Here is a 72,089-nt window from a genome sequence, read left to right on the forward strand (position 1 = left end):
CAATGTCTGAGTTCAGAGAGTTACATCACTGCCAGGAAGAGACGAGAAGTAAACTGGAGCAACATCTGGTTTCCCCTCAGACCTGTCCATTTGAATCCCATCTCTTACAGCTGTTTTCCCTTTTGTTTTATAAATGCTAAATTTCTTGGTTCTCCTAATTTCTCTAAACCTGGCAATATTGTATGGTGACGTGAAGAACTCACATGAATACCTAATTGCAGATGTAATTATGACAGACACACACTACTAGAGTCACAGGGGAGTCAGCACGCAGTCAGCATGAATGTGGCGGGGACCCTACGTACCTACAGGTGCGCTACCTGGTCAGCGTGGCAGTAAAGTACATACCTTAGTTCCCTAAACTTTGTTCTTTTTCTCGTCATCCCAAAAACAAAACAACTTCAATAGTGTTAAAGAAATAATATTTTACTATAGTTTTCACTAACTTTTAGTGCATTTCTTGTTCACTCAAAGGCAGTGTCGTGTGTTTTGTAAGCATCAGTGTTTTTATGCCATTGCCGGGGTTTAGCCACAGGCACGATTTCTGTTGCATTTGGATTGCTAACCTGCCCTGCTCCTCTGTGTCTCAGGATGCACCTGAGATGGTATTTACCCTCTGTCTGCCTGACCTGTCCTTGCTTCTTTAACGAGTTTATAGCATTTCTCCGTGCTTTCTGTGCTTTCTTGTATTTTTCCAAATCATTCTGTGTGTTCCTCCCATTTGCCACTTAATTCATAAACTGTCTGAAATCTTTTCAATGCCTGTAATGCTGCTGAGTAGGTGCCTATGAGCCCTGACGGAGGAGTGAACATGAGCGCACACGAAGTAGCCACAGTTGGCAGAAAAGAAATACGTCAGAGAATCAGTTAGAGACTAACCTTGGTTCTCTCTTGGAAATGGGGAGGATGGATATTTAGGCTATAAATTAGAAAAATTAATACTCAATTGCATAGTGGATAATTCAGTTTACTAAAATCAATGATACAAACTGAGACATTAGGGAGATCTTCAAATAGTATTAAAAAATACACCACTTTTACATGGAGAAACCATCTTTTGAACAGTGATCTTCAACCACTGTGCCACAAAAACTGGAAAGAAATTCAAAGCACAGTAAGTATATTCTTTTTTTTTACTCTTTTTTTTTTTTTGAGCAACATTATTTAAATGTGCTGCAGAAGTTTATCTATAGGTTCAAGTGTGCAGTGAGATTAAAAAAGGTTGAAAAACACTGCATTAGAACATAGATGGTAACCTGCTGGCATAAGAAGTGCTTTCCCTCTGTATATATTTTTAAAATAGTATAGATTTTTACCTGTGTGGAATGGTTTATGATTGCATATAAAAACGGGAAATAGGACAGGAAAACTTCGAAGGTTTTATCCTGATGTGATGAGACTTTGTGTTAGGAAGCTGGCTCTGCTGACAGTGGAGTCAGGGACAATAATGTGCTGATGGTAAGATGAGACAAACCATGTAAGTTATATGTAGCACTGTGTAAATTCAAATAGTGCACCCAAGTCACCAGTAGTGGGAATGGAAAAAATGGATATGTAGCAAAAAAAAAAAAAAAAAAAAGAAAGAAAAAAGAAACATAAAGAAGAGGGCATAATTTAGTAACAAATGATATCATAAGAGTGCAGGATTGTTCTCAAGTTTCTGTCTTGAATAGATGGGTGATATTTCCATACAAGAGAGAAAAAGAGGAGTAGACTTAAGAAGACAAATTCTCTCTTGGACATGTGAAGACTAAGGGAACTAATGAAGCTTTAGTGCACCTGCCCCACACCACAGACCTTAGACTCCCTGTCTGACACTAGCTCACCTGGCTGAGATCATGGGAAGAAATAATCCCCCAGGGAGGGGCAGGTTGGACTGCCTGAGGTCTCCCCCTGCCTGAGGTCTCCCGCTGACTGCACTGCCACTGCTGGAACCTGTGAGTGGCACAGGCTGGGACTGTCCCAGGACACTGTGGGGTACTGACACCCTCAGCCCTAGCGCCCTGTGCTACCCGTCTCTGCCACAGCATCGCAAAGCCACACATGCGCTTGCACACGTGGGCACACACATGCGCGCATTCACAGGACCGCACATGTGCACACGTGCATGCCACACTCAGGACAGCCCTTTGTTTTATTCTTTTTCTTCATCTCCCAGACCATCTGGTCCTTTAGCCCTGGGTCCCCTGACAGGTGCCCTGCCTTCTGTGTGTGGTGTCTCCAGGATGGACTTTGTGGGCATCAGCAACAGCTGCGCTAGTCATCAGTCAGGCCCGCGGGCTCATGAATCAGTGATGTCCATCTCATTTGGAATTCTTCTGATATAACAGTCCCCATGATGGTTGCTCAAGTTCAGATGTCTCATTATCCTCAACTTTATGCAGTTTTTACCCTTAGTGACAACCTTTCAGCTGTAATTCTGTATCGTCTTGACATTGTAGGGAAAAAAAAAAGATATATATATATATGTAACTTGAAATAGTCAATGCCAATTTTCTTTTTCTTCTTCTGCTGCTTCTTATTTTTTTTAGACAGAGTCTCACTATGTCACCCTTATTAGTGTGCGGTGGTTTCACAGCTCACAGCAATCTCAAACTCTTGGGCTTAAGCCATTCTCTTGCCTCAGCCTTCCAGGTAGTTGGGACTACAGGTACCCACCACAACGCCTGGCTATTTTTTGTTGCAGTTGTTATTATTGTTTAGCTGGCCTGGGCTGTGTTCAAACCCGCCAAGTGTGTGTGGCTGTCATCCTACCCACAGAGCTACTGCCGACCCAGTTCTTGTTATCATTTGTTCAAAATCAATGGCATTTAAATCAAGAGTTCCATAAGGACTCAAATATTTCCATTTGAATGCAGAGAAAGGTCAGTCTCTTTCCAGAGTGATCCTTGGTAAACTGACATTTAAAGTGACACCATGGATACACATTTATTATGAAATGTCATTTAAGAAATATCTTTTTATTAGGCCAATTTCAATTTTAGAAGATTTTCACACAGTACATTGGTATATGGTATATGTAGTGAAAAAATTCCTGAAAGTATGATTTTTACCTATTTTTTATCTATAGCATTAATGAGAACAATAATATAGGGGCTATTTCTGCCTGTAGCACAAGAACAATCTTTAGCCCCAACTCAACTTGTTTTTATTCACATAGCTACTTTTATGTCAACCTCAGTGCTACAAGAATGAAAATTGGCTTCCATCTCTGAAATATTCCTGACACTTCTGTGTAATTTGGGACATTAGCATATCTCTATTCTTGATAACAGAACCGTTGTTTCTGCTTTTTTTCTCCCCAATTAGCCAGGCCAACTGTATTCCTTATTTATTGCTGCACAACAAACCACCCCAAATATTTATGACTTAAACAACCATCATTTATTGTGTCCCACAAATCTGCAGTGTCAGTTGGGGTGGCTCTGCTGACCTGGCCAGGTTCATCTTGGCTGGGGTGGAAGTTCAGCAGGGGACCATGTGCCAGCACCATCCAGCAGCATCATGGCCAGTGCATGAGGCAGCAAGTTCCGGAGCAAATGTAGAAGCAGGCGGGCCTCTTGGAGCCAGGGCTCAGGATCCATGTAACGTTCCACTGTTGGTCAAAGCAAATCATAAGGGCAGCACAAAGTCCAGTGTAGGTGAAATGGTGAATGGATGGCCTCTCTGGGAGGGAGGTGCTTGGCAGCTACTCTGGAGGGGTGTGTGGTGACTGGAGGCGGGGTTACAGGAGAGGGGCGTGGTTACTGGAGAGGGGCGTGGTTACTGGGGGTAGGGGTTACTGTGGGGGCGGCTTGCACCTGCTTTGCAAACCACACCAACATATTGCCCACACAGTGAGCGAGAAGACAGCTGCATGTTGTGACCTTCCCTTTGTGATTTCTCCCCCTTCTTCCCTGAGCCAGTGAAGAAAACAATAGGTGAGCTAACACCATAATCAGAGAGGTTGCCTTCTCATATAAACATCAGTTAAAGGAAATAGTTCTGGCAGGCAGAATCTGGACTTAATTTTTTCTTCTTGAATTATAAGCAGTGCTTATGGACTGATGTAGGAACACAGCTATTTTTAACAGGAAATGTCTATTTGATTGAGTTGGTGTTCATTCGGTTGGTCACTATTCATACCATATGGAAGGTAAAGATTGTTACTATTATCCCCCTGATTGGATACATATTTATACTCAGTCATTGTTTAAAACATTAAGTGACTGACCACAAAATCTGGAATTCAGCTCAGAACTGAAGGTTCACACCCCAGGTAAAGATCATCAGGAGTGTTGCTCCTTCTTGTTAGAATGTGTACATTATGAGTCCTATTCTAGCAAAAGGAAGAATTACTTCTATATGCTGAACATCTAATTCTGGGAATTATATCCCGGACACTGCATCTGGAGCTATTGCATAGGAGCAGAGCGGTTTGATCCGTAACACTGCCCCTGCTGATGATTGGTGTGGATGCGCCAAGGCTGGGTGTCCAGTCAGCACAGCCCAGGCCCAGTGTCCAGTCAGCACATCCCCTCACCACCCACTGAACCCCACTCAGCAGCAGCTCAGACACCTGCCTACCACTTTTAGGCTGTCCCTCATGACATGTGTCTTGATAACTCTAAGTGTCTCCTCACACTGGCTAGGGAGCCGTTGTTTTATTTTAATTAGGAAGTTGGGACTTGCACACCTTCTTACCTAGAAGAGATGTGGAAGAATTTCCAATTTAAAGTGTCTCAACATTAGTACTGAAGAAATTTAAGCATAAGGAATTAACAAACAGAGCTTTTAAATGAAGCTACAATTAGCTTTATTCTTACAAATTTTTTCTTTGGAGTTTCTCCTTTTTGGGGTTTAAATCAAGAAACAATATTTTGCTTTCCTTGATAGCGTTTTTCATTAAAATGATTGGCCTGGGGCCAGGTGAGCTGGCTCATGAGTGTAATTGTAGCACTCTGGGAGGCCAAGGAGGGTGGATTGCCTGAGCTCATGGGTTCAAGACTAGCTTGAGCCAGAACGAGACGTCTCTCTAAAAATAGCCTGGCGTTGTGGCGGGTGCCTATAGTTCTATTTGGGAGACTAAGGAAAGAGAATCACTTGAGCCCAAGAGTTTGAGGTTGCTGTGAGCTTATGATGCCACAGCACTCTACAAAGAGCAACAAAGTGAGACTCTGACTTAAAGAAAAAGAAAAAAATAGAAAATGGTTGCCCTGACTGGTCAATGAAACACATCTAAACTTTAAGGACATGTCGTGACTTTTCCAGGCCACTGTCTCTACCTGAATAGTCAAGTAGGAAGTAGCAGCTTTGGTATCCAAATCTCTTTTTCCAAAATTATTTCAACCTTTCTCTCCCTTTTTGTAACTTTGTCTGGAAGTACTGTGACCACATGGCTTTTTCCCCATCGTTCTCCTGTCCACACTAGCTCTCAGAAAATCTCAGGTACAAAAAAGATGGGATTGATACTCACTGTCCTCTGGATGACAGGCATGTGTGGCCTGGGTGCTGGATTGCAGTCACATCACAGGCCCCTGACTGATGGCCTGCTGCCACTATCTGGCCCCAACATGTGTTTTTTTTTTTGTTTTGTTTGTTTGTTTTTGGCCAGGGCTGGGTTTGAACCCACCACCTCTGGCATATGGGACCGGCGCCCTACTCCTTAAGCCACAGGCGCTGCCCCCAACATGTGTTTTTAAAACATTTTGAAGTAGTTGATAGAATTTGGGGATCAGGATATTCCATAAGAAACTCCAGACCCCTGGTAGTTTTTGAGGGGTCCAGACTGTAGCAGTCTTGCCCCCCACCCCGGATGGCAGCAGTCGGGTGAGGCTCGAGTTGTCAGATAAAATTCAGGGAAGTAGAATTTCAGTAAACAGCAAATAATGTTTTAGGACAATTATGTTCTGTGCAATATTTGGGGCATAACAGAAGCATATTCCTGTTTATCTGAAATTCTAATTACCCGAACATCCTGCAGATTTGTGCAGATGGATGAGCCTGCCTGAGTCACTCCTCAGCAAAGAGTGACTGAGCAGCGACTCCTCGGCCCTCATGGGTGAGCCCTGCAGTTTGCTGCACCACAGCTAATTTTACGTGGCCTGTACAGCATCTGAGCTTTTGAGATTTCACCATCTTAAACTAAAGAATGGGGTCTCTGAGTGGTTTCCTGTCTTCGATTCTATAAACTGAATATGATTATTTTAGCAAAAAAAACCCCAAAACATAAAATCACTCATCAGATGAGTTTCCTTGTGCTTTGGGCTCTTCTGTAGCCTTTTGAAAGTCTTAGGAGTGGCCACTGGGCTGGGTTTTGGCCTCTGATCTGTCTGACCAGTTCCCAGCCTTTTCAGATAAAACCACAGCAAGGGCGTCTGGATTTGGACAAGTGAGAAGCCTTTAAATCTTGAAGATTTCCTGTTAAGGCAATAATTATACTCTGTGCCTAGATGGTAAGCCCAGGGGAAAGTGCTGGGGAAGAGTGTTGATGGTGTTAGCTGCTGCCGTATCTCACGTCTGACAGAGGAGGGAGAGGAGACAGATTGTGCTAGTTCATCCCTGTTAACCTATTTGTGAACTATTTAGAGTAACATGGAAAATACCAGAGGTAAGTCAAAAGAAATCCCAGTGGGAGTCCATGTAAAGAGTATTATCATGACATGTAAAGAGCCATATGCCTGGAATAAAAAATAACTGGGCAGAAATAAATCAAAATGGGGCGGCGCCTGTGGCTCAGTGAGTAGGGCGCCGGCCCCATATGCCGAGGGTGGTGAGTTCAAACCCAGCCCCGGCCAAAACTGCAACAACAAAAAAAAAAAAAAGCCGGGCGTTGTGGCGGGCGCCTGTAGTCCCAGCTGCTTGGGAGGCTGAGGCAAGAGAATCGCGTAAGCCCAAGAGTTAGAGGTTGCTGTGAGCCGTGTGACGCCACGGCACTCTACCGAGGGCAGTACAGTGAGACTCGGTCTCTACAAAAAAAAAAAAAAAAAAGAAATAAATCAAAATGATTCATTGCCAAATCTCTGTGATTTCTGGAGCTATGTGGCATATTCCCTCCTGACATCTTGAATTTCCAGGAATAGTTTGATTTTTTATATCTATACTTTGCTGTTAAGAGTGAGTCTTGTCTCAGTTTTGTTTGAGGCTTGCTGACCGTGGACGTCAGAGGCCACAGTGAATTCACAACGGGCTACCAAGTAGGCGGCTACACGGTTGCTCAGTAATTCTTAAATCCCATACATAAACACTGGGTACACAGTTGAGAAAAAGTTGAGGAGAATCTGTCAGGAAGATATTTCCTCCCCACCATGAGAAAGGGTCAGAGGTTTCTGTCCACTGCCTTCACCTGTTAAGAGAGACTCGACCTCCAGAGAGTCGCAAGTGCATCCCCTTTGTTTGCAGAGTGTGTGGCCGATGTCCACTTCCACACAGAAGCATCTGAAGGCAAGAAGCGGCTGGCCCATGCCTCAGTGCAGAGGGAGGATGGGTGGCAGAGGAAAGGGATGAGGAAACTGTGGACAAAGGAAGTCTGTACGTGCCAGAGAGAACCAGCATGGCAGGATCACAAATCCTGCCTAACAGGCCCTTTGAGAGAAGTAACTGAACCTCAGAACAAAGAAACTATGGCCAAGGATGACTGTGACCTGTGGGAGGAGAGAGCCACAACTCAGAAAAGATTGCACCATGGAACTGAAGGGCAGGAGCACCAGGGTGCTCCCAGCAGTGCCCCTGAGAGAAAAGGGGCTGTACACGCTGGGGGTCTGGAGGGCACTGGACAGCAGCGGTGGCCATTCAAGACAGGTCAGAACTTCCCAGTCTCTCCTGATTCTCTTCCCTTCCATTTTCCAACTCTAGAGAGGTCAGGAACTGGAGTCAGCAAAGTAACGTGGGCAAAGAATTGGCATAAAGAGACTGTGGGGATGGCACCTGTGGTTCAGTGGGTAGGGCACCAGCCCTATATACCAAGGGCCCAACCAAATTGTAACAAAAAAATAGCTGGGTGTTGTGGTGGGCACCTGTAGTCCCAGCTACTTGGGAAGCTAAGGCAAGAGAATAGCCTGAGCCCAGGAGTTGGATGTTGCTCCAAGCTGTGTGATGCCACAGCACTCTACCGAGGACAATAAAGTAAGACTCTGTCTCTAAAAAAAAAAAAAAAAAAAAAAGAATGTGGTCTCTTTCCTACAGAGAGGTGGAGTAGTGACAGCTGTGATTTTCGTTAGACATGTTGAGGTGACAGGAATAAGGTTGTTTTGTAGCCTTGAAATGACCAAAGACAGCAGACACGGAACACGGCTTAGCCAAGTCTCCTCAGCTCTTGCTGTTTGCAAGATGACCTGATGGCTTTCAAGCACCTGTGTCTCTACTGAGGTCCATAACCCTCTCCTCCTGTGAGCCTGGTGAGAGGGTGTTGTCAGCCAGCCAAGCCTGCACCCATCCTCCAGGGTAGCTCCTGGCTGATGACTTGCAGACTGGCAGAAAGTGATGGGAAATACCCCAGCCCGCCGGCCAGCCAGCAGTGATTGCTTCCAGGTGTGAGCCACACTGCTGCCCAGAGCTTCCCAGCAGGATTGTCCCAGCTTGCAGTGACTTGCCGCACACACCCTTGGCTGGCACCTTCCCTTTCCTGTCTCTTTTTTACCCACCCTTCCACCAGTGCTTTTTGGTATCACCTCTCAAGTAACAACTTTCATTAAATGCTTGTTTCAGACTGTTCTCCTTGGGAGATGCAACTTGTAACAGGTGGTACCGGGAGTCTACCACAGGCTCTTAGCGTAGGGTGTTAGCCGTAGAACTGGATCGCTGGTGGGCTGGGGATAACAAGTGACCTGTCCTGGTGGTCCTTGGAGAGGTGATAATTCCTGGCTTGCTGTCACATCAGAATTACTTCCTACCTCACTTGTAAGAGACTGAGATTGCATAAATGTAAAAGGAAGTGCAGCGACTCCTGCAATGTCTCCAGCTGAGAGCTCCAGCACTGGAACAATTGGAAACAAGGGTAATCATAAGACTTGAAATACTGTTGGCTATTACCTACCATTAAATGTTAGAGAAAGAAAATGAAAGAATCAGTTCACCTTTCAACTTAAAGCATAACTTCCATTGCAGTATTTAACCAGACACTTATTTTATATTACCAGAGAATAGACTATAGCAAAAATCCGACCCAGGCATTAATAGTAAGAGAAGTAGATTAACAAGGAAGGTTGAATTCACAGTGCTGGCCCGTTACCTGTGTTAAAATCAGAACTCCAACAGGGAAGTGAGGAAGCCCTGAGGATATTTGTGTGGGTGCACTTGAAATAATTTGAGCCCCAAAATTCTTCCAACCTGTAGGGCCCTCCCCCTTGCTAGAGAAGGTGGCCTCCCTAAATCTTGACACTATGCGGTGCCCTCATCAGGGGCCAAATTTCACAAAATGATGGTTCTTTTTAATTAAAGCAGCTTCTGAATTCTCTTGTTGCTTATGAACCAACAGCGAAGGTCATCTTATGAGGAAAGTATCAGCTGAGCAGGGACATGTGGCCTGAATGAGGAGATATTATCCCTGCTGCAGATAAAGGGACCATTTATCAGGAGCGCTGCAGACTGGCGGATGTGTGCTGGTGAAAGCCAGGGTGACATCTGCTGAGGTGGCCCCTGCCCAGGGAATTAGAGGTGCTGCGTTCCATTTCTGTTGACATTCTTTGAATGGTTGCAGCAAGCAGAGCAGAGCTGTGGGACTGTACTGGGAAGGCACAGAGGGGGACTCAGGGCTCAGGGAGCAGGCGTGTTAGAACCAAAGGATGGTGTTCAGAGCAGAATGCATGGTGGCTGGCTGTGTGTTTCTGCAGGTTCCAGGTGAGAGTTCTTCCCTAAAGTCATAGAAATTTGTCTGTGAAGAGAAGTGTGAATTGTTGAAAGGCTACAGTGGCTGGTGTGAATTTGGGCTCTTGGTGTCAATGGTGCAGGGGGAGGAATACTTCTCAGAAGTCAATTGAAAGCTCAGAGCCACAATGGAGAGGAGCATGCACTCGGTGGTGACAGGGGAGCCTTGGTGGACAGAGATTTATGGTTTGGGCTAATTATCATGGCGATACGAGATTGAGATCAGGTGCGTCTCACTTTATAGGACAAGGGAAGATAAAGAACAAGGAGGACAGAATGAGGCTCATTCACCACAGTGACAAATCACAACTCTTTACCTGGTTCCAATTCTTCTCAAACCCAAACCACATTGAATGAAAGGGAGGCTGGCTGCTTTGGGAAGGGACACTGCAGTTCTGCGGTGTGGCTTAGTAATTATCCTGATTCTTCTGCAAAGGAACCTGTGGCCATTTTTCATAATAAGTTGCCTTTGTGGAAAAAGCGATACTCAAATTTTTGAAGGATTGTTGGAGACAGACTCTGAGCTGCTTTGATCACCCTGACCCATCGCCTCCCTTTGGCATAAGCCCCAATAATAATAGGATCGTGGTGCAAGCACATTCCGCAGATGTCCAATAGGTCTGTGGACCAAACTTCAGGCCCTCAGTTTCCTTGAACTCTGAGTACAATTGAAATGGTTACATGAGGTCAGACATTAAAGTTTGAGAACTCGTCCTAGAAAAAGTGCTGCACACCTTACTGCTGAATATTGGTACAGTCACCCTAGACGTCCTTCCCACAGGAAGCTGTGCCCTGAGCCAGTGTCTGGTCCACCCTTCACAGCACTTTTTCTGTGAACTTGATTGCGTTTGTGAACTTGATTACCCGACCTTGTCCCTCACACCCAGCAGAGCATTGATGTTAGACCCATGCATGTGGTGGGAACTGCTGTGCAGGGTGGTGACGGGGGAGCCTGTGAAACAGCAAGGCTCCGAGTCTGACCAGGACAGGGAGTCAGAAATAATGAATTTTAGTTAGAAAAGATTTGGTTATAAATCAGTGCTCCCTTTAAAGGTGGCTATGGTGCAATTCATGAGACCACTCCCTCCATAAACAAATGTACCACAGCATATGATGCCAGGAGACTATGAGATTAACTGAAGGGTTACATGAGTGGCAGTTGGTGGAGTTGGAATCTCTGTTAGAACAGGTCGGGATAGACCTGGAACTTGAGCTGTACATCTGTAAATTAAGTTCCAGGCAATCCTTGTCAGGAAAGAGCAATGGAAGCAATTCGTATTATGTTCAACAGACAGCTGCACACATATAAGACCTTGTGGAGGGGTACAGCCCCCCCAACCAAAGCAAGTGACGTGGCCTCATGTGCTCCCAGAGGAACGTTGCCCTAAGATGGAAAAACTTCTTTCTTTGTGGACATGCCTGGGCTAGTAAGAACAATCAGTTAAATGTTCACAGAAAGGAAAGTTACCAAAGGGCTTTGCATGGTTGCAGCTGGGGGCTGGGCACCTGTGGAGGTTACGGGAAGAAGTATTCTGTTCTATTCTCCTTTTAGCAAATTATCTTTTCTTAAGTTTTAGGGAACTAATCAAACAGAACAGACAGCTAGGCACCGTTGTGGTTAAGCTTTGAGCAAAGTGTTGAGCAAAGTGTTCTTGATTTAAATTAACTACATGTTCTAGCAGCGAATGTGCTGAGCAAGTAATTCTTTAGCAGTCTTTATGATTTCACCATTATATGTTCCTTTTTCTATTTCTATACCTTTTTTTCTTTTGACTAGTGCTGTGCATAAAAACACCCAATAAATGTGAGTAGTCACTAAGTGCCCAAACGAGCCTTAGTCTTCCTTTCACAATCATTTTGTGTGCAGTGCTTTCCTTTGCGTCTCTGAGCATCTAGTTCTGAGGACAACATCTTGCCCCAGGGATGTGTGACCACTGGCTCTGCCACCCACAGGTGAGATGTTTACAGTCTGGGCTGTCCCCAGACATGCATGCCCACTCTACAGGTGACATGTTAATAGACTGGGCTGTCCCCAAATACACATGTCTACTCTACAGGTGAGATGTTTACAGTCTGGGCTGTCCCCAGACATGCATGCCCACTCTACAGGTGAGATGCTAACAGGCTGGGTTGTCCATAGACACATGTGTCCACAGTACTAATGACACATGTTAACCAAACCTCAAATGTGCTCTTGAGTTGTTCCTGCATTCTTGTTCTCTAATTGAGCCCCATTGCTACCTCCCACACTAGTCCCTGATGGATGTCACAATATTATCTCAGAGTCCTCTACTTCCAGTCTTTCCGCTCCCCAGTTGTTCTCAGCAGTGTCCCCCTAGGGGTACCATGCAATGTCTGGAGAAACTTTCGATTGTCACATCAGAGGATGCTATGGGCATCCAGTTGGTAGAGGACAGGGCTGCTGCTAAACGCCCTGTGATACAGAAATCGCTCTGAACCCTGCACTCTGCCCACTCAGTGAGAGCTTGTGGTGGAGCCATGTTACTCCCCTCTTACCTTCTTACTTCTTGCTGTGAGCACTCCTATCACAGGGGGTGGGTTTATTCACATTTTGATCCAGCCATTGGACAGCTCCAACCAAATACCCACTATCCCCCTGAAACCTGCCCTTCTCCAGCAAGGGTGATGTAATTCAGTGAAATGGGCTCAACGTGCAGTCCAGGCCCAGATTTTGTGTCTGTTTTAGAGTTGCAATATAAATCATTGTTTTGGTGAATTGCATTAAGTTTTGAAAAAAGAAAAATGATAACAACAAGGGAGAGAGATTAAAGATGGCGGCCGAGTAACAGCTTCCCTGCAACTGGGAACAGCAAGTCTGGGGAGACAAGACTCCAGGCATCTCTGGCCGGTGGGATCTGCCTATAATCATCCCTTTGAGGATACAGGGAGCCAGCAAGGGACTTCTGGACCCCAAGAGGAGGACAAAAACAGTGGAAAACTGGCAAGTGTGTTCGATTGACCTAATCACACCGGCAACCATAAGTACAAGCAGCAGTGAGACTGCAAACCGGAAAGGCCTTACCTGTGAACTGTTTCGGTGTTCTTGGACTTGGAACTCAGTTGAACTGCCTTGGGGAGAGCTTGAGCAGGAGTGTGGAGAACTTTGGGCATTGTCTGGGGCCACAGACTGAGCCACTGAGCTGGGCGCAGGAAGCCATTGTGAAAGAACTGCCCCGGCAAGCTCCACCCTCAGGGTCTCAGAGCAAGGATTGGGCAGGTCAAAGTAACCTACTGATTGAGCAGCCTAAAGGTGGGGACTGAGCTGCCTTACAGCTTTAATCCTTAGGGGCAGAGTGAGACAGTTTTGGCACACTGGAGCCTTGAGCTGTTGCCCTGGGTAGAGTGCCATGACTACACAGCTCATAGCAACCTCAAACTCCTGGGTTTGGAGCCACCCAGACCTCCATAAGAGCTGTGCAGCGACCCCCGACCAGTGACCCGCACCCACTGGGCCTCTGCATTCCCTGACCAGGAACTGCGGGAGCCACACAACCCTGCGTCCTCCCTCCTGTGTCCTCCCAGCTTCCACACTAGCCCGTTCATCTGGACAGGGACTCTGGTAGCTGCATGCCCTTTGGAGCCCTCCCTGCCTCTGTGCAGAGCTCTGCTCCTGGCAAGAGACTGCTGGAGCCTTGGGCTCTCTGTGCCAAAGTCACTGGGCACCTGGCACTCCCACAACTGTGCACACCACTGCTAGCCCTGTTGCTGGATCCAGGTGTGTCACAAACCAGAGCTGCTTCCACAACCAGAACTCCCTAGCTACAGCAGCCCCAGAGGAACTACACAGGGTCACTCCCTACAAAGATCCAGCAACAATAGAGTGATCCCGCTGGGGTCTAACCTTGGAGAGACACCTCCCCAACTCTGAGGACAGCCAGAGGCAACGGTGAAAAACAATCATGAGGCCAAATCAACAGAAAAACTCTGGCAATATGAATAATCAGAGTAGATCAACTCCCCCAAGGATCAATGGGGCAGAAACAGCACAGCACCCCATGCACAAACAAATAGCTGAGATGTCAGAAATTGAATTCAGGATCTGGATAGCAAATAAGATCGAATTAGAATTCCAAAAGTTATCTCAAGAATTCAATGGATTCAAAGACCAAATTAGCAAAGATTTTCACACATTGAGACAAGAAGTTGCATCCCTCAAAGATCTGAGAAACACAGTAGAATCCCTCAGTAACAGAATGGAGCAAGCAGAAGAAAGGATTTCTGACATTGAAGACAAAGCTTTCGAATGCTCCCAAACCCTCAAAGAAGAAGAGAAATGGAGAGCAAAAACAGACCACTCTCTCAGAGAGCTCTTGGATAATTTGAAGAAAACTAATATTCATCTTATAGGGATCCCCGAAAGTGACGAAGTGGCTTCACAAGGCACAGAGTCTCTTCTCCATGAGATTATGAAGGAGAAATTTCCAGAAATGCCAAGAGAGTCCGAAATTCAGATAGCAGACAGTTTCAGAACTCCAGCACAACTCAACCCAAATAAGAAATCCCCCAGACACATCATAATCAATTTCACTAAATTTAATAGGAAGGAGAAAATTCTGAAAGCTGCCAGATGAAAGAAAACCATTACCTACAAGGGGAAGAATATCAGAATAACTGCAGATTTCTCTGCTGAAACCTTTCAAGCTAGAAGAGGATGGTCATTGACTTTTAATCTCCTAAAACAAAATAACTTTCAACCCAGGATCCTGAACCCAGCTAAACTGAGCTTCATTTATGATGGAGAAATTAAATACCTCAATGACAGTCACATGTTGAAGAAATTTGCCACAACTAAACCAGCTCTCCAGGACATTCTTAGACCTATCCTCCATAAAGACCAGCATAATTCTCCACCACAAAAGTAAACCCACCCAAAACATTTTTGATCAAATTCCAACTTCCACAGTCACAAAAAGATTAAAAATGTCCACCGGTCTCTCGAAAGGCTTATCAATACTCTCAATTAATGTGAATGGTTTAAATTGTTCTTTAAAGAGGCATAGGTTGGCGGACTGGATACAAAAACTCAAGCCAGATATCTGCTGCATCCAAGAATCGCATCATACATTAAAAGACAGATATAGACTCAAGGTGAAGGGATGATCACCTATATTCTAGGCAAATGGAAAGCAGAAAAAAGCAGGCATTGCAATCCTGTTCGCAGATGCAATAGGCTTTAAACCAACCAAAATAATTAAGGATAAGGATGGACACTTCATATTTGTTAAAGGTAATACTCAATATGATGAGATCTCAATTATTAATATTTATGCACCGAACAAGAACGCACCTCAATTTATAAGAGAAATTTTAACAGACATGAGCAACTCGTTTCCTCCACTTCCATAGTAGTTGGAGATTTTAACACCCCTTTAGCAGTGCTGGATGGATCCTCCAAAAAGAAGCTAAGCAAAGAAATGTTAGATTTAAACTCAACCATTCAACGTCTGGACTTAACAGACATCTACCGAACATTTCATCCCCCCAAAACTGAATACACATTCTTCTCATCAGCCCACAGAACATACTCCAAAATCGACCACATCTTACGCCACAAATCTAACCTCAGCAAATTTAAAAAAATAGAAATTATTCCTTGCATCTTCTCAGACAATCAAGGAATAGAAGTTGAACTCAATAACAACAGAAACCTGCATACCCATACAAAAACATGGAAGCTAAACAACCTTATGCTGAAGGATACATGGGTTATAGATGAGATTAAGAAGGAAATCACCATATTTTTGGAACAAAACAACAATCAAGACACTAATTACCAGAACCTCTGGGATACTGCAAAGGCAGTCCTAAGAGGGAAATTTATAGCACTGCAAGCCTTCCTCAAGAAAATGGAAAGAGAGGAAGTCAATAACTTAATGGAACATCTCAAGCAACTGGAGAAAGAAGAACACTTCAACCCGAAATGCAGCAGAAGAAAAGAAATAACCAAAATCAGAGCAGAATTAAATGAAATTGAAAACAAAAGAATTATACAATAGATCAATAAATCCAAAAGCTGGTTTTTTGAAAAGATCAATAAAATAGATAAACCTTTGGCCAACCTAACCAGGAAAAAAAGAGTGCAATCTCTAATTTCATCAATCAGAAATGGTAATGATGAAATAACAACAGACCGCTCAGAAATTCAAAAAATCCTTAACGAATACTACAAGAAACTCTACTCTCACAAATATGAAAATCTGAAAGAAATCGACCAATACCTGGAAGCACGCCACCTCCCAAGACTTAGCCAGAACAAAGTGGAAATGTTGAAGAGGCCTATATCAAGTTCTGTAATAGCATCAACTATACAAAATCTCCCTACAAAGAAAAGCCCAGGACCAGATGGCTTTACGTCAGAATTCTACCAAACATTTAAAGAAGAACTAGTACCTATACTACTAAACCTCTTCCAAAATATAGAAAAAGAAGGAATATTACCCAGCACATTCTATGAGGCAAACATTACCTTGATCCCCAAACCAGGGAAAGACCCAACAAGAATAGAAAATTATAGACCAATATCACTAATGAATATAGATGCTAAAATACTTAATAAGATCCTAACAAACAGAATCCAACAACACATCAAAAAAATTATACACCATGACCAAGTCGGATTTATCCCAGGGTCTCAAGGCTGGTTCAATATACGTAAATCTATAAATGTAATTCAACACATAAACAAACTTAAAAATAAAGACCATACGATTCTTTCAATTGATGCAGAAAAAGCTTTTGATAATATCCAGCATCCCTTCATGATCAGAGCACTTAAGAAAATTGGTATAGAAGGGACATTTCTTAAACTAATAGAGGCCATCTAGAGCAAACCCACAGCCAATATTGTATTGAATGGAGTTAAATTGAAATCATTTCCACTCAGATCAGGAACCAGACAAGGCTGCCCATTGTCTCCATTGCTCTTTAACATTGGAAGTTTTAGCCATTGCAATTAGGGAAGAAAAGGTGATCAAGGGTATCCACATAGGGTCAGAAGAGATCAAACTTTCACTCTTTGCGGATGATATGATCGTATATCTGGAAAACACTAGGGATTCTACTACAAAACTTTTAGAAGTGATCAAGGAATATAGCAATGTCTCAGGCTACAAAATCAACACCCATAAAAATGTAGCCTTTATATATACCAACAATAACTAAGCCGAACAAACTGTCAAGGACTCTATTCCTTTCACAGTAGTGCCAAAGAAGATGAAATATTTGGGAGTATACCTAACAAAGGACGTGAAAGATCTCTACAAAGAGAACTATGAAACTCTAAGAAAAGAAATAGCCGAAGACGTTAACAGATGGAAAAACATACCATGCTCATGGCTGGGAAGAATCAACATTGTTAAAATGTCCATACTGCCCAAAGCAATATATAATTTTAATGCAATTCCTATTAAAGCTCCATTATCATACTTTAAAGATCTTGAAAAAATAATACTTTGTTTTATATGGAGTCAGAAAAAAACCCCGAATAGCCAAAACATTACTGAGCAATAAAAACAAAGCAGGAGGAATCACACTACCAGACCTGAGACTGTACTATAAATCCATAGTGACCAAAACAGCATGGTACTGGCACAAAAGCAGAGAAGTAGATGTCTGGAACAGAATAGAGAACCAAGAGATGGATCCAGCTACTTACCGTTATTTGATCTTTGACAAGCCAATTAAAAACATTCAGTGGGGAAAAGATTCCCTATTTAACAAATGGGGCTGGGTAAACTGGCTGGCAACCTGTAGAAGATTGAAACTAGACCCACACCTTTCACCATTAATTCAGATAGACTCTCACTGGATAAAAGATTTAAACTTAAGACATGAAACTATAAAAATACTTGAAGAAAGTGCATGGAAAACTCTTGAAGGAATCGGCCTGGGTGAATATTTTATGAGGAGGACTCCCCAGGCAATTGAAGCAGTATCAAAAATACACTACCGGGACCTGATCAAACTAAAAAGCTTCTGCACAGGTAAGAACACAGTGAGTAAAGCAAGCAGACAGCCCTCAGAATGGGAGAAAATATTTGCAGGTTATACCTCCAATAAAGGTCTTATAACCAGAATCCACAGAGAACTCAACCCCATTTCAGGGTGGGCAAGGGACTTAAAGAGAAACTTCTCTAAAGAAGACCAACGGAAAATCTACAAACACATGAAAAAAAGCTCATCATCCTTAATCATCAGAGAAATGCAAATCAAAATTACTCTGAGATATCACCTAACCCCAGTAAGAGTAGCCCACATAACAAAATCCCAAAACCAGAAATGTTGGTGTGGATGTGGAGGAAAGGGCACACTTCTACACTGCTGGTGGGAATGCCCACTAATACGTTCCTTCTGGAAGGATGTTTGGAGAATACTTAAGAGACCTAAAAATAGACCTGACATTCGATCCTATAATAGGTTTATACTCAGAAGACCAAAGGTCACAACATAACAAAGACATCTGTACCAGAATGTTTATTGCAGCCCAATTCATAATTGCTAAGTCATGGAAGAAGCCCAAGTGCCCATCGACCCACGAATGGACTAGCAAATTGTGGTATATGTACACCATGGAATACTATTCAGCCTTAAAGAAAGATAGAGACTTTACCTCTTTCATGTTTACATGGATGGAGCTGGAACATATTCTTCTTAGCAGAGTATCTCAGGAATGGAAGAAAATGTATCCAATGTACTCAGCCCTACTATGAAACTAAATTATAGCTTTCACATGAAGACTATAACCCAAGTATAGCACAAGACTATGGGGAAAGGGCCAAGGAAGGGGAAGGGAGGGGGGAGGTTTTGGTGGAGGGAGGCTAATGGGTGGGGCCACATCTATGGTGCATCTTAGAATGGGTACAGGCGATTGCACTAATGTACACAGCTATGATTTAACAATAAAAAAAGATAACAACCATATATGGTGGTACATTTTTCAAAGAACTGAACAGAACCTTTGTTCTTTCCTTAGTAAGATGAAATAACAGCTAAAACCGTCAAGAAAACCAACTGCCTTGCCCCCTGATACAACCATTTAATTTTTTAATGGAATTCTCTTTATACAATATAGAAGATAAATTAGGCTAAAGAAGCCAGCATAATTGTCAAGAGTTGAAAGATGAAAGTTTTACTTTCATTTCCAAGCTGAATATTTCTGGAAACCTTGATCAATATTTGGGTCCTCTTGGCTCAAAGCTGAGTTGAGCTGACACTGATGCCCTCTTGGAAAAGTCCAGACTAACCCTTCTACTTAACTGGAAGTACTTTCCCACAATATTGATTCATCAGAATTCCTTAAGACAATGGCAAAAACTCCACTTATTTAAGCATCTCTGAAGCTTTTTCTGAATCAATTTCAGTGCCTGTTTAGAACACTCACTGCTTGTCAGATTCTGATTATTATATTTGATTCCTGTCCGCTCAGGAATAATACCTATCTTTTACAAAAAGAAAACAGTTCAAGAGGTTAAAGCTATGTTCCATACATGGCTGTTAGAGCGGGTCTGACTTAAATCAGTTCCTCGCGTTCTCTTTCTCCTGTGGTAAAATACCCATGGCACAGAGTTTGCTACGTTGACCATCTTTACATGCACAGTTCCAAGTCACTGAACGTGTCCTTGTCATTGTGTGGCCATCACCGTCCTCCCCTGCTTTCCCATCAGACACTCCTCTTTCATCCCTCTTTCCAGTGACCTCACTGTCATGTTACATGGTATTTCAGTGACCTGTATTTGTGTCATAGCCATTAAAAGAAGCACCCCTCCTACCTCCTAGCCTATCTTTTTTATTTACTCTTTCTTGGTGCTACAAGGTTGAGTCAAAATAGACATTATCCCTGTGTTCATGTGGCATCTTTTACCTGGAATTAATTCAGAGTAATCAATCATTGCAGGTATCTGTTACTTTTAATCTGTAAGACCCTCTGTAAGAACTTGGATGCTCAAGTTTTGGAGACAGAAAATAGTAAGGTCAGTAACTATAGATTTTGTATAGGGACGAGGGCTATGAAGGAATGTGAGGGGACTAGGGCAATAGACCACCAATAACGGGATGGGATTGAGCAGGGAATAGGGCAGCTTCTCTATTGTAGTGACTTTTTTTACTTTATTTCAGATTAATATGAGGATACAAATGTTTAGGATAATTGTTTTCATTTCTAAGGTGAAGTTCAAGTTGTAGTTGAGCCCTTCACCCAGGGGACATGCAGAACCCTCACATTACAGTAATTTTTCAGCTGAGGCCAAAAGAAGCATGAGGGATAGGAGGGTGGGGACAGAGAGATCCTTACAGACGAGTGATTAGCATGTGTGGAGGCAGGTGGACAGAGACAGAGCTGAGAGAAGGTCACCTCAGGAGCTCTGGGGATATAGCCCAAGGGAGTGTCACCTCAGGAGCTCCTGGGACACAGTCCGAGGTGTCTTAGGATGGCATTAGAGAATTAGTCCTTGAGGGTGTGGAGAAGCCATGGACGTTTCTTAAGCAGCAGGATGATGCAATAGATTGATGTTGAAAATGACACTGGCCGTTTGTGCAAAACAGACTGCACAGCAGACATAGTGATGCTGGAGATTGGGGCCGTCTCTGGCAGTCGCTCAAGTAAGCAAAGGGAATGGGAAAACGTAGAAGTCGACACACATCTGGAAAGTTGTGACATGTGCAGGGAGGGTGTTTATGCTGCCCTTGTGGAGGTCGTTAGGGCTTAAGCCACGGCTTCCTAACCCTTATTTTTATGATGTTCTGTATGATTACTTTTAGGAATTTCATAGTTCTCTTTGATCATAAAATTATAGCCTTGTCAGACCCAGAGAAGTTATTCTGTTGGTTGATTTTTCTTAGGAAATATGATTTCCTTTAAGGGTGTTTTTATTCTTCTGGTCATCTAGATTGGAGAGAGGCTGAATTCATTTTGAAGCACTGCTTCTCATTCAAAACCTCCCAATCTAGTCAGCCAGGGAACAGTGCTAACTCATTATCACAGGAATGGGAGACCCACTGGTACTTTGATTTCCCTCCATGATTTGGCTTTGTGCAATTTGCAATAGCTTCTGCATAAGCTCATTTGCAAGTTGAGTGTGGTTTAACCAAATAGGAGTTCATTGGGTTTTTCCTTTCTTTTTTTTTTTTTTTAGCAGTTTTTGGCCAGGGCTGGGTTTGAACCTGCTACCTCTGGAATATGGGGTCGGTGCCCTACCCCTTTGAGCCAAAGGCACCGCCTGGGTTTTTTTTTTTTTAATCACACACAAACTGAACATCTTGGAAGCACATGATGTTACTAGTGCCTCTGCTCAAATGCCCCAGGGAGGTCGTTACCCCCAGAGTGTCCAAGTATCTATTATTCTTGGTCTGGGGCCCTTTTTAGCATGAGGCCACAGTTCAGCTGATGTTATGTATCCATTGTGTGTGTGTGTGTGTGTGTGATTGGCCAAGATTGTCACGTGGTTTCTCCCTCCTTGATAAGAAGTCTGGGAAGATGTGTTTTTCAGCTTACCATCCTTTATGGTTAAGGAAAACTAAGAAAAAGGAGATTGGAATGGTCACTAAAGCAGCCAGACTACACATTTATCACAACTTCCTAAGTAGTATTTGGGTTTTTTCTTCCCCAATTCTTTATTTTCTTAACTTTTCCTACCCACTCACATTTGTTAATACAATGACAAGTATGATAAAAATTAATCTTTGTAAAGCTTTATTTTGACCATAGAATTTCCCATTGACCATAGAAATTAGTGCTTCTTAACTTGGCATTTAAGAATCCTCACAGCTTGTACCCAAACTACATACTCCATTTTATCTCTAAATATTCTTCTACACAAGTGCTCTACTCCAAATACTGTGGGCATGTGACTGTCTCACGTCCAGTGTTTTCCTGATTTATTCTGTTTCACATGCTCTCAATCTTACATGGAACCCCCTCACTACTACAATTTGTCTCACAAGTGAACCCCAGTGTGTACCTTCACCCCTGCCAGCTCCCCGTCACTAATTACCCCCGCCCCCCTTTCAGTCCTCCACGCACTGACTCAAATGCCTTGTGCTTGCACCTGTTTTATTAATCACGTTTCGTGCCATGCACCAAGTGCCTGGATTATGAGCAGAGCAGCATTCCATCTGGTGTCCGCTGGTCAGCGGCCTCTGCACGGGGCATTGGGCTATGTAGCACCAACAGGATGCACGCTGGGGCCTGGGGACTGGTGGCCACACAGAAATCACAGAAATAATGTCAGACATGTTTTTGTTTGAAAATCTTTTCAGTAATACCCCGGAGTTTACTTCTATTATCAAGAAAGCAAGAAATCTCTTTTAGGTCTGAATGATTTTCTCCTTATACACCACCAAATCAAGAGAAACAGCTATATTACCCCAGATTATGGTAATAATAATAATTTATTAGTATAAATCTTTACCTTTTTGAGATCTGACCGATTGGATACAAGATCAGCATCTCCTATCTACGTTGAATTTCTCATATAGACTTATTTCCTTAATCATTTACACATTTGTTGGCAAAATTGACTGTTATTACCTATAAAAGCTTCACAGAGCAGAATTTACCCCATGACCTCTTCTTATTATGATTTAATGGTGTGTATTACATGGATTTATATAATTATGTTGGAAAATAGAAGAGAAATCACATACTAGTATAACTGTATATGATGATCTGGGGGCTGAGAATACATTTTCTAATTTCTTTATTTTGTGGGGAGATACCTTCCAAACAGTCCACTTTGATGAACTAAATCATATTTCATTGAAAATGTTTATGGTATTTCAGAATAACAATAGCATTTACCATCGGATATTTTCAGACTAGACAGACAGAATTAGGCTGGCCAAGAGCAAGTGAATGACCCCTTGGCTTTTCATTTTCTACTTGTTAGCTTCTTTCAAATGTGGCAGTTGGTGTCCAGATCAATTACAGGTGTCCGAAAATAAATAAATAAATCCATAATATTACAATATGGTGAATCACATTATAAATTAGCATAGTGGGAGAGATATTAAAAAGATATCTAATTTATAAAATGAGTTATCTTGAACAATAATTTTTTGAAATAATCTGGTTACTACTGGAATGGTAACTTCTACTTAACAAACAAACATTTTCAGTCTTATACTGAAAAAATACACAGTAGTAGTTTTAGTATAAATATTTGCAATTAATATAATTCAAATACAGGAGATTTTCGTCTGATTTTTATTTTCTTAAGGACTTGTTATTGGTTTGTTTTATCGGCATACCCATGTTTGTGGCTTATATAAAGGTTGTAGTGTGTAGTAGAGAGTTCATAAGCTTCAGAATAAGGTATGTGACTTTGAGTCTAGCATCTATTATTTGTTAGTTTGGGCTAATTACTTAATCTCTCTGAATCTTGGTTTAACTTACAATCACATCATGGCTATGAACATTAAAAACAGAAATTACTTATTTACTAATAGAATAGGGTGTAAAATAACTGATGTTTATTAAGTGTTAGGATCCTTTTCACCAGGAGCTCATGTTTCCAATTCACTAACATTCTTTTAGTTGCAGTCTCAGGGACCCAGATGGACCAGCTCTCAGTCATAGACCAGCTCTTTAACAACTCACTCAATGGATCTCATCTGAAGGAAATTCAGATGAGAGATGGGTTTACACAAAGAACTCAATAAGGAAGTTCTAGAAAGGGGACTCTTGGGGGCAGGACTTGTGGCTCAGTGGGTAGGGCCCTGGCCCCATATACTGAGGGTAGCAGGTTGGAACCTGGCTCCAACCAAACGGCAACAACAACAAAAAAATTGCTGGGCATTGTGGCCGGCACCTGTAATCCCAGCTACGAGGGAGGCTGAGGCAAGAGAATCGCCTAATCCCAGGAATTGGAGGTTGCCATGAGCTGTGACACCACAGACTCTACCGAGGGCGATAAAGTGAAAGAAAAGGGGCTCTTGGAGGGGGCATTGGACTTACTTACTTCTAAGCAACTGTAGGGAAAATGGTTACAAAATAGAATTTAAATTTAATAAATATCAACAATCTTGAAACTAATAAAAATATACGCAATCATGGAAAAACAGAACTTTGAAAGAAACAAACGTCAATGTTCCCTTTCAACATGTTCCAAATATGGGTTGGTGGGTTTTTTGTTTGTTTAGATTTTGTAACTTTACTACAATGTCTTTTGAAGAGCATGAATGGTGACACAGCTGTTCTTTCTTTCCTCTAGTTAAGACTGTTGCTTCTTTAACTAAACCTCCACAAACTGAATAATTAAGTTACGTGCAGTTATTGGATTTGTGTTCCTTGCCTACCCAGAGCTCACATTTCTGAATCACAGAGCAGGCTGCATTTCCCTTCCTTTACTATATTTTGCTTTATAAAAACTAATATAAAAATATGAAGAAATCTATAATCCTAATACAATATGTTTAAATTTTCTTTTTATATAGAAAAATATGGATCTACAACATTTTTATATAGTTTTTCATTACATTCTTATAATGATGATTTTTCTCAAGGGTTCAAAGGCATAAATAAAATTCTTTACCCACATTTCAAATTTCCTATAGATTTTTAGTATATTATAATGTATTTTAGAGTCTCTCTCTCTCCTTCATATAACACTTTTCTCACTTTCCACATTCTGCTTTCTACACTAAGTTGTGTTTCCTTTGGTCACGGCGTGTATGTTCATGGTTTTTCATTACAATTTATGACAAAACAAAGTGCAGAATCAATATATTTTTACTTTACATATAAATATATACTTTTAACATAAAGCTTTATGATATCATTGTTTTTTTTTCAAGTTTGGTTTTACTTGATTGTAAAATTTCTCCCCATAAATTCTTCTTAAACCTCGCTGTGCTTCTAGATGATTGTATCCGTTTCATTTTCTGTAGTGTTGGACTCTAAGTCATATTCAAGTCTATTTTTTTGTCTTATGATTTTGCTCACTTTTAACTATCTTTTAGACTGAATCTGGGCATGTACAATTTTTGCTTGAAGTCATTCAGACCTTACTAAATAATCACCTTTTATTTACTAAGTCTTTCTTCTTTCCATTTGATAAGCACCTACCTGAATTGCATGAATCATGCCCTATTATTACGTGTAACAGGAACATGGATTCAGCCTTTTTTTGTTGATATTTTATAACTAGCTACAAATTTTTGTTGAACTGTTTCTTATTTATTTTAGTGATATTTTAAAATATATATTACATGAAATTATATTTTTGTGTATAAAATCTTGATCAGTTTTCTATTGAGCAAATATATATATTTTTAATATCGTGAATTCCATTCAGTTTTTGAAGCCCTTAGTATCATGGTCTTAAGGGTTGCATTTTGATAGTTAGGAGCCTACTTTCAATCTAATTTTCATCTCCTTTATTTCTGAAAAGCAGCTTTAAAGTATCATTCTTTGACTTTAGCCTTCCAAAATTTTCTTGCTATGTATTTATGTGTGGATTTAAAAGAAAATACCCTGTTTCAAGCATTTTGTACCAACTGAATTTTAATATTCATATATTTAATCAGTTTTAGAAATAATTTAATATATATATGCTAAATTATCTATGTATGGCATGATTTTTTTAAACTTATATGTATGTATATATTTGCATGAATGTGTTTTTCTTTCAAATATTAAAAAGGTAAAATGCTTCATTTGTAAATGTTGGATGGAACTCATCCAATATCTCGATTCTCTTTGCTTATGCTTAAATAGGGTACGTGTGGCAGAGCAGTGAACCCCTCTCAATGTGTGGCCTCTCAACAGGGGAGCTGACCCTCTGGGTTCGTTTACTACTTACACAAGGGCATTCCTAAGTGTCTCTCTCTCGACCAGGTCTCCTATCCAAGCCACAAATCAGTGTAACCGCCTAGGTCAGCAAATTGAACATGGAGAATAATGGATAGATGGTTTTTCACACAACCCTGCTTTCCCCAGGCTCTCCTGTGTGATGGACCTCACCCCGTACATGCAGCAGCCGTGCTCAAAACCTCCTTTTTAAAATACATTCTCACATCCCAGGCACTGTGGATCTTAGCAGTTATTCCTCCTAAGTGTGTACTGAATCTGACTACTTTATTCTGTGTCCATGTCAGCAAAATCATTTTTCAAGGCACTCCCTCCTTTTCTGGGCTGTACAATGATCTAACACTTGTCTGTCACATGGACATGACTTCCCTTTCTGTGGTTTTCATCTCTGATTTATCTGTGTACCTAGAGCACGCTTTGCTATGTAGTAACTCCTCAACAAACACTTGTTAAATGCTATGTCTACTTCACTAGAATTGCAGCTCCATAAGGCTGGACAACTGTCTACTTAATTCATCCTTATATTGCCAGAACTAGAAGTGTGCTTATTACTTAAGATGATCTCAGTTGTGTTTGTCTTGACTGCATAAATGTATAAATGAATATATTCTTTTAAATGCCTAAGACTTCTCTACTTTAATTTCAGAATGATATTTTCAGAGCTAAAATAAGAATTTATTGAACACATGACTCCCTTTATACATACACTCAATCCCTGTCTGCTCTCAGAAAACTCACTAATGTGAACTCTGACGGTCCATCCTCTAAAACTCACTAATGTGAACTCTGACGGTCCATCCTCTAAAACTCACTAATGTGAACTCTGACCATCCATCCTCTCTCTGTGTTGCAGTTCGACATTTCGTGCCATGGTCTGTCTCATCTACTGCACCTTCTTTTTCAGGAGATTGAGACCAGACTAAACGAGAGTGAGAACCCATCCTTACTAAAAATAGGAAAAAAACAAAAAAACAAAAAAACCTCTTGCTTCAGCCTCCCTATAGTCCCAGCTACTCAGGAGGCTGAGGCAAGAGGATCACGTAAGCCCAAGAGTTTGAGGTTACTGTGAGCTACAGGGATGCCACAGCACTCTAGCCAGGGTGGCAGAGTAAGAGTTAGTCTCAATAAATAAATAAATAATTTAAATAGGTATGTTCGGGTTTAGATAGAAAATTCTTAGGTATAGCCTGATATCTTCAAATATTGAAGTCATGTAAACCTAAGAAAGATATGAAAATGTCATAATTTAAAGCTACTGGGAAGAAATAATTTCTTCCAAAAGAAAATGGAAAGATTTCCCAGTTTGAGATTGAAAAGTCAACATTCATGTTGAAACTGAGGCAAAGTATCACAGCAAAGTGATACTTGTAAGCAATTATGTATCACCCCCCCCAAAAAAAATGTTGGATAATTCAGCTTCCTTTACAATCTGGCCTCTCTGTTATGAGGGCTCTTGGTTACCTGGTTATAGCTGTTACCTTATGAATTGTGGCTCAAGCTCTTGAGGATGTTTTTGGAATGTGTTCTTGTGGTTATGAGTCATTCCAGTTATTGCCAGTATTTCTTCATTTTCGGGAGCTAGAGGAAGATGACTCAGTTAAGCTAACATAATTGATGTAGCACATTGGTGAGGGTTTATCATAATAGGCGACTATTTTCAAATATTGTCTTTCTCTGAGTACCAGTAACCCTCTTGTTTTAGTGTATTTTCCTAGATTATTGAGGTCCTTCATACACATACTTATTAACCTGAAATTATTTCTGCTTCCAGGAAGATGAGATATACTCACCATAGGTATTGAAATACTTAACCCATCTGGTTCTCTAACTGGGGTTGCTAGTCCAGCCAGGAACCAGTTTCCTCTGTTACATTCTGGTAAGACACACACAACCCTCACTATGGGCTAAGTGCAGGAGTCACTAAGATATGCTTTGCTTCCAGAGACCTAGTTAGTCTTTTAATTCTTCTTCTTCTTCTTTCTTTAGATATCTAGATGCATAGTAGATACCAATTAAAGCTTTCTTTCACACCTAGTGCTTGGGAAAATTATTTATTTCTTACTCAAGAAAATTGCAATCTTTTCTCTCCTTCCTTCCTTCCTTTCTTTTTTGAGACAGAGTCTCATTTTGTCACCCTCAGTAGAGTGTCGAATCATCAATCATCACAGTTCATTGCAACCTCAAACTGTTGGGCTTAAGTGATTCTCTTGCCTCAGCCTCCAAAGCAGCTGGGACTACAGGCGCCTGCCACAACACTTGGCTATTTTTTTGTTGCAGTTGTCATTGTTGTTTAGCTGGCCCAGGCCAGGTCTGAACCTGCCAGCCTCGGTATATGTGGCTGGCTCCCTAACCACTGAGCATGGGCACCAAGCCAACATTACTTTTTCTTTGTTTTTTTTCAATGTTTTCTATTTTTTCTGAATTTGTGGACCATTATTTTATACTTTTATAGTGCAGAGTGATAAGGGAATAACATAATCGTTATTTTATTAAAAGCTATCATATATGAAGACAAATCTATCTGGTGTTGCTTTATATAAAAGAATGACTCAGGATTATTATCACTATTGCAAGATGAAGGCAGAAACTATTTTTCTCTCTTTTCACTCTACAAACATCATCACACAAGCGCTTCACACTTGCACTGGGACATCATGCATCCCGTGGGGGCAGTGGATACACCCAACACAAGCTTTAGCTCCTAGGGCACCTGTGTGTACTATATAATGTCACTTTAGTTCCTAAGACACCTGTATGTACTATGCAATGTCACTTTTTGTCCTGAAAACTGTGGTTAGATTGACGTGAAATTAGTAATCAGTGGTATTGTATAGCTAAGGAAATATGGACTCTAGTACAGAGAAGACAGTAGTTTTTACTTCAAAGGATAAGTAAGCAGAATTTATAATTCATTTGACAGGTTCAGTGACAGAGAAAGCTATATGACATTACAAGAAGACACAGGAAGAGGAGCCAAACCCAAAAACAAAAACAAAAAAAGCTCTGTGGTCAATGAAGAAGCCTTCAGGAGAAGGCACGGCTGAGTTCTCAAGGGTAATTAAGGCCCAGTGGGAGGGAGAAACAGTGATAAGCTTGTGAGGGGCGCACTTCTTCAAGGAACTAGAGAGACTGAGCCTGCTGGAGAGACAGGATTTGGAGAGGGCTCGCTGGCCCCAGGGAGACTGAGCCACCACGTCAGGTGGGTCCGTTGTGAGGCAGACCCTCCAGGTAAAGGGGAGAGGCCGCGCGGCAAGTGATTTTTCTCTCTGCACTGCAGTGTTTTGTTTTGTTAAATAAAAAAATGTGGACAGTAGTGTTGGCTGTCTTACAGGGCACTTACAGGAATAGAATGATTTTTCCTGGACAGTACTGTATGGCACAGTGAATACTGGATATGTGCCATGTTACTGGTGAAAAATTTAAAGCAGAAAAATAATAGCTGTATAAAAGCTCATCTGGAGTGCAAGTCTTTCTTTAGGATGTGTTCAGTATTTCCTGTATCGTTATGACATTTTCCTGGTTTTCTTCGAGTAACAGGGTAAACAAAGCACAGAATTGCCTAATCAGTAGGAAATTCACTAAGAATAGTTAACCTGAAATTAAATTTTCAGACCACTTAATTAATATCAGTCACTCTTTCTGTTGTGGGGATAATTTATCATGTTTTTCCACAGCATACACTTGGACAGCTGCCACAAGCAGGGGTGGGTCAGCTCAGCATTGTGTGTGAACTCAGCAGGGCCCAGAGGCCTCTCTGCCTCCTGACAAGGACGGCAGGTGCCCAGCTCTCGAGGCAAAGGCCAGCACTTAACAGACACCATGATGTACTTAATAACCCCGTAAAATCCTGGGTGTTAAGCCACAACTTGGTATCACAGATCTACTTTTCACATTAATTCTGATACACATAGATTTAGGTGTATGAACGTATTTCTTAAACATTTCCATCTCAAATGCATCTAGAAGGCATGAAAATGTATTTTTTGAGTTATTTTCACCAAAGCCACCTCATTTCTTTTATTTATATACTCTTTTAAGGTAAAATTAGAATACACATAATTGCAAAGAACTTGTTTTATTGAATAACAAAGCATGACTATTAGTGCTTTTCAAAATTATGTTGGAATAAAGACCATAGCAGACCTGCCTGAGCCCTGCGGTGCACCCCTCCCCTCTCCATACCCTCCCCACTCCCCTCCTCTCCCCTTCCCCTTTCCATCCCCTCCCCTGCCCTGCCCTGCCCTGCCCTGCCCTGCCCTGTGTGAGCATATAAGGATGTGCACAACCAGGACACAGGTGAAACCCTTGTTGCTGGAGCAGGGACCCCACCCCATGGAGGGGACATGCATACCAGCTTGAGCCACAGCTACACATTGCTCAGGATGTCATTACTTTTGATTTTTAAAATATTTGTGATGTAATATGTGCATTTCTATGAAGAGAGTGGGTTATTTCCTTCTTGCTCTGTCTGTTCCAATAGCCTGTGTTGGCAAGTTCAGTCTTTAAGGGGAAAGTATCAAGATCCAAATACCTGCCCCAGCCCAGCATTACCCCTCAGCCTCTGCGTTGCGCTCACTGTGGGACAGACATGCCCTGGAGACGGACGTTTGATGGGACTCGCACCCATGCTGGTGTGGGCACTGCCCTATTTCTCACTTAGAATAATTTTCCTTTTCTATTTCTGGAAAGTGAATTTAGTTTTAACTTAATAACTTTGCAACCATTCAGTGTTTTCTTAGGAGGTAGGAGGAGTAAACAGAAGTGTCTGTGGTCCGTCCTTCCATTTGTTGATGTCTTCAGCTGTTTCTGTTGTTAGGGTTCTGTAATTCTCTCCGTAGAGGTCCTCCACCTCTTTTGTTGGGTATATTCATAGGTATTTCATTTTCTTTTTAGGTATTTCATTTTCTTTGAAGCTGCTGCTACATTTCTTTATAAAGATTCAACTGTTCAAGGTTTGAACAGTGGTAATATTAAATACAAAATGTGTACTATTGGCTCAGTGCCTATAGCTCAAGTGGCTAAGGTGCCAGCCACATACCCAAGAGTTGGTGGGTTCGAATCCAGCCAGGGCCAGCCTAACAACAATGACAACTACAACCGAAAAACAGCTGGGTGTTGTGGTGGACACCTGTAGTCCCACCTACTTTGGAGGTTGAAGCAAGATAATTGCTTAAGCCCAGGAGTTGGAGGTTGCTGTGAGCTGTGACACCAGGGAACTATACCCAGGGCAATATCTTGAGGCTCTGTCTCAAAAAAAAAGTGTACACTTTTATTTGTTGACACGAATTTGAGATCATGGGGTTGCGAGCCCCTGGATCTGACAGAAGGTGTTTTATGCCAGTCCTCCCACAGGGGTGAACAGGTGTTTTGAGTAAAGCTCAGAAAGGAAAACTCTTCTTCCTTTTCCCAAATAAAACAAAAAGAGCAACTGCCAAATCCTGAAATCATTCTCATCTTCTCACAGGTGGGGGTGTAGATTTGGATACAAGTTTTTAGCCATACAGGCCGCCCCTACTTAGCACTCTTGGGAGTCAGTGCTGTACAGGGTTCAGGTTCTCACCACTTGATTGACGTTTTAGTCAGAAATTTAACCCCAAAGAATCTAATGTTATAATCTGCAGTACATTCTATATTGAGCATAGAGACCTTGAAATACTGGGAAGAAAAAGAACATTGATTTTGATTCCTCCCCTGGTGTGCTAGAGATGCGGAGGATGGTGGAGAGAGAGGAGAAAGGGGGCTCCGAAGCCTAGATTTAAGGCTCTGAACGCAGACTCGGGAGTGGGAGACCTGCCCTCTGGGTCAGTCTCTCAGACTGCCCACTCCTCTGTACTGATGCAAGAGCCTCCCACCCCAGCTCTGCCCTGGACACGGGAAAATCCAGCTTGCTCTGCCCCTGAGGCACAAGAAGGGTTCCTGCCCTCTCCCCTGGCTACTTTCTGCAGTAGTGTCTAGGCCCACTGTCAGTTTAAGTGGTTTACTTAGGAAAAGTAGTAATACAGAATAATTTGATGGGGCTGGGACGAGCCTCAGGGCAGATCCAGGAGAATTCCCTAGGGGCTGCACACCGAGAAGTCCTCAGCAGAGGGCACAGACAAGTAGGACTAAGCCAGCGCTTTACTCACACAGTGGAGGACATGGTCAGGGGAGGGTGAGCAGAGGCCGGGATCCCTGTGCGGGGTCGGGGGAGGATGAGCAGACGATCCCAGTGCGTGATCAGGGGAGAGTGAGCAGATGTCAGTGCAGGGTCAGGGGAGGGTGATCAGACGGGGGATCCCGGTGTGGGGTCAGGAGAGGGCGAGCAGACGATCCGTTGCAGGGTCAGGGGAGGGTGAGCAGATGATCCCGGTGCGGGGTCAGGGGAGGGTGAGCGGATGCGGGGATCCAGGCTCAGGGGAGGGTGAGCAGACGCCGGTATCCTGGCGCAGGTCCTGACACCCTGGAGTGGGTCTGGTGCAGGGGCCATCTCTCCTGCCATGTGACCCCTTCTGGTTTCCTTATTTTCCTTTTTACCAACCTCTAGCTTCCATCACTGGCCCCATTTTTTTGGTTTCTTTCCTTTAATCTGAGAAATGCTTCTCTTTTCTCAGGGATAAAAATTCCAGACTTCTTCTATTCTTAAATTCTGTTTATAGCATTAACTTTAGGCTATTATCTATTTCCTGCTTAAAATTAAATATTGTTGTATGTAGGAAAAGGGGGTAGAGACACTCTATTAGGTAGGATAGCAAGCAGCCTATGATTGAAAGAAATTTTACATTCTTAGTTTGAAACAATTGAAATATCACTCGAATACATAATGCACATATATTCTAGTAAAGCCTACCTTTTAAAATAGATTATTTAAACTTTCAAAAACTAAGATAGTAAAATTATATATCCGATTTTACATGCATTTGGGAGTTATAATTTACACTAAAGATTATGGAATCAAAAATTCAGTAAATGTTTACTTTGATATTAAATATTCTTAATCTTATATAGAAAAAATCATTTAGATTATCAAATTAATTACATTAAACAAAGGTATATGTTTAATTTGCCTATAAAATTATAAAATACCCAATATCATTCTTTAAAATTAAGAAAGGAAGCTACAAAACTATTTAATATATACAAATACAAAACACATATTTGAATAAAAGAATGGGTAGATAACAGGATAGCAGATGAATAAAAACAGAAGAAGGAAAACAGAAAACGAGTGATAGGAAAGCATATAGAAGTAGAGAATGGAGGATTCTGGGATCAGTTGTAAACAGAGAAACATGAATGCACCTGCACACCCCACACGGGAAGGGAGACAGCAAATGATTCACCAGCACACAGAGTGGGCTTAGCGCACTGTCTGATGTGACCAGAGACTTGGAGCATGTTTTCTGAGTAAGAGAATGACAGAACACAGAGAAAAATAACTTCAAGAAATAAAAGGATCAGTACTGTGGATTTTTATGATATTGCAACCGAAGACTTAAATCCAGATGTTGCAAACATTTTTTATGTATAAATGTCTTTCTGTGTTTAATATATAGTCTAAATTACATAAAATAAAAGATTGTGTTTGTTTAATCCTAGTCGAGCATTGACAACCTCTGATGTTGGAATGAGAACAATGTGTAATTTAATACAGAAAATTAAAGACTTTTTAAAGAGTACCTCTTCTTTTATTATTAAATCATAGCTGTGTACATTAATGCGATCATGGGGCACCATACACTGGTTTTATAGACCGTTTGACACATTTTCATCACACTGGTTAACATAGCCTTCCTGGCATTTTCTTAGTTATTGTTTTAAGACATTTATAATTCTACATTTACTCAGTTTCACATGTACCTTTGTAAGATGCACTGAGGTGTAATCCCACAAATCACCCTCCCTCTGCCCATCCTTCCCCCTCCCTTCTTTCCCTCTCCCCCTTCCCCATATTCTTAGGTTATAACTAGGTTATAGCTTTCATAGGAAAGCCATAAATTAGTTGAGTACATTGGATACTTTATCTTCCATTCTTGAGATACTTTACTAAGAAGAATATGTTCCAGGTCCATCCATGTAAACATGAAAGAGGTAAAGTCTCCATCTTTCTTTAAAGTTGCATAATATTCCATGGTATACATATACCACAATTTATTAATCCATTCATGGATCAATGGGCACTTGGGCTTTTTCCATGACTTATCCATTATGAATAGGGATATAATAAACATTCTGGTACAAATATCTTTGTTATGATGTGATTTTTGGTCTTCTAGGTATATACCTAGTAGAGGAATTATAGGATTGAATGGCAGATCTATTTTTAGATCTCTAAGTGTTCTCAAAACATCTTTCCAAAAGGCCAATATAATATTGAATGGAGTTAAATTGAAATAATTTCCACTCAGATCAGGAACCAGACAAGGCTGCCCATTGTCTCCATTGCACTTTAACATTGTAATGGAAGTTTTAGCCATTGCAATTAGGGAAGAAAGGGTGATCAAGGGTATCCATATAGGGTCAGATGAGATCAAACTTTTGCTCTTCACAGATGATATGATTGTATATCTGGAAAACACCAGGGATTCTACTACAAAACTCTTAGAAGTGATCAAGGAATATAGCAGCGTCTCAGGTTACAAAATCAACATTCATTAATCAGTAGCCTTTATATATACCCAGAATATTCAAGCTGAAAAAGGACTCTATTCCATTCACAGTAGTGCCAAAGAAGATGAAATATTTGGGAGTTTATCTAACAAAGGACATGAAAGATCTCTATAAAGAGAACTACGAAACTCTAAGAAAAGAAATAGCTGAAAATGTTAACAAATGGAAAAACATACCATGCTCATGGCTGGGAAGAATCAACATTGTTAAAATGTCCATATTACCCAAAGCAATATACGATTTTAATGCAATCCCTATTAAAGCTCCGCTGTCATATTTTAAAGATCTTGAAAAAATAAAACTTAGTTTTATATGGAATCAGAAAAAAACTTGAATAGCCAAGACATTACTCAGAAATAAAAACACAGCAGGAGGAATCACACTACCGGACCTCAGACTATACTATAAATCGATAGTGATCAAAACAGCATGGTACTGGCACAAAAACAGAGAGGTAGATGTATGGAACGGAATAGAGAAACAAGAGATGAACCCAGCTACTTACCATTATTTGATCTTTGACAAGCCAATTAAAAACATTCAGTGGGGAAAAGATTCCCTATTTAACAAATAGTGCTGGGTGAACTGGCTGGCAACCTGTAGAAGATTGAAACTGGACCCACACCTTTCACTATTAACTAAGATAGACTCTCACTGGATTAAAGATTTAAACTTAAGACATGAAACTATAAAAATATTAGGAGAGTGCAGGGAAAACTCTTCAAGAAATCGGTCTGGGTGAGTATTTCATGAGGAGGACCCCCCGGGCAATTGAAGCAGCTTCAAAAATACACTACTGGGACCTGATAAAACTAAAAAGCTTCTGCACAGCCAAGAACACAGTAAGTAAAACAAGCAGACAGCCCTCAGAATGGGAGAAGATATTTGCAGTTTATGTCTCTGACAAAGGTTTAATAACCAGAATCCACAGAGAACTCAAATGTATAAGCAAGAAAAGAACAAGTGATCCCATCGCAGGCTGGGCAAGGGACTTGAAGAGAAACTTCTCTGAAGAAGACAGGCGCACAGCCTACAAACATATGAAAAAATGCTCATCATCCTTAATCCAGAGAAATGCAAATCAAAACTACTTTGAGATACCATCTTACTCTAGTAAGATTAGCCCATATCACAAAATCCCAAGACCAGAGATGCTGGCATGGATGTGGAGAAAAGGGAACACTTCTACACTGCTCGTGGGAATGCAAAATAAAGAGTAACTTTTGAAGCAGTGTCTATAGTTTCACACACTCAGCTGCCCTATTGTGTCAGTGCATTATCTCGTGATTTTCATAGGGATACTTTCAAATTATTTTTGTTTCTCTCTGGAACATAAAATCATGGGGTCAGGTGATACAGAAAACTGTCAGCCCAAAAAGTTACCAGCAACAAATGTCAAATATTGAGAAATGGTCACGTAAATGCCGCTGCATGAGTGTAATTGAATTGTAGAGACTGTAATCAATTTCAAACATTGTCACAAAGGGACAATGTCACAACTGTGTGTGAGCATGATGCAAACACGCAGGAGATGGGGAAATAATTAAAAAATTGAGAATGGTAGGGCTTGAGTTTCCTTTGTTTACTTTTGTCTGACGTGTTTGTTCCAGAAGAAGTGAAGAAATATTCACAAAATTCATTTTATAAGCATGAATTTCCCAAAGTTGATGCTTGCTGTATAGAGAATTCCTTTGAAGAATCTCTTAAAATTAAACCTCTAGCCCTGTAACTCATACTTTTTCATTACATAAATAAATATCTATGGTATTATTTAATATTGGTGAGATCCAATGTTTACCTTGAAGTTTATTTTACAATGTCTATTTCCTCTGGAGAATTTGTAAAAAAGCCAAGGTCAGGCATTTTCAAACCTTATCCTTCCTGGGGCCATATTTGGTTGTTTAAGGTCATTACCCTGATGGAGAAGATGGATGATAGTGCTTCAGAGGTGAAAAGGAAAATTAATCTAAGCACCTCATCAATATTCCTTATGCAAATTACAAGGCTGTCTAATTTTTACCTCAATTATTGGTATCTAGTTAATCTAAACTTTGACATCAGCTCAGGGCAGTGAGCTGGAGGCAATTGTTTTTTAAAAATATCAATTATTTTTCTTTTTTCCCTGAAATATGATTCAATAAAATAATTCTTACAATTATTCAGTTATGGAATTGACATTACTTAGATGTATAACAAATATCAGCAAAAGGGTGATATTAATAGTGATAGCAATATTTATAGATAGAATTAATGTTAGATCCATATGGCTCTCTAAAAATGTATTTTAAAATGAGTAAGTTCTTTATATTGTCTCTGCCCTGAGCACCTGCTAACTCCCTTCACCCCCCTGAGCACCTGCTAACTGCCTTCACTGCCCCGAGCACCTGCTAACTCCCTTCACTGCCCTGAGCACCTGCTAACTCCCTTCACCACCCTGAGCACCTGCTAACTACCTTCTCTGTCCTGAACACCTGCCAACTACCTTCTCTGTCCTGAGCACCTGCTAACTACCTTCTCTGTCCTGAGCACCTGCTAATTACCTTCTCTGTCCTGAGCACCCTAAACTTCATTGAACCGACCAGTGATGCTGCCTTCCCCTTCTGGTTTCTGGGTCTTTCACTGTTTCCTGAGGTCACTGGACTCAAGGAGGGCCTGAGAGCATCAGAACCTCACATCATCTCCAAGACAAGGGGTTGGGGTAGGGGGTATCCCTCTCTTTGATTTTATGTATCTCCCTGATTTTCCCTCAATTGGGAAAACTATGTTTAAAGTTTTAAGAATAAGGATCCATGATCTTACATGTAAAAAAGGGTGATCTTGATGAGATAGAAAGGACCAGAAGACACAGAGACTGGAAGGGAGAGAAAGTCAGCACATATTGAGGTGAAATGGCTATTGAAAAACTAAAATGATAGTTTTTGAAATATCTCATACTGTGTACATGGTAGGCATGAGGTGAACATCAGTAGGGTCCTGCTAAGCAGTCCCATCTCAGCCACTCAGTTTAACTTTGCTGATTGTCTGTCCCATGCACTTCGTGGGCTGAGCAGGCTGGGGCTCATTTTGTCATCATTGTTTGGGGTGTCAGATGAACAAATATGGGCATATTAGAGGGGAAAAAGTAAGTCAGGTCAGATTGAATTCCTGAAGAATGTTAGCAATTCTACTTCAACACCCATATATTTGAGTCTGAGTTTTATCTTCTGAGTAAAAATTTGTAGAATTATCTCCAACTTCACGTCCAATCATCTGTAGCTAACATGCAACTGTCTGGCTGTGTGTCCCAGGACCACAGATTTAATTTGTCAGTAATTATTCTTTGCATCGTTCTGTTATTTTTTTCTTTATTGCATTCTTGTCATCAATGGCCGTATTCAACAGAAGTCCTGGCAACTGTCACTGAACTGTTCCCTACATAACTCACTCAAAAAGCTGGGATCACCCTGAGAGCAAAGCAGGAAAGGACACCAAAAAAAGGGGAGCAACGCTCCAATACCCTATTATAAACATAAATGAAAAAATCTTCAACAAAATACTAGCAGAACACATCCAAAGCACATCCAAAATGACAATTCACTATGACCAAGTGAGTTTCGTCCCAGGGGTGCAAGAATGATTTGAACATATACAAATGGATAAATGTGATTCACGACATAAAAGGAATAAGAAACAAAACAACACAGTCATCTCAATAGATGCAAAGAAAGCATTCACTAAATCCAGTACCATTCCAAGATAAAAATCTTGAACAAACTAGCCCCAGAAGGAACACGCCTCCAGATAATGAAAGCTATATGTGACAAACCCACACCACATGGGGAAATATGGATTCCCCAGGAACTGGAGCAAGATGATGGTGCCCACCGTCACCACTGCTCTTCAGCCTAAGGCTGGAATCCTAACCAGAGCAAGCAGGTCAGAGGAAGAAATTAAGGGCATTCACCTTGGGAAAGAGGAACTCAAACTAATCCCATTTGTCAATGATGAGATCTTATATCTGGAAACCCTAAGGACTCCAGAGACTCCTAAAATTGGTAAAGAAGTTCAGTAAAGTCTCAGACTACAAGATCTATTTACATGAATCAATAGCATTTCTGTATAATAGTTAAGCTGAAAGTCAAGATTACAATACCATTTAAAATCCTCATCCAAAGGAGGGAAAAATCTCTACAAGGAGAACTAAAAAACACTAACGAAAGAAATCCTAGTGACACAAATGAATGGGAAAAATCCCAAGTTCATGGATTGGAAGAATCAATGTTATTACAATGACCATCCTGCCCAAAGTGATTTACTGTTTCAATTCAATCTCCATCAAAATGCTGACAGCATTTTTCAGTTGTAGAAACAGTAATCCTAAACCTTATATGGAACTAAGGACACATCTGGAGGCCTCATGGTACTTGACTCAAACCATCTGCAAGACTGTGGTGTCCACAGCAGCACGGCACTGGTTTAAATGTAGACACGTGGACCAGTGGGGAAGAGTGGGAATGCAGAGTGAAAGCCTCACACCCATAATCCAGGATTTCTGCTGAGGCAGACACAAATGTACACTGGGGCAGTGACGTTCTATTCAGTAAGTGGTGCAGGGAAAATCGGAAGCCACGGGGCGGGGGGGCGGGGAGGGGAGACTGAAACTGGATTTCCATCTCCCATCATTTACAGAAAATATAATAATCAGGAAGGTTTAAAGACTTAAATATTAGACCTGAAACCATAAAAAATTTCAAAGAAAGCACAAGAGAGCTCTTCCGGACCTTGGCCTAGGCAAAGGATTCATGACTAAGACCCAAAGGCAAATACATCAACAATGAAAACAAATATGAGACTTAATTAAACTAAAAAGTTTCTTCACATAAATGAGATAATTTACAGACTAAATAGACGACCTGCAGCATCAGAGAAAATATTCACAAACTAATATCCGACAAAGGGAATCTACAAAAACTTCAGAATCAACCAATCATCAAGAAAATAGAATATTCTCATCAAAAGTGGGTAAAAGAAGTGAATAGATTGTTTTCAAGAGAAGATAGACATATGGTCAAAAAATGGTTTCAAGAGAAGATAGACATATGGTCAAAAAATGTAAGAAAAATTGTTAAACATCACTAATCATCAGGGAAATGCAAATTAAAACTGCATTGAGACACCTGTCAGCATGGCCATGAGGAAAGAGTCAGCAGTCAGAGCAGTGGGCATGGACGCAGCAGGAGGGGACATAGAGGGGACAAAACAGGGAGGAGATAAAGTGGGAGGGGAAGTAGCTGGGAGGGGATGCAGCAGGAGGAGACTTAGAGGGGACCAGCAGGGAGGAGATGCATCAGGAAGGGGATGCACTGGGGAGAGGACACAGTGATGAGGGGACAGAGAGGGGACCAGGAAGGAGGAGACACATCAGGAAGGGGATGCACTGGGGAGGGGACACAGTGATGAGGGGACAGAGAGGGGACCAGGAAGGAGGAGACACATCAGGAAGGGGATGCACTGGGGAGAGGACACAGTGATGAGGGGACAGAGAGGGGACCAGGAAGGAGGAGACACATCAGGAAGGGGATGCACTGGGGAGGGGACACAGTGATGAGGGGACAGAGAGGGGGCCAGCAGGGAGGAGACGCATCAGGAAGGGGATGCACTGGGGAGGGGACACAGTGATGAGGGGACAGAGAGGGGACCAGCAGGGAGGAGACGCATCAGGAAGGGGATGCACTGGGGAGAGGACACAGTGATGAGGGGACAGAGAGGGGGCCAGCAGGGAGGAGACACATCAGGAAGGGGATGCACTGGGGAGGGGACACAGTGATGAGGGGACAGAGAGGGGACAAGCAGGGAGGAGACGCATCAGGAAGGGGATGCACTGGGGAGGGGACACAGTGATGAGGGGACAGAGAGGGGACCAGCAGGGAGGAGACGCATCAGGAAGGGGATGCACTGGGGAGAGGACACAGTGATGAGGGGACAGAGAGGGGACCAGCAGGGAGGAGACGCATCAGGAAGGGGATGCACTGGGGAGAGGACACAGTGATGAGGGGACAGAGAGGGGACCAGCAGGGAGGAGACGCATCAGGAAGGGGATGCACTGGGGAGGGGACACAGTGATGAGGGGACAGAGAGGGGACCAGGAAGGAGGAGACACATCAGGAAGGGGATGCACTGGGGAGAGGACACAGTGATGAGGGGACAGAGAGGGGACCAGCAGGGAGGAGACGCATCAGGAAGGGGATGCACTGGGGAGGGGACACAGTGATGAGGGGACAGAGAGGGGTCCAGCAGGGAGGAGACGCATCAGGAAGGGGATGCACTGGGGAGGGGACACAGTGATGAGGGGACAGAGAGGGGTCCAGCAGGGAGGAGACGCATCAGGAAGGGGATGCACTGGGGAGGGGACACAGTGATGAGGGGACAGAGAGGGGACCAGCAGGGAGGAGACGCATCAGGAAGGGGATGCACTGGGGAGGGGACACAGTGATGAGGGGACAGAGAGGGGGCCAGCAGGGAGGAGACGCATCAGGAAGGGGATGCACTGGGAAGGGGACACAGTGATGAGGGGACAGAGAGGGGACCAGCAGGGAGGAGACGCATCAGGAAGGGGATGCACTGGGAAGGGGACACAGTGATGAGGGGACAGAGAGGGGTCCAGCAGGGAGGAGACGCATCAGGAAGGGGATGCACTGGGGAGGGGACACAGTGATGAGGGGACAGAGAGGGGTCCAGCAGGGAGGAGACGCATCAGGAAGGGGATGCACTGGGGAGGGGACACAGTGATGAGGGGACAGAGAGGGGACCAGCAGGGAGGAGACGCATCAGGAAGGGGATGCACTGGGAAGGGGACACAGTGATGAGGGGACAGAGAGGGGTCCAGCAGGGAGGAGACGCATCAGGAAGGGGATGCACTGGGGAGGGGACACAGTGATGAGGGGACAGAGAGGGGTCCAGCAGGGAGGAGACGCATCAGGAAGGGGATGCACTGGGGAGGGGACACAGTGATGAGGGGACAGAGAGGGGACCAGCAGGGAGGAGACGCATCAGGAAGGGGATGCACTGGGGAGGGGACACAGTGATGAGGGGACAGAGAGGGGACCAGCAGGGAGGAGACGCATCAGGAAGGGGATGCACTGGGGAGGGGACACAGTGATGAGGGGACAGAGAGGGGACCAGGAAGGAGGAGACACATCAGGAAGGGGATGCACTGGGGAGGGGACACAGTGATGAGGGGACAGAGAGGGGACCAGGAAGGAGGAGACACATCAGGAAGGGGATGCACTGGGGAGAGGACACAGTGATGAGGGGACAGAGAGGGGACCAGGAAGGAGGAGACACATCAGGAAGGGGATGCACTGGGGAGGGGACACAGTGATGAGGGGACAGAGAGGGGGCCAGCAGGGAGGAGACGCATCAGGAAGGGGATGCACTGGGGAGGGGACACAGTGATGAGGGGACAGAGAGGGGACCAGCAGGGAGGAGACGCATCACGAAGGGGATGCACTGGGGAGGGGACACAGTGATGAGGGGACAGAGAGGGGGCCAGCAGGGAGGAGACGCATCAGGAAGGGGATGCACTGGGGAGGGGACACAGTGATGAGGGGACAGAGAGGGGACCAGCAGGGAGGAGACGCATCAGGAAGGGGATGCACTGGGGAGGGGACACAGTGATGAGGGGACAGAGAGGGGACCAGCAGGGAGGAGACGCATCAGGAAGGGGATGCACTGGGGAGGGGACACAGTGATGAGGGGACAGAGAGGGGACCAGCAGGGAGGAGACGCATCAGGAAGGGGATGCACTGGGGAGAGGACACAGTGATGAGGGGACAGAGAGGGGACCAGCAGGGAGGAGACGCATCAGGAAGGGGATGCACTGGGGAGAGGACACAGTGATGAGGGGACAGAGAGGGGACCAGCAGGGAGGAGACGCATCAGGAAGGGGATGCACTGGGGAGGGGACACAGTGATGAGGGGACAGAGAGGGGACCAGGAAGGAGGAGACACATCAGGAAGGGGATGCACTGGGGAGGGGACACAGTGATGAGGGGACAGAGAGGGGACCAGCAGGGAGGAGACGCATCAGGAAGGGGATGCACTGGGGAGGGGACACAGTGATGAGGGGACAGAGAGGGGGCCAGCAGAGAGGAGACGCATCAGGAAGGGGATGCACTGGGGAGGGGACACAGTGATGAGGGGACAGAGAGGGGACCAGCAGGGAGGAGACGCATCAGGAAGGGGATGCACTGGGGAGGGGACACAGTGATGAGGGGACAGAGAGAGGACCAGCAGGGAGGAGACGCATCAGGAAGGGGATGCACTGGGGAGGGGACACAGTGATGAGGGGACAGAGAGGGGTCCAGCAGGGAGGAGACGCATCAGGAAGGGGATGCACTGGGGAGGGGACACAGTGATGAGGGGACAGAGAGGGGACCAGCAGGGAGGAGACGCATCAGGAAGGGGATGCACTGGGGAGGGGACACAGTGATGAGGGGACAGAGAGGGGACCGGCAGGGAGGAGACGCATCAGGAAGGGGATGCACTGGGGAGGGGACACAGTGATGAGGGGACAGAGAGGGGACCAGCAGGGAGGAGACGCATCAGGAAGGGGATGCACTGGGGAGAGGACACAGTGATGAGGGGACAGAGAGGGGACCAGCAGGGAGGAGACGCATCAGGAAGGGGATGCACTGGGGAGGGGACACAGTGATGAGGGGACAGAGAGGGGGCCAGCAGGGAGGAGACGCATCAGGAAGGGGATGCACTGGGGAGGGGACACAGTGATGAGGGGACAGAGAGGGGACCAGCAGGGAGGAGACGCATCAGGAAGGGGATGCACTGGGGAGGGGACACAGTGATGAGGGGACAGAGAGGGGACCAGCAGGGAGGAGACGCATCAGGAAGGGGATGCACTGGGGAGGGGACACAGTGATGAGGGGACAGAGAGGGGGCCAGCAGGGAGGAGACGCATCAGGAAGGGGATGCACTGGGGAGGGGACACAGTGATGAGGGGACAGAGAGGGGGCCAGCAGGGAGGAGACGCATCAGGAAGGGGATGCACTGGGGAGGGGACACAGTGATGAGGGGACAGAGAGGGGACCAGGAAGGAGGAGACACATCAGGAAGGGGATGCACTGGGGAGGGGACACAGTGATGAGGGGACAGAGAGGGGACCAGCAGGGAGGAGACACATCAGGAAGGGGATGCACTGGGGTGGGGACACAGTGATGAGGGGACAGAGAGGGGATGCAGCAGGAAAGGGTCACAGCAAAGAGGGGATGCAGCAAGGAAGGGATGCAGTGGGAGGGAATGCAGTCAGAGAGGATGCAGTGAGGAGGGGACATGGTGAGAAGGGACCCAGTGGTGGAATGGTGAACTAGCACAGCTTCTGTGGAGAACAGTGTGCAGATTCCTGAAATAGCTACAAGCACACTGGCCATTTGATCCAGCAACTGTGCAGCTGGGTATTTACATTAAGGTAAAAAGTCACTTTATAAAAAAGACATTTGCACCCAAAGGTTTGTTGCAGCACAATCCACAACAGCAAAGAGAAAATAATCAGCCTAGGTGCCCCTCACCTGGTGAGTGGATAAATGTGGTGTGTGCACCATGGAGTGAGATTTGGCCATGAAAGAAAGTGGAATCACGCTTTTTGCAGCAGCTTGGATGAACTTCAGACTGTTATCCTAAGTGAATTATTTCAGGAATGGAAACACGAACACCACCCAATCTCAGAAGTTGGGGCTAAACAAGGGGCAGAAATGGTCATAAACTGGTATAATGGATGCTGAAAACTAAGAAAGGAGAAGAAGACAGGGAAGGAGATGGGAATGGACCTGAGGACAGAGTGCACACTGTCCTGGTGACAGGCACCCTGGAGCCAAGCCCTCAGCACTGTGCAGCTCATCTGTGTGGCAAAAAACAGCTGAACTCCCAAATCTACTGAAAAAAAATATTACCACAGAGAATCACAAATGATGTGCTATTTCTGATTAAAATAAAAACAATGATTAGGTAAGAACTAGAAGAAAACAATCAAGTCCATTTCACTTGTGAAGTTGTCATTTCATGACCATCAGCAGAGATGCTCACCAGCACCCCCTACACTGCTGACTTCAGAAGTGAGGTCACATTCTGGACATGGACACTCAACAGCAGAGAAATGTCAGGGTCCTGCCCCAGGAGCAGGGTTAACCAAGACCTGTGGAAACCGGTGGCGATTGACTGAAGAAATATAGAGTTAGAAGTGATGGTAAAGAAAGAGACAAGAGACATAGCGTAACATTAAAGGTGGGTTCTCAGGGGTCCGTTGCCCATTTGTGGGCTTCTGGCAATGGCCCAGAATGTTTGCTCCACTCTGATTTTATTGAAGTCTGTTTGCCCAGAGGGTAAAATGAGGGAGGGAACAAAGACGCCAGCGGTTTCTCTGAGCATACCAGCTCCTATTGTTATTATTATTAACCTTAAAGGTAGCCTTGAGAAATCTGAAATCTGAGCCTTGTATTGGGAGAGCCTCCTGCTTGAGGTCACACACACAGATTTCTAGGGAGGTGTTAAACTCCTCTAGTTCCCTGTGGAGTAAAATGCCACAGGTGTTAATCTCCTCTGAGGAATTAGTGGGAGAGCGGCATTTTCCTCCCATCACCACCACAGAGGATCTTCCTCTGTGATAAGGGATATAAGCTCATCTGCCCATATCTCAGGGCTCGAGCTGCTCCCATGATCTCTGCCCCAGGTAAATGCAAATCTCCACAATGGGTATCTGCTTTGCCTGTTTACTAGGCAGGAAACCACCCCATTAATGTCTTTCTAGGTCTTTGCCACAGTCTCTTCCATGGCAATTATTTTCCTCAGAGTGCTCACAGACACAGCAGGGTGTTTGTAAGCTGTATCCCCAATAGGGTAGAATTTCAGAAAAGGCAGGAATCTTGCAACAATGGTTAGCTTAAATGTAAACTAGCTGACTTTTCTTTGTTCTGACTCACTCAGCTTACTTTTTAATTTTCCTCTTTTTCTGGGGGTACCTTCCCTTGCCAAGAATGGGGTCTTCAGTCCTTATTCTCCCAGCAAGAAACACTGAGCATCCTGGGTCAGTCAAATTTTGTATGTGTCTTTGTCCAGCCTGCTGTCCACCATAGTCTGGGTGGCCAAAAGGACAAATGCAATTTGCATGTTTTTTGAGGTTAGAAGTTCAGGACCAGGTGGCCAGCATGGTCAGGTCCTCCTGGTTCCCACTGAATCTGTTCGCTGCATCTTCTTACAAGGGCTCCAGCCCCATCCTGAGGGCTCCACACTCATGACCTCATCTAAACCTAATTGTCTGCAAGGCCCTGCCTCCTAATGCCATCACATAGGGGATTAAGGATGTGATATGTGAATATTGGGGAGATACAGAAGTCCATAGTAGCATCCAAGAAGTCTGGAAGTGACCTCTAGCATCAGACCCATCTGGGTTAGTACTGAGAAGAAAGAGCCAGGGAGCACAGCCAGATCAGGTCACTGCCAACACAGAGCCCTGCAAGGCAGAGAGGTGGCCTCCACAGTGGACTTCCTCCATGCTGGGGAGCTGGATGCACAGCAGCTGACAGGTCCCAAAGACACAGTGTGCACTTCTGTGCACGTGTGAGCAGGTGCACGTTCCACAGGACATGGCAGAGGGCTGCTCCCAACGGTGCTTTGTTTCCTGTAAGGTCTCAGATGCCCTCCTAGACTGGGGCCTATGAGACCTTTCCATATGTTTACCCCGAATCTGACTGATTAGTCTATCTTCAGTGACTGACCAGTGCCAAGACCAAGTTTGATGCTGAAAATACAAACCTCCAGAAGTTCAAAATGCATGAAAAGGTCACTTAAAGGTTGAAAAAATGTTAATAAGATATTATTAATGCTTTGGCATAACTGTTACTTGAAGTAAATGGTGGCTGTTATTATAATAGCAAGTCCTGTTCTGCTACATGAAGATATTGGAGTCTCACACAAAGTTCACAGCTGAGCTCCTGGATGCCCATGTTGTGCCCTTCACACAACATTTCACCATGGGAATAAAGGACTTTTCCATCAGGAAGTTCCTCCTCACCTGTGTCCCTAGTATTGCTGCTTTTCAAAACATATTTTTTAAAAATAGTGAAATGTAGATTTCTCTTCTGCCTGTGTCAGGTGATCACAGCCCCTTCCCTTTAATGATAGCAGTGACGTGATAAAGGGTAACACTCATTTGCACACATACTTTCACACACATACACACATATCTGCTCCCCCACACATGCACTCTTATACTCTTTCTCACACACACATACACACACACACACACATATCTACATATACTCCCAGCATGTGGAAATGTTAGTTGTCATTTACAGACTAAACCACACAGTAAAATTTGAGAGAAAGACAAAAAAAATCACCAGTGGTGGAGCCCAGAGTGTCCCACCAGGCTAAGCAAGAGCTTAGGGGGTGTGACCCACATGGGACAGATGAGACCTGGGTCAGTGAATTTGCTTTGCTTACTTATTTATTTTAGTTTGATCGAAGCATGAACTATGAGAAGGACAGCCAGCACTCAGACTGGGAGGGTCAGTTCAGACAACATTTGCAGACACACCTGGGTAATTTGTCTATCTTATCATCCCGGGGGTTGGGTGGTGGTGGTGGTGAGTGCCTGCAGATGTGCCTGCGCCTCCACCCCTCCCCATATGCCTTTTAGAAGCACAAGCAGGAATCCAGAGTGTCTCCCAGCCTTAGAGTCTAGTTACAAGAAATCTCTTAACACAGGGGTCCAGACAGCCTATTGCACCAGCATTCTGAGCACACAGCGAGACACCCATGTGTCCCCTGTGAACAGCTGATTTTAAGGGTGACATGGAAAGAGGGGTGCTCTGCCCTAGGACAGGCAGAGATGTGTGTCTCGGGGATGAAAATCAGAAAGAAGAGGTTGAGGGATAAATTAAAATTATGGAGTGTCTTTCCTGGATTAGGGGGTTGCAAAAGGTAGGTTCTAAGTTTGTAATAGACTTTAGGACTCTGGAATTATATCAATTATACCCAACTCTTTTGATATGAAGTTCTAACACATGTAGGACAGTTTGAATATTTGTCCCTTCCACTGGGATGAAGAAGAGCTGTGGGTAAATTCCCTTGAAAGGCTTCAGGTGCTCAGGACCACAGCGTGTGAGGGGACATTCTGTGGGGATTCCTACTCCTTCCTACCTGGGAGTGGGATGGGAAGGTTGAGGGAGGGGGCTGGGTGTCGAAGAGTCAAAGTGGGGTAGATTTTACAAAGCGTATAAAATAGAGAAATCAAATATTATTTAATCCCTCATTCGAGCTGAAAGTTGGTGTTTTTGTTTTCCTGGGAAGGATAAAAAAAGGGTGGCTGGGGGCAGGAGAAAGGTAGTAACCTCTTGCAGAGGATTTGACAAAGACCAGTTGCTGCATTTGAAATTAAGTAGGCGATTACTTCTGAAATTACTGGAAATATTATTAAAATAAAGAATATTTTCATACCAAGAAATCTAAGATCAAAATGCATACATGGTACATTTTTAGGCTTTTTCTCTATTTTGGGAGGAATCAGAGGTTGTAACTCAACATGTTATTTGAGCAATTCTGACAAGATATGGGCACATAAATAACTGTTGACTGTTCCCTGGAGAAAGAAGAGCAAGGAGCTTGGAGCCTTGTCCCCAGACTCACAGGGGTCTGCACTGCCCCACGCAGCCTGTCAGTCTGCTCTGAAGGCAGCAAAGCCCCACACAGAACCCTGACTCGTAGGTGGGCGCTAGCAATGATGTCAGCTCAGCTGTTGGAGATGAAGCCATGATTCTATCAATTTCTTTAATAGATTTCACATTTTGCTAAGGGTTAAGATGCCCGTGGCTGTTTGTTTTTTCATTTTAAGCCATAATTGCAATTAGAAGAAGTTGATCTGTGTGTCTTGTTGTTTAATGCACTGAATTAAATTGCATAGCTCAACTCATGGTGCAGTAATCAAATAATCTTGAAATCTCAGTGATTGTCACAGTGAACAGTTTCTTTCTTACTCACAGGCTGGTGTTTTGTCTTCTAGGACAAAATGCAAAAAAGAAGGGAAGGTGAGTATCACAGGCTGGCTTTTAGCTGTTTCTTCTGAAGTGACGCCGCTCCTTCTACTCACAGCTCAGGGCCCAGAGCTGGTGATGAGGCCCCACCGCCCTCCACGATGCACATGGGTGCCGGGGAGCAGTGATTGTCTTTGTCATAATTGTCACATTTATCCGAGAAACAGGAAATAGTCTGATATTTTTTAACAATAAAAAGTTTTCATAGGGAGGTATAATTTTGGGAACAGAGTGTCATCATATGTGAAATTCATTTTTAGGAGTCTGTTCTAGGAAGAACCAAAAGAAAAGTAGTCATCCTTGCATGAATTTCTGCACTGGAAAAGAAAATCCTGTTCTCACTTTAGCCCACTGAGGAGTTTTATCACACTGAATACTAAGGTTTTTGCTGATTCAGATAAACGAGGGCTATCAGTGAACTGAGACTCACCAATTTTCCATTACAAAAGTTTTTCACATAACTATGTTAGCTTTCACAAGCTTTAGGCAAACCAACAAAAAAGTGCGACCCGGCCTCTCTCTACAACTTTATGCCTCTGACTGTACTGCGCAGACGCACACATGCGCGCATGTGCAGAACGCCACACTCGCAAAACCATACGTCACAACTGCGCCTGCGCAGCAGGCTTGGGGTGGGCTTAGCTGTGCAGGGCACGACGGGCGCCTGACTTAACTGACCTCCAGAGGCGGTTGCTGAACTTCACGGAGCTGGAGGCTGTTTGTTAAGTCCCCCCTCCCCCCACCCCTACTTTCTGATACGGCCTCGTGAGGCGTCGCTATGTCCGGACCTCCATGATCTCTGCTCAGACCTAGAAGGCTCCTGCCTGCAGCCTCGGCACCTCTGTTTCATGCAGAGCGGTGGTGCACGTGGGTGGAGGCCTTTGCAGGAGGAAGCCTCAAGGTTGTCCCTGTCTGTTGTGCCCAGAGCAGCCTTGCAGGACAAAAGAAGACAAAACACCAGCCTGTCTCCATCAGGGCGCAGCACATACCCGTCATCTGCCTGGACACAGCTGATGGAATATCAACTGAAACACGATTTGCCCTCTTCTTACATAAAGAAAAAAAAGGAAATTGAACATGAAAATAGCTCTCAGACTACTGGTAATGGTGGCTACTCGCCTGAGAATAGTCTGCCACAAGAAAAGGACCCATCCTTGCTCGCCTCACATCAATATGCAGTGGCCCATTAACAACTGACAAAGGAAAACAAGTCCATGCCTAGAGAGCTCCTTTTGAGAAAGCAGACCATGGAAAATCTCTTGGAAGAGAAAGCTCAGGCCTTCATGATGGCCCAGCTGGCCCTCCCAGGAGGGGCAGAAGACCAAGGTGATGGAGGTGCTGAAAGCCGGTCCCTGAGTGGGAGGACCTGGCAATCTCATGCTCTTTCTTGGCCCCTTAGGAGCTCCTGGAAGCCACCAGGAAACTGAACCATCAGCTGCAGGCCCAGCTCAGCCTGATGACTGACAGTGGGAAGGGTGGCAACTTTTAAGGTGACTCTAGCCAAGGCTGCCCAGGAAGCTGCAGGAGCAAATGTTGCAGCATCAGGGCCTGGCTCAATGTGTGGCCCCAGCTCAGCACCAGCTGGAGGCCAGGACTGCAGAGCACCTGTCCTTCCAGGCCAGGCTGCTGTAGCCACAGGGCCTGGTGGTGCAGCTGAGGAGCCAGCAGCAGGGAGGATTCTGCTAGGAGGGCAGAATCCAGCAGGGAGGGCCACCCAGGGTTCTGCCAAGGAACCCACTCAGGGTCCACAGCAACCCCACAGCAGGGGGGTGATTTGAGCCCAGGATCAGGGTGGGCATGAGCAGGGGAGGGCGACAGGGGTCTCAGAGTGAGAGAAGATACCTGAGAAGGGTGAGGTCCAGGAGAACAGGTCTTCTCAAGGAGACCACAAGGATACACCTGCAGGGTCCTTTCCATGGTGACTCAGCTCTTAGGAATTAGTAGACTTGCTGGAACTTGGAAATTTCCACTTCTGTGAAATCCTGTAGTTCTGTGGGGGCTAGAATAGCATCTCCCAATTAATTCCAATTAATCAATGAGAAAGGTACCTGTGGTTGGAGCTTTTTGACTGGAGATAAAAAGGGAAAGACCAAGCCAGTTGGGGAGCGTGGCCATTCTGAATTCTTCTATGCAATAAGCTCCGCCCACTGAAATAAAGCCCTTCCTCTTATAAACATGGTGTTGGGTGCTCTTTCTCTCCATTGGGCTTCATCTTCCTGCAACATTTTTGGTTCCCTCACTGGGAAGTGACATCACCTGAGGAGAGACCATGCACCTGGTAGTTGCTGCCAATCCTGTGGACACCCGTGGTGGGGTGGGGGGAGCCCTGATCAGCCTGGGTGAAGTGAACCACTGAGCACACTAGGGAGGCAGCTTGGCCTTCTGTGTGGCCATCTTGACTAGGTGGAGAAAGGATCCCCTCAGTCGGTCTTCAAAGAGTCAAACACTGGGAGGAACTGGCATGCGGGAGGTGGTACCTGCACAAGGAGATGTCTAAGGCAAGGTACTATAGATCTGGGATTCCCACCATTTAGAGGAAGCAGGTCCAATCAACCCCTGAGGCATTAGATCACCCTCAGGCCTGTTGAGAGGTGTGTGGATGTGGTGTACTGAGATAAACTCAGAGGATGGGGTTGGACCTCCCATCACAGGGCCTGAGGGAGTGTTGGTTCACCGCTTGTGGCAGCATGAGTGTGAAATCAAGGCTGCCTAGGTTAGGAAAAAGTTGGAATTGTGTTCATGTGAGTGCTTGGCGAGGGACTGAGACTGGTAACAATAGGTGGGGTTTTTCTCCCCATTTCATAGGGCGAAATGATTGTGTGAATGGCCACTTCTTCCCTGTTCCAACTTTGCCCTTGGCTTCTCTGAGAGAAACTAGAAGTTCCAGGTTTTCTGCTTTCTATCTCCAACACAGATCTAGTCCTTTGTGGCCATGTGGCCATGTGGCCATGTGAGACTTAGGGGGAAAATGAAAAGACATCAGAAAGGATGACTGTGTTTTGGTTTTGCTACTGGAATTTCTTCAGTGAGTCCTTGGTCTCTGAGATTCGAGAATTGAGCCCATGTGCCACAGATCAGTTATAAAATGGGATTTTGTTGGATGGAGGGGCATGCACAGGGAGTGGAGAGCACCAGAGCTACTAGCAGGTGGGAGGAGGCCCAAGTCAGAGGTCTTCTGCATGGATCCTTTGTCTAGGGGTAAATAATTGGCCCTTAAAGAGATTTTGGCTGGGAGTTGGTAAATGGAAAAACACATTTACAAACTGAATGAGTGTTTTAACCAATAAATGAATGCAGTCCCTCCCCTTGGGCAAGGTTATTAGGTCTTTGCAGTTTCTGTCTGGGGAGGGGATTAGGGTGTGGGCTCCCTATTCAGGGTGGAGCCATCCAAAGATTATAGGCTGCTTTGTTCCTGATTTTGCTCAGAGGGTGTGGCCTGCTGGATGCAACCTGTTTGTGCCTAGAGATGGGAATCTGGTTTCTGAGTTCACCTGAGCCTGAAAAATGAGGGTTCCCTGTCCAGCGCTGAGTGGGAAAATCCTGTATCAATGTTATATTTCATAAAATGTCTCTCATTTGTAAAATGTAATAATTTGGTTGTTTAAATTTTGGGGGAAACTGAGTCTTTGTCAAAGAATAAGTTTCTTGCCTTTTAAACCTTATAATTATCAGTTTAGCCAAGTGAATAATTAACATGATAGTACACTGTGATCTTATTTTGTGAAAAGTGGGTTTTTGAGAGGGACAGAAATGAGACAGAAAGGAAAATGACATTGTATAAGAAATGTGTGATAAATTTCGTCCTGAAACAGAATGATTATTTAAGAAAGTGGTAGGCAGGGCAATCCAGAAAGTTTAGAATGTTTGTAGATTGTCTGTGCAGGTTAAATGAAGCTCATAAAGGTGAATTTGTGAAGGAATTTACATGTGATCCAGGTAACTATGTATTGCCTTTAGAGTATTTTGGCTTGTAATCTGGTTTGAACAAATGTTTTAAGCCTTTGATATTTGACAAACCTTTCAAATAAAAATTATAAATTTGGTCTTTCTGATATATCAAGACCACTGAAAGTCTGAGGAAGAAATACTAGGCTTATTTGGTTTGTTAAAAACATATAGGAAAGGCTCAGCTCCCATAGCACAGTAGATATGGCACCAGGCACATACACCAAGGTTGGTGGGTTCAAACCTGGCCTAGGCCAGCTAAACAACAACAACTGCAACAAAAAATAGTCAGGTGTTGTGACGGGCACCTGTAGTCCAAGTTATTTGGAAAGCTGAGACAAGAGAATCACTTACACCCAAGAGTTTGAGGTTGGTGTGAACTGTGATGCCACAGCACTCTACTGAGTGTGACATAGTGAGACTTTCTCAAAAAAAAAAAAAAAGAAAGAAAGAAAAGTATAGGAAACCTTGTCAAATATAAAATGGTGGTTAATTTTTTATGGATTATATTTACATGTATGTTCTAATATTATAAAATATTAGTCTGTCTTAGTGTATATTGTTAGTAATAATTTTAATTCACCACAGAAAGTATTTTTTTTTTGTAGCTGGCTGAGTCCAAAGTTTGTCCTTCAAAAGAAATATTAAGAGAGGCTGATGAATTCTCTTGAATTCAAATTTCTGATGTCTTTGGAAATTAAATGCCTTTGGACTAAAAGCAAATTTCTAGAACTGTAATTAGAAAGCTAATATGTCCATGAATATTGCTAACCTAACTTCAAATGGAACAGAAATTAGTTACATGGGACTGAGTTGGTTTGTTACGGCATTTTGTTTAAAACATTGCTGATTCTCTGTGTTCTGTTTTCCAAAAGTCAAGAAAACCATTTTCTGTCTTTTGAGCTATATGTAGCTTTTCAGCAATGTATGTAATTATGGGCAGAATCTGAAATGTGTATTTTTTCTCTCTCCTTGATTTCTCTAGAATTTTGAAGCCATTTGTAAGTATTCTTAATTTCTGACAGCATAGTTATTTGCATAAGTTCAATAAGAATCTGTTTTGTTATAGGACATAATGAAGGCACTTTTTTTTTTTTTTTTTACCAAGGCTTTGACTGGAATAGCATTTTCAGAGGTGTCCAGAGTGTGTTAAGGAATTTAGGTTGACTTTATAAGGCCAATAAAAAAGCCCTTTGGAAAAACTGGCCAGATACCCATCAATAACATTTCCTAATCTGTGGTAAGTAACAAAGGTTGCTTTCTGACAGGTCTGGAAATCTCAACTTGGTTGGGGACCTCAAGAGAAGAGGAATTTGCCCAATGCATATAGGTATCTAATGGCACAGATGAAACCTGTGGAAGGCTTTCAAGTCTAACCTGAGATTCCTTATAAATGGTTCCAGCAAAGCCAATTTTAGAGGGAAGAAAAGCCTAGATGGCTAATAATTATTCTTACTGTACTTTATGCAAATAATCAGACCCAACATTGCTAAAGGTACAGTTTATTTTGGCAACTAAATTAATTCTGCTATAATTTGTCTTTAGTGGAGAGAAATTGGAGAGAGAGAAATGGTTCGAAAGAGAAAAAAACTGTGGCCCACATGTGTTAGATTCCAGCCTTATCTGCAATGTCAGGTCATAAAATGAGACATAGCTGTTTTACTAAACTGATTTGTTAAATGGAACTAAGAGACTGGCCAAAGAATATAGAATTATATATAGTAGTTATATTTGCTCTGAAGCCTTAAAGCTCAACAAAGGTCACCTGCTAGCTACACTGGAAAAATTTGTGCAGTATTAAATGTTATCTGCTGTGTCTCTATAGATATCTTAGGAAAGATTGGAACCTGAATGAGAATTTCCCAGTAAATGAAGTGACTGTAACACAGCTTCATAAGTGGCCCCACACCCAACTGATGTTTAGGAATATTCACTTGAATTGTCTAAAACTTTGAATCAGTTTTGTAGGGACTCTTAAAACTATGTATTATCTTAAGAACTGTGCTAAGTGTGTAAATAGGAATACTAATATTCTCACTGTGTAAACCTTAGCCTCAAAATCCAGAACTTCTAGATGTAGATAACTCCTAAATGTTTCCATTCTCTTCCTCTGAACCCAACCTTGACTTCATCCCTGTCAGTGTCAGGGAGCCAGAAAGCCGCATATGTATGCAAGTTGTCTGAGGTCATGCAAAAGCCAGATGAAAGCCCTGAGAATTGGTGTGATAGACTGTGTGAAAAATAGGAAGAGTAACAAGAAAGATCTCCACTGGGGTAATTAACCATGTTCTGTTAGTATTTTATGTCTGTACATCCTTTCTCTCTGGAGATCAAAAGGATCAAGTCTAGGTTAAGGATCAGAACCTAATTCCCCTCAAACAAAGGCAGAAAGGATTTACACCATCATCCTGGCCACATGCATGGCAGAGAAGGCCAATGGAATCCTCACCTGGATTCCTCATAGCCAGCTGAAGAGAGCTTCACTTCTCTGTGGGAAGCAAAGGTAACTTTTAGGACAGTCAACATGCCCTGCTCCAGCCACATACTGGGAGCTGGCTGGTCAACACATGGCTGAAGCCTGAGAAAACTCCTCACAGTACTTGTCTTAATTGGACTTTGGACTTTGGGAAAAGGGGAGGAGGGATGTGATGCAGGGAAAAGTGAAAACCCGTATGTATATTAGCCTCTCACCACAGTACAATTAAGGCCTGGGTTGAGAAACTGAGAGTAGTCACAGTCCCTGAAATCTGAGTTCTGGTCCAGACCAGGGAAATAGGAAATCCCAGCCAGGTAACTCTGAAGTTTACTCCCTGTAGTGCCATGTGACGGTGCTGCATCAGAAGGAACTGGGAAAGAAACTATAAGACAGATCTTAATACTTCTGTGCCTTCAATTTTGTAGAAAAGTGATGTAAAGTCAAATGTGAAAAGTGATTAATACTGGCTTCTGCAAAAGCAAGCTGATATTGAGACCCCAAATTAAAATATATGTGGAGCCTCAAAGGTGGGGAATGAGAGAGGATACCCGAGAAGGGTAAGGTCCAGGAGAACAGGTCTTCTCAAGGAGACCACAAGGATATACCCACAGGGTCCTCTCCATGGTGACTCAGCTCTTGGGAATTTGTAGACTTAACCTCCTGGAACTTGGAAATTTCCACTTCTGTGAAATCCTGCAGCTCTGTGGGGCTAGAATAGCATCTCCCACTTAATTCAAACTAACCAATGAGAAAGGTACCTGTGGTTGGAACTTTTTGACTGGAGATATAAAGGGAAAGACCAAGCTAGTTGGGGAGCGTGTCCATTTTGAATTCTTCTATGCCATTAGCTCTGCCAGCTAAAATAAAGCCATTACTCTCATTAAAAAACAAACAAACAAACAAAAACAACAACAAAAAACCCCCCACCACATGTCATACATTCCTTTTAATGGCTTCTGTGGAGCATATTACATCTGTTAGAATGTAAATTGCAAGTGATTTCATTTTTACTACTTATGTACTCAAAATAAAACTACACTCAAATGTGAACCAGTAGCCATTTAAGTTTCCTGGATCCTTAGCAAGACAGAATAACCTGAAAACAGCATAGCTTCACCTAGGCTTTGTCCTGAGATGGTTGACATTTTGAAGAAGAGAAGTCTTGCCCTCTGAGCAGGTCAGAGCACCCAGGAGGGAGTCAGACTCTGTAGGATGACTATTTCAGGTGGGAGTAAAGAAGCAATGTGGATTGCTATCTCTAAACACCAGGCACACTGACTGTATCCTAAGAAATTCCCTGACCTACTCTGACAGAGCTGCCAGCTCGGTCCCTTGCTGAGCAATGGTGCTTCTAGCCATAATCTTCATTATTCCAGTATCATTTTTATTTCATCCAAAATAACTTTACCCAAAGAGAGGAAGTAAATTGAATAGCCATTTGGAATTAATTAGGTGACAATTAGATGGCAAGCAAAGGCCTCATCCAGGCTTCAGTCACTCACCTCACACAGAGTCTGACCAGGTCACCTCTCATTGCTAATGTTTATCTTTAATATAATCACCCAGGGTTCCAGATGGATCGAGACTTGACAGCCCTCATCAACACTCATCTCAGGGTTTGTGATAGAAAACCCTGAGAACAAAACAAAAGCCTTTGTATTAAGTAATAAGATTAAGGAAAAATAGGGGCCTTCTGTGTTTTTATGTAAGCTTGTTAGTTGTTTTAAAATGTATATTCATAAAAAAACCAAAAAAATTCATTTAATGTCCATACATGTATGATGCTATGTTTATCATTATAAATTTTTAAAGTCATGATATATGTAGAAATATTCAATTTTGCATTAAAAACATAAATAAACTTAAAGAAAATCTTGGGATGTAGCTGTCTTTAAAAATAATGGTTGTTCGCAATACATAATAATGTAAAGAATGTGTTGTGAGTTCTGAGTCAGATGGCTGTTCCACCTGTATGTATATACAGGAATCAGCAGAGCCCAAGAATGCAGTGAACTGTGGGGAGCTGGAGGCCTGGACTCAGTGATCTTCTCAGTGGGAGCCTGCATGCTACAACTTCACTACCTCCTGTGGACTGAAATAAGCTATTATTTCTTAGGCAATAAAATAATAAAAATTAAATTTTTTATTTCACTTATTAATAAATTTTATTAATAAATTCATTGGCTCAAAAGCATATTTAAATTACCACATAAAGAAGGTGAATCTTAGAACAAAGGTAAAACTTCAAAAGTGTATTGATAAATTATTCAATGTTGATTTACTCCTGAGGAAAGATGAGATTATACATATTTTTATTTTAATTTATTTTGCTTATTAACCTTTTTAACAGTTTATTGTGTTTTTAAAGATAAATCGTTATATAGGAAAGAAAGGTATAACCATTTGAGGGGACTGAGGGAGTGAACCCTTGGTGCTCTTCTTCATCTGTTTATGTTAAGAAGAAAACAGCACATTTTATATAACTTAAGGAAGTTATCTATTAGTTATGCTGCTTTAAAAAATAAGATTATTAATTAGTAAAATATGAGTCTTTGTGGGAGGATACTTTGCCATAAAACATACCAAGAAAATGCAAAATTTTAATAAGTACTAAAGGGACTTAAACATTCAAGGCAAAAGTATCTTGGGATCCAAGTATAGAAAGCGTCATTGCCTAAGGATTTATAACATTTAGAATGATAATTGGTCAAGGAAAACAAATTAAAGGTTTTATTTCAAAGTGAGAAAAATTTTAATCTGAATTTGAAGACAATTTAGCTAGTAAAACATTGTTGGCTTTCTTTTAATTATGTAAAAGTTTAAGCAGATTTTGATTGTTTTTCATTTTTGTGATTTTTAAAATTTTGTTTAATGTAGGATATATATGATTGGGTTACACTATTTGCGTTTATTAGGTGGCATCCGAGTTGTAGCTGAGTCCTTCACCCAGGAGGTATGCCATGAACCCCTATATTGTACTCAACAGGTGGGAGTTGATCAAACTCCTCCCTTCCTCTCCCACCTTTGAATTTAATTGTGTTTTTCTCTCATGTAGGCCTGTAGTTATTCATCTGCTAGTTTCATATTAATATTGAGTACACAGGGTCCTTGCTTATCCATTCTTGAGATACTTTACTAAGGAGAATGTTCTTCAACTCCATCCAGCTAAATACAAAAGGTGTACAGTCTTTATCTTTTTATGGCTGAATAGAGCTCTATGGTGTACATATACCAAATTTTGATGTTTTTTGATAATTTCACTTTATAACCATACCAATGTTATGCTTTTACATCAAGAAATGGTTAAATTTTCATAGAAAAATGTAATTAATAAGATCATAAACTCCTGTGTTATTTATATCAACCTTGAAAAATAAAATTTAGCTAAATAAATAAACAGAATATATAAGAGAATGCAAAGAGAAACACCTACATCTGTAGAATGAGGAAAAATAACTTAAAAGTAACAATTGTAAACAACACATAAAAATGCTAATATAGGAGCTTTAACATGTATGAAAAGATTGTGCTATGACTCAAAAAATGGATGCCCTCAAAGGCAGCACCCTCTAAAAGCAAATACTATTAAAAAGCACAGTATGGCTGGTATCACACCAGTAAGGTGAATTACCTCAATTTGATAAAAACATCTACAAAATCCTACAGGTAACATACTCGTGAACTGACCAATCACACATATTTAAAACAAAGGAAAATGTTATTCTCAGATGGAATGATCATGTGTGTAAAAACCTTGGGAATACAGAGGAGAAAAGCTATCGGGTCTGGTAACTGTTTGGCGGGGTTATGGGATTCAGGCAATGTTAAGTGCATTTCCATTCACTAAGAGTATGAGAGAGAGTGTGTGTGAGTGTGTGTGGAGAACGCCTGCATCTGATTTGCTCACCACCATGACCAAAATTCACTAACATTTCAGAAACCACTTTTTAAAATTAGACTTTACCTAGGGAGGGCACTTACCAATTCCTTCTTGCTCTATTAGGTGGGTAGTTGACTGGAGGTATGGCCTCTAATTTGTGCCACTGAACACAATCTTGAAGTCAAGGGGTTTAGCTGCCTGCGATCGTATACCATGCGCTGTGCAGTGATGGGCACAATGTCTTAAGCAGTAATGCCTAATAAATAATCACTCAATTTGACTTTCCTGGGCATTTACAATATAGTCTCCAGGGGTAGTCTGGTATTTTACTTATTTTATTAAAAGTAATTAAAAATACAGTTAAATAAAGAACTAATTTTTTATAGAAATAGATTTAGCAAAAAAGGAATTCTATATTAAAAGTCGGTTTTAGATGGTTTGAGCAATATAAAAATCATCCAAGCTGCCTTGGTCTGTTTGTTGCTAACCTAATAGCAGGAAGTTGGTCATGTCTTTCGGACTTTAATACACCAAAATCGATATAAGTTTGAGTGCTACTGATAGAATATATCTTGCAGTTTGGCATTAAAATAACTGAAAATTTCAAAGGATTGCATAATTACTACTTATTTAAACAATTGATTTATATTTTTAGTAGTAGAACCCTCAGGAAAACAAATCCAGGTGCAGAAAATGGATAAATCCTGGAGGTAGAGCAGAGCTGTCCTGTGAGGCTGGACGCCCACCTGCTGATGTCCCCTTTGTGTCCAATGGCTCCCCCAAGGGGACAGCTGACCCCATGCTCAGACCACCATTCTTAGGGCACATTCCAGGCAGCTCACTGTTTACAGAGTAACCTGTGGGCAGAGTAGTTGTTCTGCAAAAAAGTGCACTTCCTAATCCTTAGAACCTGAAAATACGTTCTTTAAAGGGCAAGGGGACTTTGCAGGTGTGATGAAATTGGGGATCTTGAGACAGACTTTGCTGGATGATTCAGACTTTCCCTGAATCATCACTAGGGCCTTCTTAGGTGCAAGAGGAAGGCAGAGGCTAGAGATGAGAAAGGGGCCGTGAGGATGGGAGCAGTGCTGGCAGAGACACAGTTGCTGGCTGACCACGCTGGATGTTACAGAAGTGTTACACAAGAAGCACGTGTCGGATGACAAATTTAAAGTACCACGTACCCTACCCAACTTGAACTGTGTCTTCTCTGTGCTGACTCGAGGGAAGGCACGGCTGAATGAGTGCGTCAACCTGAAGGCTCCTCCAGGGACTGATTCACGAGCTGCTTTGCTCTGGGCTTCAACCTTCTTCAGAGACTCTCGTCTGGGATGTTTCCTGCTAATTTCACTGAGCTGGGGCAAGGGCTGCTTTGTTTCCACTTGTGTTCACTTAATTTATTTTCCTGTGCTGCTCAGCTTGGGTTTCCTGTATCTTTTCCACAAACGGTAAGAACATTAAAAAAAAAAAATAGAAATAAAACTCAAGTTACTTATCTTTCTCACCATATGTTATATTTTTTTTTTCTTTTCTATTAGGAAAACAAGACATTAGTATTTACGTGTCTATTACATTCTGACAGATTTTTCCATCAATAAACCACGCAGACACAATTAATGTTTCTTCATAATTTAGAAGAGTCCCCTCCTTCTTTAAGGGTGAATGCCTTTTCTCTTCATAGCTCAAAACACTCAAATAACAAGAAAGTATTACTTGTTATTTATACAAAGTTATTACATTTATATCTCATATTCTTTTATAATATTACTGTTTTTCCCAGCAGCCTCTAAAGACAAAATAATATGGAGGAATTTATTCTCAGGAGAAACATTTAGATATGTGTCTTGATGTGAAGTCCATAAACCCTCTTGGCTCCATTTGTTCCCTGGGATATTGCTTCAGTGGTGTGTTAAGATTCTTTCCCATGCACAGTTGGAGACTGGGAATTGAGGGTAAATAACCATAGCTGCCGTATGGGCCCACACTCTAGTGAGAGATGGGTGAGGAGGGTGTGAGGGCAGGTGGTGGAAGCAGCAGAGAGAGAAGGGCATCTGGGCAGAGTTTAGAGGAAAAGCACAGGTGGGCATGTGCAAGGGCCTGGTGAGTGGAGCAGGTGGGAAGTTCCAGGCAGAGGAGATGGCGTAACCAAGGGCATCAGGATCTGGGGATCCATGTAGGGGGGGAGCCCAGATGGACATGCGAGGCACGCAGAATGGGGGATGAGAGTTGGGAGGGTGGAAGCAGCCCAATGACCTGGTGTGTGCACAGGCTCATGGTGTTTATTCAGGGGTGACATTGGGAACCTGGAAATGTTTAAAGTGTGGAAATTACAGGGTTATATTTGTGTTTAAAACTGTAAAATTTACAGTGAATGGATTTGGGAAGTCTAAGAACCCTGGTGAGAAGTCCCAATTGGGTACTATGTTGATCCCATGATCTTGAGATATGACTTTGTGTTGGGGATGGAAGGTCAGATAGAAACTGAAAATATGGTCACCTCCTGTTGACACGCCAGACTCAATAAACCTGTCACCTAACAACAACCAAAATGTTTCTTTATTTTTAATCTAAGGTTTTAAGATGATTTGTTGGAAACTTACCAAAACATATCCATTAACATTAAAGGGTATGGTTCCCATACCACACCCTGTAATGTAAATCTTTCCAGAATCAATTTTAAGGAACTATGCTATAGAATCAGATGCGATTGTCAAAAGCAACAGAGGTGGGACTTCAGAGTGTGGGGACAGTGACAGCTCACTGCCCTCACATCTGTGGTGTTTGAAGGGGATCTGATGGAGCTCCCGTCGGATTTTACTGGGAAGAGGGCAGGAAGGAAGGAAGGACAGGAGATTTCTCTTAAACTGCTTTTGGCGGGAAAGGTCACTTCCCTGTTTAGAGTACGGAATGGAAATGCAGGTCTCCCTGAGTGACTTTCCTTCATTTCTGTGTAACCCACCTGAATGCCCCTGACACTCTTCTGCTCCTGCACAGACTGAGGAGCTGCTTTATCCATGTTAGGTGGTCACTGTTTTCAGCTGTTTTTATCTTAACTTTCTAAATCCTAAACGTCTTCATCTTCTCTAGCTTCAGGTAAACTTTTCAGTTGGAAAATACTCCGAATAATAATATCTAATTTTTCCTGTGTTGCTCTTGTGACTACTAGTTATAAACACTTGAAGTATTTTCTTAGTTGTTATATTAATCTCTATTATGGGTAATGTGACTACTCATAATTAAAGATGTTGCATAGAAAAGTTAACTTCTGTTGCTGGTGTCCTGGGCCAGAGCCTGCCTGTGGAGGCCCAGAATCTCCCTCTCATTCTACACTTTCTGGGAATGCTTTTCCATCTGGGTGAACTGGTGGACAGCAAGAGTAGAAACAGAGGAAGCTTCCCACACACCACTGGGCAACCTTTTTTGCTTCCACTGGAATTCTGTAGGCCTTGATTCATTTTTCATAACTGGCATCTGTTAGCCCGAGAACAAATGCTACTACTAGGAAATCAGAAAGTTTCAAAGATAAATTTCCAAGACCATGAAATGATAACTGAAAACCAGAAGCAATGACAAGTCAACACACAGGCATAGGGACAAGCATCTCCAGGAACTGAAATGACTGTTACTGTACAGAAGTATTCGACCACATCAGATGGTGCCTTCCTGAGAGTTCTGCAAAAACGTGTCATTTCCACAAACTCCACTGCTGTGATTTTGGACAATGTCATCCACCACATGGGTCTAATGTTCAAAAATAAGCAATAATTGCCCAACTCCTCACACTTCCTTTTCATAGCAACACTCAGGCTTCATAAAATTTGGAAACCCCGCATCCATGTTGTTAAATCCCCTTCAGAGCATTTCTGCTGTCAGCAGGAGTTTCTCTCTGTGCCAATTATTCTGCAAGACTGAGGAGTGAGAAGCAGCGGCCACATGTGAGCCTGTTCCCAGGGGGTGTGATAAGTGGTGGTCATGCGTGAACCTGTCCCCAGGAAGCTTGAGAAGTGGTGGCCACACGTTAGCCTGTCCCCAGGAGTATTGAGAAATGGTGGTTACACGTGAGCCTCTTCCCAGGAGGTGTGAGAAGTGGGGGTCATGCGTGAGCCTCTTCCTAGGAGGTGTGAGAAGCGGTGGCTACACGTGAGCCTCTTCCCAGGAGGCTCTCTCATGCCTTTGTGAATCTTGCTCCCTGGAGCTGCACTGGCCCCAGCTGGGGACCAGCCCCATCTCTTTCCCACCACCCACCTTCCTCTACTCTTTTTTCCATTTTAGAACTGTCTTGTTACAATCTAACTACAAATTTGGATTTCAAATGTCTATGTTTTTAATTTTGCATTGTTAGAAAGTCCTCTGTTCATCTTTTACTTCTATGGAAGTTCACAAAGTTTGTATATTTTCAGCTAAGGGATTTCTAAATAGAAACTAAACATTTAAGAACTTTTTAAACACTTCTGGTAAATATTCATCACAGTGGTCAATTTTCAGAGAGAAAAGATATAGTGACAGTGTACTACATAATATCCATTTATTAATTTGCATGGCGATGTTACTGGTTAATATGTCACATCAATTTACTAAGTTGGGAAAGCAGACCTAGACCTAGTGAGACAAAAGGCTTTACATGTGAGTGGAGTCACACAGTGGAAGGGTTGTCATGTTTGTCTGATTCTAAGTTGCTAATATTGTGATTTCCAAAGTGCTTGCTTACAAGATGGAGCAAGCTCCTTATACCAGGCTCAGCTCTGTGGCTCTGAGTTACAGGTGATTCCTGTGAGTCTCGATGGACCCCAGGGAAACCAGAACACAGCCCAGCCTGTGCTGCTGCGTGGAGAATGTCTACAGAGCGCAGGAAATGCCACCTCGACATTGCAGGGAACAAAGGGAAGAAAAGGAGACGGGTGTGTGAGCCTAGACATGATCGGAGGCAGCACACAGCAGGCCGTGCAGACAAGTGGGACGCTGAGTAGGAAAGACACTGCCAGGTCAGTGTGGCCGTAAGTGTCACAGAACTTCAATGTGAGAAAAGTGAGATGTGAGCAGACGGGATGCTGGGCAGGGACCAAGCACTAAGAAGACCCGAGTTAGTGCACAGGCACTCAGGCACTCCTGTCAAAATCCAGCAAGACAATTTTATGGACATAGACAAGTTTATCCTAAAATTTAGGTAAGACATAGGCCCTGGAATAGGTAAAACAATCTTTAAGAAGTAGAGTTAAGTGGGGGAGATCACTCCATCTGATAGTGAGGCCTATCGTGTAGCTACAGTAAGGAAAACAGTGTCCTTTAGTGGAGGAACAGGAGTGTAGGTCAGTAAGACAGCACAGAGAATCCGGAAGTAGCTGAGGGTAAGTAGAGCCAGCTTATTTTTGACAAAGGTACAAGAGCATTTCAATGAAATAATAATGGTCTTTACAACTGGCATTTGAGCAACTGGATATTTATTGGAAAAAGAATGAACTTCCACCTATGTCTCAAATCTCATATAAAAATGTAATCTAACTAGAACATGGACTTAAATGTAAAACACAAAACTATGAAATTTTTTGAAAAACACATGAAAGAAAAAATTTTGAAACCAGAGCTAAGCAGAAATCTTTGACGTGACAGTAAAAGCACAAGCCATTTAACTGACAAGCTGACCCTCCTCAGAATTACAAACTTCTAAAATCGTGAACTGTGAAAATCCATGCGAAGAAGATGAAAAGATAAACTATTGACTGGAAAGAAATGTTTGAAAGCCACATTCCAGCAATGAACAGATGTCTATATCTACAGAGAACTCTCAAGACTCAGCAGTAAAAAAATAAGAATCCAGTTAGTAAATAGGCAGAAAATAAACAGACTTGTTACTGACAAGGACCTGAGTGGCAGCCAGCATGTGAGAAGATGTCACCGTCTGTAGCCGTTGAAGAAATGCAGAGAGAGGCTACATGGGGTTTAACCGCTCACCTCCCAGGATGGCCTGAAATAAAATCTGGGGCAACACCGAATGCTGGCAGGGACACAAAAAGTGAGTCACCTGCACCTTGCTGGTGAGAATAGAAATAGCAGAGACACTCAAGAAAATAACTTAACAGTTTCATTTTGTAAAACTGAACGTGCTACTATCCTATGACCCAGCATTGGTATCCCTGGGCATGTGTCCCATAGAAATGAAAAATTATGCTCATGTGAAAACCTACACCCGAATGTTCACAGCAGTTTTACTGATAAAAGCCCCAAACTGGAAACTGCTTGGTGTGCCTGTGTCCTGGAATATTACATGGACTGAGGAGGGGCCAACTGCTGACACAGCTCAGATCAATCTCCAGAGGATCATTCCCAGGGAAAAACGCCAGTCCCAGATTTATTTACAAAACATTCTGGCAAATTACAGAACCAAGGGACTGATGAGTGATCACCCAGGAAAGCGTGGAAGGGAGGGTGCCGTGGGAAGGGTCACTGGGCAGAGGGGCATCCATGTCCTGACCGTGTCCCTGTGGACATCCTTGGAGGCATGCTGTGTGTGTGTTTGAAAGATGTTACTCTTGGAAGAAACTGTGTGAAGTGTATGTGGTCCTTTTTGCATTATTTTTTACAACTGCGTAAATCCACAATTATCTCAAAATAAAAGGCTAGTTGAAAAAGAAAGTTAATCGGCTGGTTTTCCCTCGGAAGAAGATAACATTTAATGTCAGATTTGAGGCATAAATTCTTTCATCTCCAGGAAGAAATTTGCATTTACCTAAAGATAAAGGCACAAGAGATACAGCTTGTCAATTTGCAAACCAAAGTCACAAATGTTGCCTGGTTTGATTCTTCCCAAAGCTCCGTGAGTTTTTATCTCCATGTACCAGCTGATGAAACAGAGAAGCCCCGAGACTCTGGGCTGTCGGGCTGGGAGGTGGCCATCCTGGCCATACGGACTCCCTGCCAACATTCCTTTTCCTTCTCTTACTGCCATTCCCATTGGCTCCCTTCCTCTTTTAAAACACCTGATCCTCCCTGTCCTAGGAATTGGCTGATGCATTCATTGTTCACAGATTTTTACCCTTTCTATGTGGCCAGCTGCCCTTTTTAGAAGCATCTCCAGTACACACATTCACCAGCTGAGACTTCTGAGATTCATCCCTCCCTTGCCGCTCCCCCCCCAACACCCCCAGGCCTGGTCTCAGCCTGAGGCCTTGTCAGAACCATACTGATTCGCCTTGTTCACAAAAGGCATCTCCTGCAGCAACAAACCTCTCCCACCCAAGTCTTGTGCAATCTTTCTTTTGCGCGTTTCTCCAAATGCATCATTTGCCTCAGGACATGGATTATCAGAAGAAGCGGCCCAGGTGTGGAGGCAATCACAGGCTGTAGCCGCCCCTGCATCCTGCCCACGTGAACTGAATTTCCATTTGGCGGGCCAGATTTCTGAGGAATGTCAGGAGTGTTTAAATGCTTGTGACTCACAGCTATGGTTTAATAAAAATAAATAAATAAATAAATAAAATATTGACTAGGTGGCTCATGCCTGTAATCCTAGCAGTCTGGGAGGCCTAGGCAGGTGCATGAAAAAAGAAAATTAAAAAAATTATTTTTCCTAAAAAAAAAATAAATGCTTGTGACTAGTGGTAGGTAGACATGCAGTTGCCCCAGAACTCCTTTGCTGGTATTTAAAAGCTGTGCACTGAGCATCACAGAGCATGTGTTTAGCATTCTCAGAGGCAGTGAATCCTGAAAAGATGCCTTTTGGATCACATAACATTTGAGTAATACAGAATCTCTCCTATCAATCAGACATGATGCATGTATATGTCACTGACTATATAAACTTACATTAGCACATGATTAACTGCATATATGACCAGGTACACTTAATAAGGGACATAGAATGAAACAGGAGGTGTGAATGTCATTTCTCAGCCATGAACCACTCCCAGAGAGTCATGAATGGAAGTGTAGGTTAAGATCTTCCTCTGTACTGAAGTTAAACCCAGAGCCCCAGTGGACACCCTCATCCCGGGGTTCCTACTTCGTTTCTCAGCTTATTAAACTTCCGCTGTGTTCACGTACAGCAACACCTATGAGAGGGAATATAGGGTCTTCCTGAGTTTAAAACAGAAAGATTAAAGGTTTCTTACTTCTTCTGCATCCAGTGCAAGCTATACACCACAGAGACATCTTAATGAAGCAGAGGGGTTGGCACTGGGCTCAGGAGTTGGTAAAGTCAAGTCTGGGCTCCATCTTTCCACCTTCACTGCTTTTGTTGCTCTGGAGCGTGTGGTCGATGGTCGTGGGCACCTGTCCTTCTGCCCCCCCTGAAGCCCTTTCTCTCCCCCAGTCTTACCTCTGCTTCTCCCCACTCTGCTCCCCATACCCCTCACCTTGCTCTCCCTCTTCCTCCCCCCTCATCACCTCAGTTGCAGCGGTATGCTTTCCCTCCACCTCCTCCCACCCCCAAAAGTGCAGCTCTCAAAGCACATCCACCTTTACACGCACTTTTGCTGTGAGTGTGGTTGGAAGGCCTGGGGGGTCTCTAGGGCTAACCCCACTCACACAGGGTGGAGCCAGCGGGTCCCACAGCAGGTGAGCACTTGTCATCAGGTGAGAACACGGGTGTGGCAGCCAAGGCTTTCCAGGTGATGTCTTACAAGTCATCATCTTGGAAACCCGTGTTCTCACTCTGCTTTGAGTCTAGATCCTGACTGTGCTAGCACTCTCCTGCTGCCGATGACGGGCTCTGGGTGGAAGTGTCGGGGACCATACCACTGGTCATCCTTACTGATCGGAACCTTGCTAGCATGAGAAAAAAGCTGCTATTTTCTCACCTACTAGAAAATATCTCATTAAACAGGATACAGGCTTTCTTGCAAGATTACGCCTTCCTTCCTTGGTTAAGAAAATAATGTGTGAGTTTTTTTCCACTTGCTGTATAAATTTTCAGTTGGAAGTTTTCAAGTGTGAGACCAGCAGTTTTATGAAAGGTGGCGGGCGGAGTATAATTATGCCCTTAGCACTTTCTTGTTCAGCGAGTGAGAAAATATAAGTGAGAAGTAAAACCCACCCACTATATTTTAAAATGCCTTTCTTTTTTCGTGCCAAAGAAATGTTCTAGTATTCCATAAAATACAAATACACCTTTAGTTGGGGATGGCTGAATAGAAGTTTCTACCACAGAGAGAGAAGAATGGAGTGAAATGGAAAAGTCGTGTATTTAAGGGAACAAAACGATTTTTCCTTTTAGGGAATTCTCAAAGAGTATAGGCAGAGTCATTGAATGACTTAATAGAGTGGATTTATAGACACATCAGAAAACTTGGCACCAAGGAGCCTCCTAAAGAAAGCTTTACAGATGAGCAGCCGTACTCAGGGAAGAAGGATCGGCTGACACGGGGCTTGGGGACTCGGCTGTTTCACTGAGGGAAGGACCCCGTGCTGGGTCAACTTGAAGCAGCAGCCTGGTTTCCTCATCTGTCAGTTTATTAGATTTTGTGAGAACAGCAATGGGTCAGCTTCCTAAATTTTATTGCTGTTATTTTTTCTGCATCAATAATCTCCTTCTGGCTATCAGAGGTGGTTTTAAAAATGTAACTCACCCACATAATTGAAAAATGTAAATGGAATGAGAGATGCCAGGTATATTGATGCCACATACATTTATAGTCAAAAACAAAATTACTCAAAAGAAAAATAATAATTTACTAGTATTGTTTTCATTTATGAACATGCTTTTTTAAATTTCTCACAGAAAAGCCCATCTCCACTCTTTAGTTGGTGCTCACACACCTGTTCTCACACACACATCTGAACACACATAAGGGTTTTGACTTTGACTTTTGCTTTTTACGTCAATGAATTTACCAAATTGTTAGAGACTGTATTCTGCATTATCTCTTATGATTGCTTGTTCAATTGCGTATAAAGAGGAAACTGAGATCAAAATCAAAATTACATATACGTTTCTTTTCCTTTGGTTTTAGTTTGATTTCTTCAAGAGCTTGGTGTGCCTGCCCTGCTGACGCTTGGTAAATCCATTTCCAGTTTGAGAAAACACAACTATTCCGTGAATGCTTTGGTATAAAGTTGCTCTGTTGTATGCCAAATATCTAGCATGTATTTTTATCTCATCAAAACAGCAGTGTCATAGCTCTAAAATTAAGATGAAAACTTTGAGTATGCAATGAGTCCTCTTGAGAGAAAAAAGCAATTGCCAAAAGCTGGCAATTGTTTGATCTCAAAGAGATGAGCCGTTGATACATTTTCTGAAAAGTATGTGACATAAATTATCAAAACTGTTTTTATAAAAACATATTTTATTTACAAATTTTATTAACAAATTTGTTCATATGTATAAAATGAAGAGGTAAACAAAGCTTACGTAATTTAAAATGAGCAGGTATTCTATATAGCGCAATTTTAAAATATTTAATAGTAAGGCTATTTATATCTTTTGTATTTTTCAGAAGTTTTTGTTTAAAGTAGTAACTATAACTTTTTTTTTCTTTCTTTCTTTTTTTTTTTTTTCTGTAGTAATGTAGCTTTTACCTGGAGCCGTACTTTCTGACCAGAACGTAGCCCACAGGGGAAAAGCTGACAAGCTCAGGAACAACGCCCATCTGCACCATCTGTTCTTGGGTCAATAGTAAAACCAAGACTTTGTTTCTTCCAATAAGCCAATTTCCCCCACTTACACTTGTGTTACTTCCTCCGTTTATTGGCCCAAGAAGAGATTGCTTCCACCACAGAGAAGAGTCCACAACTATTCCAGGAAAAAGTGTTGGATGGGCAGCTGTCTGGGGAAATGTGTTTTTTCCACTGAATTTCTTGTTTTTGCATTTCCCCCCACAGCACAGAGTGTGTCATCTCACTGACCATTCGTGCGTGAACTAAACGAGGGGAACTCAAGAAGCAGGGCTGACAGGAAATTCACTTTTATTCTTATTTTTTAAACACCTCCAGAGAAGAAGCGCAGAGGACAGGTGAATATTCTTTCAGTCCTGAGATCCACACCTCTGACTTAGCTCACAGAGGTCACACATCGTTAAAGAATGTCTTTTCTCCTTAAAAAAAAAATTATTGGGTTAAGTCTGAAAACAAAGATTCCCAGAGAGCTGTAGTCTGTCTGTCAATCACTGCCTCAGAACCACTGCCTTTGGCCCCCTGTCCAAACAGGTAGTGTCCCCTCTGCCCCGTGGGCTGCACCAAGATGTCCCCACACCCTTACAGGCTGCACTGAGATGCAACCCACTATGGGCTCCCCTGAGGTGTCCCCCCCAGGACTGCACCATGATGTTTCCACACTCCGAGGGCTGCAGGAGATGACATTTCCCCATTCCCCCACTCTCCCGCCTCTCCAGGTAACCCATCTCAGCCTGAATAGCCTCAGCCTCCAACATGCATCCAGCTTTCCCACCCTTATCTCCTTTACCAACAAGCATGCTCAGGTCTTCAATGATCGGACCCAGTCCTGAATTCCATGGTCACCTCCTGAGTCAGTTTACTCAATTTTGCTGGTATCATCTGGATTAAGTGCTCATATTCATAGTCACCAGATTCACAAAAGATGAGATTCAGTATTTGCATTGAGCAAAATCCATGGGTGTTTCATAATAATTGTGAGCTCCATGAAGGCTGGTGTGGTATTCCCATCATCTTTGTGTCACTTGTACTCTGGAGAGTTTTAAGAATATGGTAAGTGCTCAGTAAGTATCTGTTGGAATAATAAAGGCATGAACCATAAGACCGAAAATGTAATAATGGGCAGGGCTGGATCCACCTGGCTTCAAAGCTTGTGTTTTCTTGTTAAACTATGCCACAGCACTTTGTTACTTCTCAACTTTCTTTTTATGCACTTTTTAAATTTCCACAACATTCATGATTTATTTCCACAATCAAAAGATACATCGCTTTATTATTTTAAAAAAAATTTATTTGTAAAGCTAACCCATTGCTTATAATATGTAGGCAGTTGAAAATACAAGGTTATAATAAAGGTTATATCAAAGAAAAATGCAAGTGTTATAGAACAAATTAGATCCATGCTTACTTCTCAGAGACCTAACTCAGTATGATCCACCAACCACTTCATTCGTCCACAATTTATTTTAATACCTACACAATGTATTTTGGCATATCACAGCATACAGATAGGAATTTTTAAAACAGTCTCCAAACTCTGTTCAGTTAACAAAGCACAAAGAAAAGACCACTGGGACTCTGGAAAATCTTTTACATGAACATACTTAGGTAAAACTGAACCATAGTCTGATATTTAGAACTGAACTGAGGGAAAGAAAGTGATTTTTATTAAACTGCACCCACTGCAATGGCCCATGCGATACTTAAACAGATGTCTATGCAAGTATTAGTCATGTTATTGTATTAAATATGTCAATCAGGCAGAGAGCACACAACGGCCAGGATCCATCCTGAAGTGAGCAACCCCACCCTAGTCCGTACTGAGAAGATTGTCTGAGACAGCTAGTGTGTGACCCCATGGCTACTGCCAATGACCGGACGTGAACCCCTGGACTCAAAAGCAGCCATTCACAAGCTAGCAGGCAGCCAAGAAATAAATAAGCTTGTCCCAGTGCAGGAACGAACACCTACAGCTGAGTCCCATGTTCAGGCCTTTGAATTACAAACTATGAAAAGAAATGATCAATTATTTGCACAAACTGGCACTAAAAATATCTATAGTGTAGTCATGAGAACAAAGAGAACCCAAGGCATTTGAACAAAATACAGTTACAACCCAGCCAAAATTTCAAAAGACCACAGATTCTGAGTGTCCAGAAGCTATACAGTAAAGAAAAAACTAGGGTAGAGGGTAAGAAAATTACTTGATAGCAGAAAACAAAAGTACATAGACAGAAAGGACACAGTTTGTGAAACGTGACTCAGTCCTTAAACAGCTGAACACTACAGTAAATAATCCACAAAGCCCTGTCATTTATAAGTTCCAAATAGCACTACCTTAGATCCTGCAAACCTTCCAGCAAAAAATGACTCAAAATACACAGCCCCATATTATATTTTTGGTTTTGGGTGTCTATGAATGCCCATCTTTTATTACAGAGTATATACTTACAACCATAAGTAGTCTATTATTTGAGCTAACCTGATGGATACTTTACTCCTAGAACTAAATGAACCTAACAGAACTATTAACACTGCTTCAGAGCCATAATAAAGCTTATTTCTAGAAGAAAAAAAATAAAGGCATGAATTAGTGCTCTATAAGTAGCACTAATTGAGATAGTTGGGGCAAAATGTAATTAACTGAGATAGTTGGGGTAAAATGTGGTTATCTTTCTTACACGTGACTCAAAGATTAATTCTCAGCAGGAGGACTGTGGATGGTGATTCAATACCCAAAAGAATGATAGAGACTTGATGGTCTATCCTCAGCAGCATTAACAAAAAACTTGCCCT

The sequence above is a fragment of the Nycticebus coucang genome, chromosome 17, assembly GCF_027406575.1.
Source record: "Nycticebus coucang isolate mNycCou1 chromosome 17, mNycCou1.pri, whole genome shotgun sequence".
NCBI lineage: Eukaryota > Metazoa > Chordata > Mammalia > Primates > Lorisidae > Nycticebus > Nycticebus coucang.